Raw genomic sequence first — 72,089 nt, 5'->3', positions numbered from 1 at the left:
TTTAATTTTTTTTGCCTGACGAGGGACATGTGTGTCTGAAAGTGTTCAATTAACAACTTTTTCACAACTATTTAGTTGGTCTAATAAAAGGTATCACCTCTCTCAAAGAGTTTGTCTATCTATTCAATAGGAAATATTCAAGAGAGAGGTGTGCCCAAAACCTCACTTCTCCTAGATTTAGGCACGTCTGTGCAGCCTTGAGTTAGGTGCCCATGTTAGATTGAGATTCATGCCCTAAAACCCACTCTTGTTCTTAGGAACTTAATTCAACCCTTTGGGCAACTGGCTTACTGTTTTCTTCTAAAACAATGCTGGAGGAAGCAGTGTTGCTGCCATTGCCCACCTTTTATATGTTAACTTAGAGGTTAGAGAAGTCAGAGCCCCAGGTTCTAAACTGTTCTCAACCTGAGAGTACAGGCACATGATGGGCAAGATAAAAAAAGGGTATGAATGTACTCCACAGTAAATGCCTATGTGTGGTCTTACGCTCCTTGGCTAAGTACAGACAGTCAAAAAAGCCCAAGACTGAATTGATTTAGTCTTTGCAGGTTAGTCTAAGCTGCAAAGATTACATTGAAACAGAACTGAACAGACATTTACGTTTGATTCAGGAAATGCAGACACATGCCTGCAGTAACTTAGGCCAGGCGCCAGGGGGCACTAGAGCATGGCTCTCTGGCTGTGTGTTCACTTTCTCTTCCTGCTGCCCCCAAGGCCACTGGGATTTACAGCAACAGGACTATGCAGGGTTGCTCATCACTTCATCTTGCTTATAGAGTCATAGATTCATAGATGTAGGATCAGAAGAGACCTTGCAGACCTTCTAGTCCGACCCCCTGCCCTGGGCAGGAGAGAAAACTGGGCTCAAATGACCCCAGCTAGGTAATCATCAAGCCTCCTCTTAAAGACTCCTAAGGTAGGAGCCAGCACTACTTCCCTTGGAAGTTGGTTCCAAATCCTAGCCACCCTGACTGTGAAGTAGTGTCTTCTAATGTCTAGTCTGAACCTACTCTCTAACAACTTATGGCCGTTATTCCTTGTTACTCTGGGAGGCGCTCAGGGGAACAAGGTCTCTCCCACTCCCCGCTGGTCCCCCCTAGTAAGTTTATAGATGGCCACCAGGTCCCCTCTTAGCCTTCTCTTGTGAAGGCTGAACAGGTTAAGGTCCCATAGCCTCTCCTTGTAGGGTCTGCCCCGGGAACATGTGTGGCCCTCCTTTGGACCCTCTTGATGCTATCCACATCCCTCCTGAAGTGCGGCACAGTATTCCAACTGCAGCCTGACCAGTGTTGCATAGAGGAGGAGGATCACCCCCTTGGCCCTGCTTGTGATGCATCTGTGGATGCATGACAAGGTACGGTTAGCCCTACTGACTGTGCCCTTGCTTTGGTAGCCCATGTTCATCTTGGAACTGATAATGACTTCAAGATCTCTTTCTGCCACTGTGCTTTTGAGAAGAGAATTCCCCAGCCGATAGGTATGCTGCTGGTTCTTACTGCCCAAGTACAGAACCCTGCACTTGTCAGTATTGAATTCCATCCTATTCTCATTCGCCCACCCCTGTAACCTGCCCAGATCCAGCTGTATCCTGTCCCTCCCTTCTAGCGTGCCCACCTCACCCCAAATCTTGGTGTTGTCTGTGCACTTAAACAGGGTGCTTTTCACCCCCTCATCCAAGTCGCTAATAAAGAAATTGAACAGTGTGGGCCCAAGGACCGAGCCCTGGGGGACTCCACTGCTCACATCCCTCCAGGTTGAATATGACCCGTCCACCACAACTCTCTGAGTGCAGCCCCTCAGCCAATTTGCTATCCTTCTGACTGTGTAGGTATCAATGCCACAGTCACCTAGCTTTTTAATGAGGATGGGGTGGGAGACAGTGTCAAAGGCCTTCCTGAAGTCCAAAAAGTCTACATCTACTGCAACACCTGCGTCCAATGATTTTGTGACCTGATCATAGAAGGCAATGAGTTTGGTCTGACAGGACCTGCCCCTAATGAAACCATGCTGGTTGCCCCTGAGCATCATCCCTGCTGCTGGCCCTTCACAGATGTGCTCCTGGATAATCTTCTCAAAGAGCTTCCCCAGGATTGAAGTAAGACTAACTGGCCTATAGTTGCCCGCATCCTCCCTCCTCCCTTTTTTGAAGATGGGGACCACATTGGCCCTCTTCCAGTCATCCAGCACCTGGCCAGAGCTCCACGAGTGCTTGTAAAGCCATGCCAGGGGCCCCACGATAATCCCTGCCAATCCCCTCAACACCCTGGGGTGGAGAGCATCTGGACCTGCTGATTTGAACATGTCCAGCCCCTCCAGAAATTCTCTAACTCAATCCTCCCTGACCCTAGGCCTGGTGGAGTCTCTCCTGAGTCCGTCCCAAATCTCGGTGGAGGAGTCCCGGTCCCTGCACAAAAAAATGGAGGCAAAGAAATTGTTTAAAAGTTCTGCTTTTTCCTCTGGTGCAACCACCAGATTGCCTAGCGTATTCTGCAGGGGCCCCACATTACCCGGTGCCTTCTTCATACTCCCTATGTATTTAAAAAAAAGGACTTTTTGTTGTCCTTGATCCTTGATGCTAGCCCTAGTTCCGTATCTACCTTAGCTTTCCTAACAGCCCCCCTACAGACCCAAGTGATGGAGGTATACTCGTCTTTGGTGATAGCCCCTCCCTTCCACTGGGTGTACACCTCCTTTTTGGCAATCTGGCATTCCTGAATGCCCTTGTTGAGCCAGGGGGGCTTTTGAGCACTCTTTCCCACTTTGATTTTCATTGGGATTGTCACCTCTTGGGCTCTGACTATTGTCTCCTTAAGGAATGACCACTCATCTTGAGCACCCAGTTCCCCTGCTCTCTAGGACCCCAGTGCCTCTCCTACCAATCTCAACTCATTGAAGTTGGCCCTCTTGAAGTCAAGGGCTACTGCCTTGCTGCAGGCCCTTGACACCCTGTGCTAGATGGTGAATTCCAGCAGGCGATGATCACTGTCACCCAGGTGGTCAAGAACCTGGGGTCCCCTCACCAGGTCATCGCCTGTGGCCAGGACCAGGTCCAGCAGGGCATTTCCCCTGGTAGGACTGTGCACCTTCTGGGTTAAGTGGAGGTCCTGTATCTTGACAAGGAACCTTCATGAGCATTCTGACCTGGCTGACTGCTCCTCCCAGTAGATATCCGGGTAATTTAGATTACCCATGACAACTACATCCCTTGCCTTAAGTGCCTCTGCAAGCTGACCCGAGAATTCACGGTCCAGCTCTTCCCCTTGGTTGGGAGGTCTGTCGTAGACCCCCATCGTTAAGTCCCTTTCCCCATGGCCCCCCTGTATTCTGACCCACAGCACTTCAGCCTGCCCCTCCTCTGACCCCATCCTGCTAGTTGAGGATGCGTATTGCTCTTTGACATGGAGCGCCACACCCCCACCTTTCCTCCCCACTATATCCCACCTGTATAGACTATAGCACCTAATGTTAACCACTCAGTCATGGGATGAATCCCACCGGGTGAGCCCTACTATGTCCGAGTTTGAAATAGCTATCCAGAGGGTGAGTTCTGCCTGCTTATTCCCCAAATTATGAGCATTGGTGTAGAGGCATTTAAGGCCTTGAATTGGTGCGTGTGCCACCCCCCCCAATTCCCAGGACTATCCAGACTCTTACCCTTACCTGGGTACTCCTTGTGCACATCACCTGTCTTGGTTGGGAGTTGTCCTCAAGTCCTCCTATGGCCCCATCCCCTGGCAAATCTAGTTTAAAGCGCGCCGCACGAGATCAGCCAACCTGGAAGAGAAGACATGCTTGCCTTTAGGGGAGAGGTGTAGCACATCCCACCCAAGCAAGCCCCCTGCGTGAAAGTATGGGTCATTATCCAGGAACCCGAGGCCTGCCCTGGTGGCACCAACTCCATAACCGTCAGTTGACCTCTTCAATGCAGACCTCATGTTGCTTCCAGGTGCCTTTGGGATTTGTAGTCCACAGTTGCAGCCAGCAGTAATTTTGAGTGGGGAAAGGGGTGTTTAACCACCCTCCCTGGCCCCAGACCCCAGATGGAGTTTGCCTGGGGGGGGGCAGGGCAGTTGCCACTCACTGCTAGACTGGGCTGCATCCCCAGCTGGCCTTGCTCCCCCCACCCCTTTGTCAGCCAGCCCTCACTGCTCCAGTTAGATAGCAGAGGCAATGGGTTAGACCTGCTCCCCAGAGCAGACGGCACAGCCCAGCCCAGGGCTGAAAAGCATGTTGGGATGCTTGGGGACTGTGATTTAACTTGAACGAGGAAATGGTCTGGGACAGAAGTTTCATAAACCAGTTTGAACCAAATCAGTTAAGTTTGATACTACATTCAACCAGGTTTATCTTAAACCAGTTTCAGCCATTTTGAAACTGGTTTATATGCACAGAGTCTCTGTTCTGTTACAGGCTTAAACCAGTTTCTAATTACTACAATTGGTTTATGTGTAGTTTCTGTCCCTAGCCCAGTAAATTAAGGATGTTTCAGTATGCCTAACAGGTTGCACTCAGGTCCCTGAAGAATTCAGGGATGCCTAGTTTGTAGATCCAAAACAGGTTTAAACATAAGGGTAGATGCTGAGCTACTCAGTTCTGCCAAGCTGGATGCAATTCTGGGCATAAACAACAGCAACACTCTAGGTACCTAAGGATCTTTATTGGCATCTGTGGTTTTTCAAACACCTATAGGATTAATCAGGAGTTTATCAGTTAATACGCAGACTTGGATAACTGAAGAGGGACTGAAGCATCTCCAAGATCTTGTGGATCTGAACCCTAAGTCAATTTCGAGCATGTTTTCTGTTATCAAGAAAGGCCAGATATATGAGAGAACAAACTCAAAAATACAATCATATATGCCCTCGGAGCCTCTAGCCCATTACTTAAAGCTTCCTGTGAATAAAACCAAAACGGCTGACTTTTGTAGAAAGTGTTGTAATATCAGATAAATGACATAGGTTATGTCTTGGGAATTTTCTGCGCTGGCCCTTTGGTTAAGTGTAAACATATTGTTGGCTAATTAATGGAACCAGATGTTTGAGCAGTTCAAGGAAAACCATTGTCTGGCTAATTCTTGTCACTGGGAATTGACGATCTGATTTCTGCCAGAAGCTGCAGAGAAAGGGAATGCTATAAAGCAGGAAGAGGGAGGACAGTGCTCTCAGCAAATCTGAGACTTGTTTCCAAAGCAATTTACAAAAAAACAGGTTAAATCTGTTATTTTCAAACTGATGGTGACTCTCAATTTCTTCTCCATCCAGTGGTGGCATGTAGGGGGTGCACAGGGATGCTCATGCACCCCCTGAGATCACCGATTCACCCCCTAACTGGCCATGCTTGCCGCCTAGGCCATGGGTGGGGGGGGCAGGCAGGAGTGCGGGTGCCCCCCTTGCAAGTGCCGGCCGATCGCTGCAGCCACTTCTGGGAGCATCACAGGATCAGTCATGGGGGTCCCCCCGGGCAGTGAGATCGGCTGCAGGGGGGGACCCCTCTCTCTGGTTGGCAAGACTGGTCACAGGGGGGGCACATGACCCCCTGACTAAGGTGGCACCAGTCACCCATGTCTCCATCTGTATATTGCACTGGAAAGAACTCACTTGATACAAAATTTTAGAGGTGATTTAAGTTTTACCCTCAAAACTCATTATCTTTTTCTTATGGGAGCAACCAAAAATAATGATTTTTATATATACTTAGGGGCTAAAAACCTCACCAATTCCAGTGACTGAACAGGTCAAATCTTTATGTATAATTAATTGTAATATTTTGGCTATTTTTTTTCAGTCTTCCACTTTTTTCAATGGAGTATTTATTTGAAGGGATACCAAAAATATGTGTCCACTCCCTAGCATCTGGACAAGGTTTGGCATGTCATTACTTCTGTGCCGATTTAGAGCTTGAGTAAAGGAATCTCCATCTTTTGAACACAAAAGGAAACTGACTTTACTTAGACTCATCATATCAGCCAACAGAATCAGGAAGTAGACCTGATTATTGAATATAGGGAGATAAGAAATGGTTGACTGTACTGCATAGTGCTAAAGAAACAAGCACTGGTGAGGTCTTATCTGGAATAATGTGTCCGGTTACTTCAAGAGAGTCAAGAATACAGAGGATAGCAACAAAAATCAATAGAACTCTAGGAAACTTGACATATAAGGAAAGATTGGGAGAACTAGGATTATTTAGGTTGGAGAAGAAAAGATCAAGGAGGGATTTGATGTCTTCAAATACAACAAAGGTTGCTACAAAGAAGATAAAAACCAATTGTTCTACATGTCCATAGGGGACAGGACCAGAAGTAATGGTCTTAAATTGCAAACAAGGAGACTTAACATTAGATACTAGCAAGAATTTTTCTTCTAATCAGTTGATGTGTTTCCACATTCACTAATGCGCCTTTGCTTCTGCACATTAAGTTCAGTACCTCTAATATGAGGTACTAGATAAAGGCACAGTAGCCTTTACTAATGTGCAGTAGCAAAAGTGAATGGGGTTTTTTGTGACGCTTAATGTGCAGTAGACTAATTCTACTGTGCATTAGCACGATTTTTCTATAATGTGCCAATGTGCAGTGAAACAATCCACTGCGCATTAATGCATCTCATGTAGATGTGCCTGGCATGGTTAATCCTGGGAACAAATTACCCAGCAAAGTTGAGGAATTTTGATTACTGGAAATTTAAAAATGCAGGCTAGAAAAGCCTTTATCTAGGACGGTTTAGATAGGGATGATCCTATTCTGAGCAGAAGACTGGACTAGCTGGCCTCCTGAGATCCCTTCCAGCCCTGTTTTTCTATCATTCTAATAAATCCCCCAACTCTTTGGTGGAAGGAAGGGGACAGACTCTCCATCAATGAAGTCACTTGAACTGGGTTTTATCCCTGAGGGCTAGAGAGCAGTGCCCTTTAAAGGTTGAACTCAGCAAGAGTACAAACAGAAGGACTCTTCAGTTTGGGAGTATAACCTAATCTTTTGATGTTGGCACTTTGTCTCATTAAAGTACTTGTCCCATTTTAATTATTAGGTAGCTATTCTCGTAGCTACTTGTGCTTTATCATAAAAGACCCAATTTTAGCTCTATCTCCAGCTCCTCCCTTTACTGTTCAAGCTCAGATAGTTGTAGAAACTGAATAATTCCACTTACTGAAAAATAAGGGCTTCCAAGCACCTTTTACCACAATTTACTCTTTGTGCAGATCTTAATACTACCATCATGCTAGCCAAGTTTTATCATCTCTGTTTAGTTTAGAACATATACTTCTTGGGACAGAGATTATTTCTTCTTTTAGATTTATATAGTACCAGGCATTGACACTGTTGATTGCATTGACATGATATTTTCATTAAAAATATCAAATAATTTGATTCTTCAATGTAATAAAAAAAACCCCAAGATATAATGGAGGGTAATCACAGAATATGGGGCTTGAGAATAAACTGAAATTCAGGAATATCAAGAAAAACATTGATCAAATGTATAGTAGGGTTTTTGCCATTGAACCTTGTATCATATATGCCAATGGAAATTTAGAGAAATGTTACTGGAAGTCCAGGATAACTCAAAGTTATATCACTGATGTAGATGAGTGAAGTATATAACCCTGTTTCTTCTATATGAAAAATGGCATGGGCAATTGCCATTTAAATCAATTTCCTGAAGGTGATACTCAAATATCTCCAGCTTTCACAGAATAGTTAACTTAAACTGTCAACGTGCTGCATTTATTTTGAATAGCTGAAATGAGTATGTAATGTCTACCTAGTATATCATGACATTACTGACTCCTTTATGCTACTACATTACTTTAGTGTTATTGATGTTGTCGATGTCCAAATTAATTCCTGATGTAAATATTTTAATTTCATGGGTGTTACAGTGGGATGGGTTTAGTCCAAGATCTATGAGCATTTATGAACTGATATTTTGAGGCTACTGAATCCCTGGTTTTCATACCTACTAGGTTTTTTGGTGGTAAGGGTCAGAAGAATTATTACCCCAAGAAATCCCATCCCAGTTAAGTCATCATAGTTTGTATATATGACTTGCATCTTCAGAGCTAGGGACAGATATTACACGTAAGCCGGTTTAAGTAATCAGAAACTGGTGTAAACCTGTAACAGAACAGATGTTCAGTACACATAAACCAGTTTGAAAATGGCTGGAACCGGTTTGAGATAAATCTGGTTGAATGTAGTATCAGACTTAACTGATTTGGGTCAAACTGGTTTATGAAATGTCTATCCCAGACCCCTTCCTAGTTTACGTTAAATCAGAGTCACCCAGCATCCCAGATGATTTGCATCTCTGGGTGGGGCTCTGCTTTCTGCTCCAGCCCAGCAGGGCTGGCCCTGACCTTCTGCTCCCTGGCTGCAGCTCCAGCAGAGACTGCAGATACAGGGCATCTGTCTGGCTTCCTCCTGCTTCCCCCCCTCCCCTCACCACTCCCTGCTCAAGCAGGGATTCCTCCCTCACCTCTGCCTTACACAGACACCTCTCAGCATTCACTAGCTCACTAGCACACCACAGGCTGGCTACAGTCAATGCTGTGGGAGACGGGACAAAGACAGACAGGACAGTGTCGGCTTAGGGTTCTTTGGAGCTAATCAACAGGTAGCTTGAAGTGTCCCTCCATTTCTTCCTGGGAAGAAGTTGTTTAAGAAGAGCTGGAACTAATGACAGATCCTTTTGTTCTACTGATGGGTTGATAAATGCTGTGTAACTCTCTGCTGTGTAACTAAATGCTGTGTAAATCCCTGCTGGCTCCCTTGTTGACTAGTGGGGGGGGGGACCCCCCTAATCAGAGCATCCTGCACCCTCCTCAGCTCAGCATTGTGGAAGGGAAGGGAGGACTGCTGTAGTGCCCCCTGGATTCTAGATCTGAGCCACTGCAGGCATGTGCCTGCATTGTTTTTCAGTCCAGAGGGGATGTCTGTGCAGTTACAATCTGATTCAGCCTAGACAGGTTAGACTAACATACATAGATTGAATTAATTCAGGCTCAGGCTTTTTGAATGTCTGTCCCTAGCCCAACAGTGTATAAGCCTAGCAGCACTGCTGTTAAATCAATCTCTTTTGTAAAATGCATCTGAATGCTTTGAAGACAGTACATAACTGGAGAGGACATGTTATCCATTTCTTATCCAGGTTATACTTTCCATTTCTTTCTGCAGTTTACTAACACTGACAGTGCAAAGAGAGATTTTGGAATAATACCAGTTTTATGTAGAGACAAATGATTAATGCTTCCTATCCCGGATGCTTGATTAATTAATATAACCTAAACCATCTTGAGGGAAAATGTTGCATGTGTGGACTATGTTCCTGATAAACCCACCAATCTAAAACCCTACAATTAGTGCAACGCAGGCAACCTCTATAATTACAAGCTCTATGAGCCACTGCCCTCCTAGTGGTAATCTGAAGTATTCTGATTAGTCAGTTTTAGATTGCGGATGGAAAATTAAAGGATAGAGAGAGGGAAGAGGACAGAAAGGCATTAATACCCTCTCAAGCCCAGTATAATAGCATTAGGGGAAAACTTAAAGATGCTTATTTTTATATGCCTACTGAAACAGACAGTGCAATTATAGCCTAATTAGACTCACAGTGACAGAGACCGCTAATAAAAGTTATAAGCAAAAGTTACCAGGTCCTCATCATTACAAGCCTTTACTCTGAAAAACAAATTGATGGACCTTCTCTTGGCTATAGTGGTGCCTGTAAAAGTTCCAAGAATTATCCTTGGATTGAGTAGTAGCACCAATGGCAAACTTTTGTTTCCATAGAAGAAAAACTCCCAGAACGAGAGAGAGAGAGAAACAGCAGCAGCGGCAGCACAAGTCTCAAACGGGGATTGTGACTGGACAGCACTTCCTGTCTGATTCATCAGCAAAAGACAATCCAAGGTTCTCCAAGGTTCTCCAAGTACTCTGAATCCTGCTTGTTCAGTAATATCTAGTGTATTATGCAGATCTCATAATTCAGTGTTGACTTGATTTCATAGTGAAGAGGTTCACTTTCCTCTTAGGATTTAATTCCATTATAGGAAAGGTGTACTTACCTTAATGCAGTAAATGAATGCAAGCACAACTGGATTCTGGGCTGACAGAAGATGTATTAGTAAACTGTTAGGCACCTGAACTGCATATGTGTTGCATATAAATCACAGAGTTTAAGAGAGTGATGTGGGGAGGAAGGAGGATAAGTGAAGAGTACCACACTTGTCCCTGTGTATCTTTTCTAAGTTTATGCGGAATCACAGCATTAAGGGATTATGTTGTCTGAAGCAGTATGTTTCAGGTGAGATGTAAACCTTATGATTGCCCCAATATTTAAAAGATATTGTAGGGTGAATTTATGAAGAGACATGAATTGATGACATTCATGTTGGTATGTTCATCACATCAGAGATGGCTTATGCAGAGTAATGAATAACCCAGCATCTATTTGAGAAAGGCTAATGCCTGACACTCAACCCAGGCAATCTGATGTCTGTGGTTTGCAGGAGAGATTAAAAGCATTTGCACTAGTGCTTGGGAGAGTGACTCTGCCAGCAGGAACACAGATTCAGAATCTTGGATGTTGGTAATTTGGGGGCTATTTTAGGTGAATACCATATTTCTTTTGAACCTCTACCAACTACAGCTTTGTCATTACAAGATGTTACCGCTATAGTAGGCTCTCTCTGGGTTTACCTGTCATGACACTAGTTTTAATGGAACTTAAGCATGTGCCTAAAGTTTCACATGCTTAAGGGCTTTGCTGTATAGCAGGAGTGTCAAAGATATGGCCCACAGAGCCCCATCATCTGGCCCCTTGTGCTGTGTCTTGGTCTGAGCTGACCCACAACATGCTGGGCCCTCTCTGCCACATGTGGTGCCTCTCCAGCCAGTCCAGGATCCATGCTACATGCAGCACCTGCCCCAGCCTGTCTTGGACACGCAGCACTCCTCCCGCCCTCCCCAGCTGGTCCAGGATACACACTGTATGCAATGCCTGTTCACCCAGTCTGGGACCTGCACCTTCAGGATGCATGCCCCTGTGTGAGATGCATCCTGGAGCAGGCTCTGTGTGTGCTGAATTCAGCACAGTGCAGGGGAGTAAAGGGGTTTGTAAACTCAATACGGCCTCTGGATCAGCTCCATGACACTCATCTGGCCTGCAGAGCCAAATGTGTTTGACACTCCTGCTGTCTAGAGATGAACTGCCTAACCTTAGGACCTACATGTGACTGGTCCTGCATAGACACTCTGAAAAGGAGTCTTAATGTCTAAAATCTGTAAATATTGTAGAGACTTGACTGAGAAAGAAAGGAATAAGAGTCACCATTGTTAATCTGCCTGCTGGGAACTGATAAAGCAGAAATGTGAAGCAGAATCAACCAGGAGATAAGCAGCTTTTTCCTGAAAAAAATAAAACCCACAAATTTTAACTCTCAAGGTTTCGAGCACCAAGCCAATGCTGACCTGTGGAACTCGTACTTGGACATCTCAGGTTCACCCTTCAAAAATAAGACAAATTCATATTCATGTTTTCCATATGTAGTTAAATTGGAGCTCTTATAACTTATCACTAAAATCCATCTGGATGACTTGCTGGACCAAAGGAAACAGAGCAGCACAGAAACCCAGAAGGAAGCCAAAACAATAACCGGAATAGATTTTGACACGTAGCCATGAAGACCCCACCCCTGCTGCAGCACTGAGGAGGTTGTGAACAATGACCTAACTAAATATGCAAGTCTCTTGACCCTGACATGCTGCAGAATGGTGGTAGAGTTATACCTGGTTTCTTTCTGAAGAAACTCTAAAATCCATCAATACTGATTATCTGCAGTTGTCTATATGTTATGTTTTACCTTAAACTTCATACATCTGGTTCCCTTATACTCTCAGTTACCTAGTGAATAAACATGGCAAACTAGATAAAAAAACAAAACAAAACAAAAAAACCCCACACCCCGTGCAATCCTCAAATCATAGATTGTTGGTACCTGTCAAGCTACCAGTGCAGCTCTCGGTACTGCACCCTTGGGCAGTCTGGGGTTGGTATCTTGAATTATTGTTGTAGCAAAGAATAAAACCCAACTGCTTTGAGACTCTTCAAAATGAAAAGTGATATAATTCATAATTAATTAATTATACAATAGTATTGTATGTTTAGTAGACTAAAAGCTAGAGCAAAAGCCCTTTAATGTGTAAACCTTACAGTCTCAATTAATATCATGAATGCTGTGTCCCCCCTGGAGGCTGGGGGGGGGCATGGCGATGGCAGCGGCAGTGTTGGTGGTAGCGGTCTGACATCAGGGAGCAGGGAGCTCCTGCAGGAAGCCACAGCAGTGTCAGCCACGGGGGGTGGTGGCAAGTGCCAATCCGCAGACACCGCTGGCACTGTTGGCAGCAGCCAGCAGCAATTGGGGACTGCCCGCAGACACTGCCAGTGGTGTCAGCGATGGGGAGGGGGGATAGGAGGGGTGGCGAGTGGCAAACACCCACCGGTACCACCGGCAGCATTGGCGGTACTTTTTGCAGGAGGTACACCACCAAGCTCAGGAGGTGCACGTGCACCCATGTGCACCCCCTACACGTCACTAATAATTAATATAAAGAGGATGCAGCTATTAATATGTGATAGTTTCTTTATTTTTGAGCTTGTGCCTGTCAGGTGTTCTCAGTTCCAATCTTTACTTGGTAAGAAAGATGAAATTTCAATTAATTTCACAATGACACGCTCAAATGCTTCATAAACATTGAGGTGTTAGTGGCAGAAGGGACTGAAATAATCCAAGTGGTGGTTGTTTATGGTTCATTCAAGGATATATTTGTAAGAAAGGTCTTATAAATGCCGCAGATTTGGATGCTGACTACAGCAGGACGAGTCCAAGAAAATCACGTTAACTTCAATGGAAGCAGCAGTAGGTCCATTAGTTTAATTTCCTATTCATAGGTATGTTAAATAATTCAGAAATAATTTCAGCAAATGGTACGCTATAAGAAAAACTACGGTTTAGCTTCCCCTTGCTCCTGAGTAAAGAACAGTGAATATTCTCATGACATCATAAAACACATGACAGAATCCATTGATGTTTGTGTTTCCACAAGGTTTCCTACAGTCTTCCTGTAAATTCAGATAGGCAAACATTTACATGTTATTTTAGGAGAGAAGTTCTTAAAAATACTGACAGCTCACTGTTAAAAAGGGGACATAACTTTCATGGGCCAGGAGACAGGCTAATAAGAGACTGGGAGTTTAAGGACACAAGGGCTTTATTGTATTGATGTATCACCCCACCATATTCCACACTGCTCACTGGCAGGAGTATTTTAAGAAGCTAATGTTTTCTTTGTCTGGAAATACAGTTATCGGTAAGTCAAACTTTTAGTTAAATGAGAGAGGGAGAAAGATACTGGACAAATCGAATCCAGGAAGATGTTTACACTCTCAGGACAGGGAAGGATCTAAAGAAGCAGCTGGTGTCAGATATTTCTACGAAAAGAAACGAATCAAATGGATTATTTAGACAAAGTGGGTTTTTTCTTTAGTAATGTAAATCGTGAACATGTCTTGCAGCGTAAAAATCACAGCAGTTAGAGATGGGAGTAGCCCCGAACAACCAGCTTCTAGGTAATCCATCCACATGAAGGAAATTCTTCGTTATTTTTCCGAAACACTTGGGCCTATGTTTACAGAAGTGAATGAAGTCTATTGGAAATGAGGGTGTGGTGGTGTGTGTGGGTTTCTGGGGTGGTTGGTTGGGACCTAGCAGACTAATAGCTACATTTGACTAGGAAAAAGAAGGGAAGGAGTGACAAGAAGATTAATAGTGGTTTTTCTCCCACCCGGTTCCAGTTGAAGGAAGGCAAAGGCACGGAAGAGAGAAAAAGTTTTCCCTTTTTTCCCACAACCTTTGCTTGTCCCTTAACATTTCCCTGGCACAGACTATGATTGCTGTCCCTTTCCATTTTGATCTGTCTGCAAGGGAGGTTTGAAGATTGGGAGAGGGACTACAGTGGAAACGCTGGCTTACAGACTGCAGCCTGACCAGTTATTTTGGTCACTGCCTAATTTAGACATATCTTGGGTCTCTACCTGTGTGGGACACACTGTAAATTTCTATCTAGGCTTTTATAGAAGAAACTGGGATGCTAATGCAGAGTTGACTTGGATTAAATCTCCTCCTCCCTCCCCCCGCCCCACTTCTTCGTTCCTCCTCCCAACAAACCTTCTTCCTGGGGAATCCTATAATCTTTTTCACCTCACCTCATCCACAATACTGGTTTAGCATCATCAGTCAAAGGGAGGATGTGGACTGTGATAGTTTCCTTTCCTTTTTTTTTTTTTTTTTTAAAGAAGGTTCACAGCCTTTGTGGTGTGATGGCCTCAGTGAGGAGAACATGCAAAGCTTTTCATCTGGTTGTAAACTAGCCTAGCAAAGCTACTATGGAAGCAAATTCTGTTTCCTCCAGTTAATGCAGGTTTGTATATCTCTCTCTAGATTAGGCAAGAGGCAAGGATTTCTTAGGGTGATGTATTTTATTGGACCAACTACATAGCTGGAATAAAGTTAGACAAGCTTTTGAATGACCTGAGGAAGAATGTCTTGCATTCAAAAGCTTGTCTAACTTTATTCCAAGTATGTAGTTGGTCCAATAAAAGATATCACCCTAGGAACTCCTTGCCTTTCACATCATGTCTGGGCCATCATGGCTATAACATCATTGTTATACTACTGTCTTTAGATTAATGTAGTTAAAACAGAGGAGAGACATCTGCTAATCCAATCTTGTGATATATATTCTCATATCATTCTTTTTATGTGTGGGTGTTTCCTGTATATCCCCAACTCCTGGATTCTCTTGATTGCACTGTCTTGGAGCCTTTTCTTTTTAGTTTTTAGCCCCCATGACTTCAGAAAAGAAGCTTGAAAAAAGTACCCTAATGCATCAGAAAGTAGAAGGCCAAAAACTCAGTTCCCCTCCCCCAGCCCCCTTTGCATTTCTTACATCAGTCTAATGATTGCTGGGAATTTACTCCTAATTTGCAAGCGCTTGAGGTTGGCAGCAGTGTACAGCTTTTTAAAAATAAGCTTATAGACATACATATGCATGGACATTATCCTGGAATCAGAGAGCCATGAAAAATTGTGAAAAACTTGCAGCAATTTACAAGGAAAGCAAATAATGACCAGCACTTTGGAAGCCTTATAAAATGCATCCAGGTAGTCGTTTGAATTGCAAAAGTTGCCCAAACTGCTGTTTATAATAGAGCTTAAAATTAGCACATTCATGTCCTCAGGGCAGTTGATACAATCATTTAATGCCTATCAGTTAACACCTGCAAAACAAGCTGGGGCTTTCTACACTGAAAAGAGAAAAGGAATAAAAGAAACAACATTCAAAACCTATTCAGCTCAGTGGGGAGTGTTTGGGCTTGGAGTAAGAATCTTGAGGATATTAAGGATGTTGACAATGCAATTGAAAACTCTGAAAGGGCAGGGAGAGTAGTGTGCGTGTGCGTGTGCGTGTGCATGTGCATGTGCGTGAGTGTGGCGGGGGTATGTCTGTAGCGTGTATGTGTGTTTCAGGTGGGAGCAGGAAAAGCACACACACACACACACACACACACATACTCTCTCTCTCTATGGGTAATTCCTAAATAGCACACAACAAAATTGTTGCTGCAATCCTGTGTGTTAAGTACGTTCAAGACTACAGCCAGGATGGAAGAACTGTTTGGCTTTAGCATCTGAAACTCTGTGACATTTCAGATTCACAAGTGTGAGGTATTACAAAAATGATCAGACTAAAATGTAGAACAAAATGATTTTAAAATCAGTTTTTAAAAGTGTTTCATCAATGCACGGTTTTCTGCAATTAATCTCAGTAAAGGTTCCAGTGACGTAGTGTACTCCCTAGTAACAGTGAGAGGATTGACTGTGTTTACAAGATGGTGCAGGCATACCCCAGATGGTGTGAAAGGAAGCACCAAACCATTGATCAAAGGAGGCAGAGAGAGCTGTGTTTTGTTAAAATTATAGATAGTTCAGAACCCAGACTTGGGCTTTCACACCTACCAAGCAGGTTTGTGTGTAGGCTTCAAAGGTGGATCTGTGTGCAGGCTTCAAAGGTGGCCCCTGTCTCCATAGAGAGCCAGGCTAGACCTTGAAATCTAAACACCCTCACACTTAGGGGAAGTGTGGATTGAGTTTCCAAACCTGTAGCTTATGGTTGTCTCTAAACAAAATGTAAACACTCTCAGGAAATATAGGCACAGCTAAACTTTCCGCTCAAGCGCTAACTCGCACAGTAGGCCTGGTTCCTTTGGGTAGGTGTCAGTTGTCAGTAGTCAGCCATCAGTATAATTCATTGCCCCAGGGGAAATCTGAGTTCAGAAGGAGCAACCTTCTCCAGTTCAATAGAGGTCAGCCACATCAAAGCGTACATGTGCGTGACCTCTGAGTGGGTGGGAGTGGTCACTGCTCTTGAAGTTGCCAGTTTTCTTTTGCTATATGGCCCAGGGAGTGGCAGGGGATGTATTTGAAGATAGAAATCTGGTGAGAATCTGAGATCATTCAGGAGAGGATCAGGAGGGGGAAACTGAAATTAGGCAATTAGAAAATTAGAACCTGCTAACTTGTGAGATTGTGATGTAATGCAAATAGGTTTGAAACCAGAAAGGCAGACTGAAGTACAATGGTGTGTGTTCACACTAGCTTTCTAGTACCTTCAGTTGACTTCAGCTGAGATGTTACTCCTCTTTTTTACAGCAGAGTAGGGGACCAGAATCAGACCTGTTGAAAACAAAAGGGAAGTATTCTAGGAGAACAGACCATGTTCCCAAAGGATCCATGAATTTCCTAGGAACACGTGTCTGTTCTACTGCTTATGTGCATGGGAATATGGGGAAGAAAACAGATACTAATCATTTTCTTTCTAAACAAAAGTTTCCCAGGTGTGCAGAGCTAAGTGAGCTTTACTAGAGCATCTGTCTGATGGGAGAGAGGTCGGGAAGGGTTTAAACTGTCAGGAAAGTGCACAGCAGTTTGGGGAGATTAGAAAGAGCTGGAATGCTTGAGAGAGGGAACGATCAGAGGAACAGAAGGTCTGTTTTGGTTGTTTTAAGGTTAAGGGTTATTGCTGGTTTATGGATATTGGTGATTTGCTGCAGGGAGAGGAACATTTCATCTCCTTCTGACAACTGCTCATGAAAAGAAATTACATAAAAGTTCTACCTCTGGGTTTTTTTCTCATCTATTTGTCTCAAAAAGTTATTCATTTTTCATCTGCCCAGATGCTGTTTAGGTGAGCTAGTCAAGTAGGAATGACCATCTCTAGTATGCTCCTACAACACAATAAAAAACATCACTAAGTGTGGGTGGAGGGGAAAAGGGTAAATAATTAGAGACAATATACTTCAAACAAATACAATAGCACCTGCATGTGATTTGTGGCTATTTCTTATTTATGTCTGGGTCAGTGGTTTTGTTTTATTTTAGCCAAAGCACATCACACAAGTATTAATAATATTAATAACACAAGATGTGCTTATCATAAAGTCTAGATACCTACAAACTGTAGATACCCTCAGTTGGTATTAATGTGGATTATACTTTAAGTAGCTAATTTATCAGTTTTACTCCAATCCCTTTCTTGCTGAGAATTATTATGCCATTTAGTTTCAGGGTTGTAGTAGGATAACCCAGATCTCACAACAGTTGTCCTTTCTTGTTATAGGGCTGTAGGTTGTAACTGTGTTGGTCTAAGGACATAAGCAAACAACGTTCTTTGGGTGCATCTGATATCTTTTTTTTTTTTTTTATTGTCCTTTCTTGTGTGATTTGACCTCCAGTTCCATCCATTCCCCTTTGTTCTTTATCTACACTTTTTTTCTCTTCCTTCCACACCTCCTTGAATGATTGTCTTCCTAAGCAATCTCCTTCTGTAATTACACATCCAAAATATTACTTTTCTTCTCTTAATGGTGCTGATAAGGTCTTTTGTCACATCAAGTCTTCTCTGATTCCCAATCATTAGGGGGAGGAGGGGGAGGCTTGGGGCCAGGGGGGTTGCTCTCCATAGAGCTCTCTCTATTTTTCAATAAGGCTATCTTTCAGAGGTTTCTAGTCTCTTAATTTCTCTTTTTCAAGGTCCATTTTTTTGCATCCATACATGGCTGTCATCCACACAACTGCCTTCAAAAGTCTAATTTTTGTTTTCAAGCTAGCACCTCAGTTCTTCTAGGCTAAGAAGAGATATCTCATTTCTCCAGGGGACAAACCTTTTGTTCTGGGATCTTATGGATGTACAAGTTCATTGTCTCACTTGAAGTACGTGTGAAATACCTGTGAAGTACTCTAAGACAACACTTTTCCCCCAGGACAATCAGGGTTCATTTGAGTTAATTTTCATTCAAGCTGCATGTGTAAATGTGTGTAAATGACTGTCTCCAGCTTGGGACAATCAGTAAGTACTCCAAGGCTAGGGGGGTGTTGCTGCATGTGAACCTGCTTGGCTCTTTCACATGTAACAATTAGAAGATAATAATAGATACTGTCTTTTTTAAATGTTCCCCTCCAGAAGGGGCTCCCAAGTTCTGTGTCCACACCAAAAAGGTGCTTCGTGTATTCAAATTAAGTAAGCTCAAACTTGTTTTTCCTTTGATCACAGCTACAGCTGGGTTGTACAGGGAGAGAATGGTTTTTGGTGCTCCTTGAAATCAGAGGGAATCTTTCCATTGACTTCAAATGGCTTTGGATCAGTCCTTAATGCATAATCCTAGAATCATGGAAAGGAAAGGAAAGGAAAGGAAAGGAAAGGAAAGGAAAGGAAAGGAAAGGACCTCAATCATTTAGCCCATCCCTCTGTACTGACGAGGTAAAATCAAGTCTAAGACAAAAAGACTATGTAATTATGGAACATCTGCACATTTCTGGCAGGATTTTACTGGTCTGATCATGTATTGCGCTATATTCTGTCTATGCATTAAAAAAAAATCTAGCTGTGAGTACAGCCTTTAGTATGTAACTGGTGTCCTATTACATCCTCAATCAAAGTTGCAAAATCAGCAACCATGTCTCACTGTAAAACTTATTTGGTTTATCTAACAACACTATGGATATAATCACAGGCTTATGTATTTTATTGCTGTGTTCCGGTGTTTTGTTCCACATACTTTAACCTACCTCTCTGAGCTATAACATGCTTAAAACTTGTGTAGTGCCTAGTAGTGCTATAGGCAGACAACATAAAGGAGAAGCAACCTTGGGCTGTCCAGGCTTTTGATTTGGTTATTGGAAACTATTGTAAACAGGATGTAGAATTTATTATCACTGAGCATCTAGTCTAACAACCCATTGAAATGAACAGGGCAATTCACACCTCCCAAGGCTATTGTTTCAAGCAAATTCAGGCAAACAGCTATACTGGGTACACTTCCATCCTGTCTAGCTGGAGGTTTATTTGAGACCTATTTTTTTACTTAAACCTAAGGCTCTATAAAACAATATGGCAACCTCAAGAAGTCGCAAGTCAGTGATCTAGTGTGACCACTACGTACAAAGCATGAAAGAACACACTGTGATACCCAGCTTGCAAGCTTTGTATATTCAGGTAGAAGATTATGGGGACTTTGGTGTCACAAGTGAAATGGCTTGATGGGCTCAGCCCATTTCACAAAACTTGTATCTTTCCTGAAGTCTTAACAGAGTGAAACAGCCCTGAATGAGCATGAGAGAAGAATAACTCTTGTATAACTTAGAATAAATCCTTGCCTCTCAAATGAAAGCAGAATAACTCTGTCCCTGCTAGAGGTGGTCTCTTTAGCACATTTATGGGGACAGTTGTACTGCCTCTTATTGTAGTTGCTCTGTAGATTAGGCTGTCAAAACTCATGGGACCACAGCAGCTGTGGCAATTAATGCTGCTACCATTCACCCCACCACCAAATTTCTGGCCCTACAGGGCAGATGCCATGGCTCCATAGGCCAGATCTAGCCTAGGGAGCTTTGATCATCACATACTTTATAAGTACTAAATTAAATTAGAAACGGCTACATTGATATTTAAGTACCAGATAGTCTTTTCAGAATAATGAGATGCTCATTTATGCTAAAAGATATGCACAATGTTTCCAAAATGTTGGACTCTGGAGTTCAGCTCAGCTTTGCAAGTTGTGAAGGTTTCTGTGAAAACTGGTACCATACAGTAGCAGCATCAAATGTTAACTGTAACTTTCCTGACTCTGCTTGTGTTTTGACAGCAATAGCTGTACCTAAACTATAAGAACAAGGACCAGCAAGAGAGAAATTACTGCATAAATTGTACGGCTTTGGAGCAGAGCCCCTCTAGGAATTCTACATAGCTTGACTACATTTCTCACATATTTTTAATCTTCTACAGCAGCACATGACAGGAGTAGAAATGGAAAATACTAGTTTTTCACTGTGTGTGCCAACATTGGCATGAGAAGAATGAATGAATGAAAGAATGACTGAGTCATCATATGGTATGCGGGTTACTAGAAACTGTATATAGATAAGAGAGAGAGAGAATGCTGATTCAGCATTTACCACCAAGAGTAATCACATTAAATACACTCTTATTGAACAATTTTTTTTCCCTAAAGAACGTAAAGTAAAGGGCCTTTATTCCTTACTTAGGCAATTATTTTATTATCTTAGTGTCCCAGCTGACCTATTACATGTGCATCTTGAATGCATTTAGTGACTTGTTGGCCCTCCATAACCGGAACACGATATTAAGAGAATAATCTGTTCTAGTTTCCAGATAAACAACCCCCTCCCCCAACCTGTAAATAAGGTTTAATAACAAAACAATCCAGATTTCCAGTTGCTGAGTGATGCAGCTGGATCAAGGAGGAAAGGCTCTTCTGAACTACCACAAACAAGCTGTGTTTTGGTAACTGCCTTTTATTTTGTGTTTGACCTCTTTCCTCATAGTCTAATAGTTCAAGTGCCTGGGAGCAGTAATGAAGGCTCTTCTGAAGAAGAGCTCATATGAAAGGTTCAAATAGTCATAGTCTCACAATAAAGACAGAGGGCTAAATAGGAGTCAGGGCGTGGAAGAACAAAGGGAGAGAAAGGATCTTCTCATTTCCTTCTTGAATTCAGAGATCATGAAGTTGTAGTCCCAGTAAGATGAACAGCTCCGTGAGTGCTTGTCAAGTGCCAACCAACCCAAAGATGGAGGGGACAAAACTGAACAATAATGGAGGAGAGCAACAGAGCAAGGACAACAATAGGCCTCCATGTTGCCTCCTACTCGGAGACTGTTTACATGAGACACTGAATGCACAGTTGTTAGTGTGCAGTAATGTAGTACTTACATAAACAAGTACTAAATGACTGGGCAGTAACCTGAGTTACTACACAGTAGTGCTGAGCAAAGTCTTTTTCATGATGCTACTGCTCAGTAGTCACAGTTGGTACCACACAACGCTACTGCACAGTCAACATGTCATGTAAACACAGCCAATGTCTACAGAGATAAACCAACCCAGAGAAAGAGGCTGTGTTCTGCCCTCTAAAGTACAAAAATCCCACTCTACAAAATGGAGGATCTTAGATATCTGGAGCATTTTAACTATGACTTCCTATCCTTGAAGCAGCAAGGCATTGCTAGTGTCCTCATTCCAAGTTGAGGTGTAAGGCCATAAGAACATCATACCACACTGTGTCAGACTAACGGTCCATTAGTCTCCAACAGTGGCAGGAGTGAATGCTTTAGAGGGAAAGGATATGAAGAAGGTGTATCTACAATGATCTATCCCTTGTAACGCCTTCTTTGACATCCACCAGGGGTGTTTTGGGTGTTGTGCAAGAGGGTTGTTCATGAAATTTTTAAGAATAGGTTAGACCAGGGGTTGTCAACTGCAGGTACGTGTACCCCTGGCGGGCAGGGACACAGTACCACCACCTTGTGCTGCTGCCTCACAGGAGCAGTGCCAGAGTGGGGCGAGAGCAGGGCCACACAGGAGCTGCGCTGCTGCCACTCCACCACTCACCCCCCCATGGGGTACACTTACTAAAAAGGGGAGCATGGGGGGTACAATTATTAAAAAAGGTTGAAAACCCCTGGCTTAGACAAATACCTATCTAGTATGGTTATAGAAAGTTCCTGCCTTGAATAGGGGGTTGGACTAGATGACCTCCTGACCTTCCAGCCTTACTTTTTCTATAATTCTGTGTTCTGAAGCCTAATCCAGGTCCATACACAAGAGTAACAGAGGCTCTTTAATAGAAATAGTCTTGTTAGTCTATCATAGGATTAGTCCTATGTTATTTTGGAATGCATTTTTTCCAAAGTATTTTGGGGGAACTCAAGATAATTAAATAATTGTCGGAATTGCTCATAATTACACGCACAGCATCTATGGCAAATGTTTCACAGAATATAAATGAAGGAAAAATTGCAGCACTGGAGTAAATTATCAGTAAAAGAATGAATGAGATAGCCTCAACAAATAATAAAGTTGTTTGGTGTTAAATTAAAACTAGCAAGGTCAAAAAGGGCAAAAAGAAAAGCTTTTATAAATACATTAATTTATTTGGGAAGATATTTATAGTGTGCTTCTTCAGAAATTTATACTGGTTCTGGTTCTACATGCTTGAGAGTCTGCTCTGACACGCTGGATTTCCAGTGCATCAGAGCAGACTTGCGGCATGTGTGTAAGTGCCCGAAGACTGTGCTTTGCAGTATGTGGGCAGTTTTTCTGTGGCAGTTGAAAATGACACACAGGGCTTGTCTATAAGGAGAAAGATATACCATTTATACTGATAAAATAATACAAACCTAGATATACCTTTAGAACCCATGGATACTCTTATTCCTGAATTAAAATGCCTTAAGCCTCTTCCCAGATAACATAACCAAAAATAGCACTCCTAACAGAATAGAGATGTCTACCCAGGGGATTTTACTGGTATTTATAACTAACTAGAAATAGTTATATGGTAGTTATATATAATTTAACTACCGTAAGTAGTTACCCCTTAGCTTACTCTGAATACATTTTTCCATGTATACAGGGCTTTAAGTACATTCCTCAGAAGTTTGGTGGAGAGCAATGAAAGTGCCAGATTGAACCCTTCGATGTAGGAGGGTGTCTACATGCTAATATGCTAAGATATAGTAATGCCTCAATGCTGTAATTGTTATGGTTTATCTCATGCAAACAGGAAACTTCAAGCCATATTACAGCCATCTGATGACACGTGATATTCTGTAATGTAAATGGACCTAAGTACTGATACCTTACCCCACATACTCTTATATTTTGTAGAGTTGTCCTCCACCCTCTCCTTTCCCACTTTGTGGACTGCAGTGCCCGGTCCTGAGATCTCAGCAAAGTGGGGTTGTAGGCAGCTTTTCTATTTCAGCGCCAGTCTTGGCAGGCTATTCAGGCCCAGTCATCTTTTACATTCAAGTCTGAGAGATTTAATAGGTATTAAATCTCAGCTAACTGACAGATGCTTTCAGATTCCTCTAATCTCACATCTAAATAAAACAGTACTGAGCCCGGAGGAAGTCCCTATGCATTTATTTTAGAATGCTGAAATATTTGATAGTTTCCAGGCCTGGTTTTCTGTCAACATTTAAGGGCATGTCTATACCCATATTTATGGCACATGCTGAATGCCCTCAAGCGTAGAACCACCAGCCAGTTTTTACAATACAACCTTGATTTTGCTCCCTGGTAGCTTTCACGCCTGTACCCGGGAGCTCTCCTGAAATTCAGAGTCTGAGTGCAAGGTGGTCCCCACGTGCATCTGGGCTCCCCTCGCTCCTGCCATGTAGCCGAAGCACACTCATGCACTTCAGGGCACATTCATGAGAAGCCACTAGATGGAATCTAGCAGTTCTTCATCCATCACCTTTCTCTCTCTTCCTAGTGAGTCACAATGGACATTTATACATGTACCTTTTAGTCCTCAGATGTGCTGGAGATCCATCACTTTGGAGCAGACTTGATTAATCAAGCCTGCTTGCACAGAAGGTGATGCGTGCTGTGCTGCTTACAGTTGTACGAACAGCAAAATGCGTATCAGCCCAAAGAAAATGGCAGTAGTGCGCTTTTGAACTAAAGTACCTCGGAGGTGTTTTGGTTAAAAAGCATACTGCTGCCATTTCTTCATACTGATGTGCACTTTGCCACTTAAACAACTGCAAGCATTGCAGCGTCAGGCACTTTTCAAAGCACCTGGCACTGAGGCGCTTGCATGTGTGATAAAGCCATCTGGTACCAAGTACTTTCTTAGTAACATGTAGTAAAAACTCCAGTTTCACCATGGCTTCTGGTTGATCTTCCATCTGGCTTGTAAAACATAGCTATTTCCCCATAAAGATATAAAAGGAGAATGTAAGTAGGTATAACTTTAATTAAAGCACCAAAAAGAAGCATAACTACCAATCCATTTCACAGAGTTTTGCCTTACTGGGATATGTTGGACTAGTTGTCAGTGTCCGAAGCATACAAGGGGCACAAAGCATAAATACTCGTTGTGACGAAGGAGCCAACTCCTGGCTGGTCACCATACTGACTGCCCCTTTGTCTAGGGAAGTCTTTCCTGTCTTTCCTGCCATGACTTGTTGGGATAAACCTGATGTAATAAGTGGGAGGCTACCCGTTAAATGCCCCAATGCCAAGGGGTTTGCACAAGTCTCCGACCTCCCCTATACCATGTCCCATCCCTTGCAGATGGCATCCAGATTGCACAGGGCCTCACACCGTGACTTGTGCTCCAGGGTCTCACTTGGGACTCTTACTCCCCCCTGGAGCTCATTGTCACACTGTGCTGCCACACCATGCTCCAAACTACCCACTGACTTCCCTGGCCCCCTACTGGCCGTCCTCTGCCTTTGGCTCTGCTTGCCCAGGTATCCTCATGCCCTCTCACTGACACCCAGCTCTGCCTTTGGCCCAACTCTACTCTGCCCCCTCGCTGGGCTACTCCACTGCCCTCTCACTGGGGCAGTGATTTACTACCCTCACTGGGGCTCCTTCACTGATCAACTCTTGTGCAGTCCTTCAGGTCACACCTTGCAACCCTACTTTGCACCCACCACCCCCTCACTGAGGCCAACCCTCCTCCCCCATTCTGGGACCTTGGGGTCTTGCACCCCACGGACTCAGGTGCCTCTCACTAGGCGTGCCTGGCCCCACTGTCTGCTCTACTTCCCACTAAGTTGTGGTGGCTGGGGTCATAAGGCACCCATACCCTCTTTTCACTGGGGAGGCAGCCAGCCTGGCATTTTTGGGGAACTACCCCACCACAGGGAGTCCCACCAGGCCACCAGCAGGGTGCAGTTTTTGGTCATACCCAGGACCAGTGCCTCCTGCCATCCCTATAGATCCTGCCCTTACCTCCAAGGTGTTCCTGAGCAGCTGCTCGGCTGGGTGGGATCTTTCCGGTTTCCAGCAGCAGACTGCTGCTCCAGCCCTGAGCACCTGGATCTAAAATTAAGGCTACTAAGCCCCCTTCTCCAATCCCAGGGCCCTCTTGAGGTCACATGACTGCTTCTCACAGGTGGCTTACACCTGGCAGTTGCCCTGCTGCCTGCTCTGGCCCTTAAAGTGGCAGGCACCAAAGGTGCTCTGCCACACATGTGTAGCAGAGATGATGAAATGACTGTAAATACTCCTGTGTCAGGCTGTGCAATAAGGTATTTGAGGAGGAGTTCATTGATGCTCCTAGCATGGAGGGATTTCTTTCATGCAACCCTAATGCTGAGCTCAGACTGTGAGCAATAGGTTGGCAGATGATTTGGAGAACATATTGCTGGAACTGCAGCAATTGCCCGCTGAACCCACTGGGACCCCAGAGCAGCTCTTGGGGGACACCATGTTTTTGCAAAGCCTCTGGCAAATATTCTGAGGATCTATTTATTAGCCCCAGTGATGACAACATATCACCTGTGAGTACTCCAGGCACTCTGCCTAGTGAAGAGGATATAATATCAACAATGAAATATTTCCATTTAGGGGTGTTTCGCAAACTATACAAATAAAGGGATTGCTTTGTCCTCACTGAAATGGGGCCTCATTTGGGGTGATGCATGTCTGATATTATTGCCTAATAATAATACATGAGGCTTAACAATTTACAAGAGTATATGAAGAATCCTGTTCCATTGGGATGGCAGGGGCAAGTCAATTAAGCAAAAGGTTAATTACAAACACTAGGATATGTGTAGGGCATCTTGCCTAGTCTTATGAAACATGATCTTGAATTAGAACAAGTGACTAAGACCTTAGTTTTACACCTCGCTGGCTGTGCTGATTTGGATGCAACAAATTAAGTTCCAAAAAATGCATGGGAAGAAAAAGGACACAGGTGCCCCATCTCCTGGAGATTGGATCTTCCTAGTTTCTCAGGTCTTGCCTGATGGCACACTGACATCCAAATCAAATAAAAGTCATAAGCAGTAAAAAATGCAGGTGTAATAATGATTTATGTTCTGTCTTGACATAGGATTGATCAGGAAACTAGATACAACAAAGGAAAGATGCTGGGTGATGAATTGCTGATGCATAATACATTCTTATAGGCTAGCACTTTCTACAGCTTTCTAACATGCTGGAGCAGGGTACTGCTTGGGAATGTGTTTTTGTTGACACTTTATTTCCACAGCAATTGCAGAGAGAAAAATGCCTGGAAAACAGCATCCACCATTCCCCACTAACTTTAACTTCTCTCTAATCTATTGTGCTTGCTTAGTTTTTGTGGCTGTAGGTACTACGAAGCCTACATGATAAAAAAGATTTCAAAGCTACTGGAGAGATGTGAACCTTGTTTTCCAGCATTTGTAGCTGGGTTAGTGCTGTCCACTCCTTTAATTAATAACATAAGGATTGATCCGATAAGCAAAAAACAATGAGAAAGGTGCTGAACTGACAGCTGCAGAAAATGAAATCCACCCAACCGGCACAGCGTAAAAAGCAGCTGTGCAAGATTCCCTCCATTTCCCACCATAACACACTTGGATCCTGATGTAGCAGGCACACTGAGTACAAGGGTCACTGTAAGGGGCAGTTCATTCTCCTTTCATAGTGGGTCCCTGTTTGCTAATAACATGAATAAAGGATGTAATTAAATTATAGGATTGGAAGGGATCTCAGGAAGGAACACTGTGTCCAGTAATATCGGTAGTGGTGTTTAGTCCTGGATCTGTACTAAATCTATAAATGAAGGTATTTGAATAGCCATCATATGGTAGGAGTTTTCAATCCCTCTCTATGTGAGCTAGAGGTAAACAGTTGGCTAGGAAAAAAAAAAGCACTATGTTATCAATGACCTATATTAGGGGTTGTCAATTGGGGGTACGTGGAAAAGGGCTAGGGGGTATGCACGGGTGGGTGGGGATGGAGCACTGCCACCTACCACCCCATGCCATTTCCCCCCTGTAAGAGCAGGGCTGGCTGGGGGGGAGAGGGGGTGAAAGCAGCTGCTCCCCTCTGCAGGCTGCATAGGTGCTGCCCAGCCAGCCAGACACGGGGGGTGGGAGGGGGGTGAACTCGCATGCGATGGCCACCACCTTCATCCACCATCCCACACCACATCTGGCTGCTGCCACCTCCCCCCGCTCCACATCCTGTGTGAATACTCTTACTCAGTATTAAAATGTCCTAAATTCAATGAAATTTGTAGAGGTGCTTAACATCTTGCAGGATCAGTCCTCCAATGACAGTGGCAACAAAAAAAACTATAACAACTCCTGTTGAGTTTGGTAGTTGGTAGTAACTAAATCAAATTTTTTTTAAGGATTTGGCTCTCAGACAGGTTGGTAGGGAAACCATACCCATAAGTATGGGTATGACTCACAATGGCAAGGAGACCTGGGTCCTGAATTTCAGATGGAAAGGCAAGGAGAACTGGGTCCTGTATTTTGGATGAATATAAAATATACAGAGTTTAGGGAAGCAGACATCAGCCACAATCCTGCAGTAACTAGGATGCTACGTGCAAGGACCCATTTGCATAGGATCAAGAGTCACAACTGGAAGTTCTTCCTCAGTGGGGTTTTAAAAAAAATATTGTGAGAGAAAATTTAATTTTGCTATCAACAAAGCTGCCTATTTTCACCCCAATCTCCTCAATACAGAATCTCAACTGCTTGGCCCAAATCCTTGTCCTCCACCCTTCTTTTGTTTCTTGCTAGGGATAAAAGGCAGAAATTACTGACTCACAAGGGCTTGTGTACTGAGACATTTTTGGCAGTAAACGTCTGCCCCCTCCGCCCCCTTTTTTTTCCCTCTGTTAGAAAATTGTGCTACGTAATCCTGCTTTTTCTTCTGAAAGAAGCCTGATTTAGGACCAGAGCAAAGCACATTAGCAATACAAAGCAAGAGGGCTTTTTCAACAATATTACCACTGTGGCTCCCTAAGCTCAGGGGCGGGCAAAATATTGCTGACAGGCTGAATCAAGACCACCAAACACTTTTATCTGGGCTGCACGCATGTGCCTACCAACTCACTGTATCCAGCCTGGCCCTGGGCTGCCCCTGATGTGCTCACATGGGGCTGAACCCTGCTCACTCCCTGGGGCACAGCGCACACTGTGCTCCCAGCCTTGCCCACGGGACAGCCCTGACCCTGGCCCTGCAGATAGGGAAGTGGTGGCAGTGGGCAGGGGAAGGACAGCAGTGGGGAAAAGGTGGTGGAGGGAGAGTGGCAGCGGGCAGGCAAGGAGTGGCAGTGGGTGGGGGCATGTACAAAGGAAGGGCAGCAGCAGGTAGGTAGAAAATTAATCAGATTTGCAAGGACTGCTAAATTTCAGATTGCAAAATTTCAATGTACAGTATGTGGCTGTAATGTTGGGGACTACTAGGGTTAATCTGTAGAAGTGATGATCAAAAACCACATGAATTAGTCATAATCTTATCAAAAATATTTTATTTACGAAAGTAAAAATTATACTATACAACCTATACTGAAAGTACATTGAATAAATTGCTAGAATAAATACAGGCAATTAATTCAATCTTTTATAGAATGAAAAGATTTATTTGACATTTGAATGTTACCCAAGCTTTAACTTACAACATAAATAGTAAAAGGCAAAGTCAAGTTTCTTTTTAATGTTTCTCTTACTTATTTTTTAATACTGTTCTATTTTGTAACCAATGAGTATCAACTCTCCAATCATTACCATAGTATTAGTATGACTTTCAAGCAACCATGTACCTCAAGATAATCAGACAAGTAAGGTAGGTGTGTGCAGTTCATTCTACAGCAGAAAAATATTCATGTCTGGATTCAAAGGAAGCTGAAAATGCTTCTAGGTTGTTAAAATATCACATGCTGATTTCTGCTTTACCACAGTGCTTTTTATACCAGAATCCAAAAGGGCATATATTTGTATGGAGCTGATGTTCTATCATTTACCTTTATAAAAGTGTATTAAGGCTGAATGCCACATTCCTTTGGCAGGTTAAGGACGGCAAAATTTGGTCCTGAACATCACTTTGCAAAACCAGGGTCTAAAATTTAATGTTTAGGCAGCAGATACCAAGGAAGTGGTAGATTCCCATTACTTGACACAATTCAAGACTGGATACTTTTCTGGAAGATAGATATTCTAGTCAAACCCGCATTATGGGATTCAGTATAGAGGTAAGGGGTGACATTTTATGGCATTTGTTATACAGGAGGTCAGATTAGAGGAACATCAGTTGGAAGCTCTATTTTAGGCACCCAGATTTTGAAAATGTTGACCCTTTCTTTATGTCAGTGAAATTTTGTTTTGCATTTCTGCCACATGTATACTATCTTCCTGATTCTAAGAGTTGCAGGCCATTGACGACATTCATTAAAGTCAATAGGAGTTTTGACTACTCTGCATTCCCAGGATCAGAAGTTTTTGGTTCAAATCCTGTCCCCATCAAAAATGCATGCCATTGACTTCAATGGCATGAGGACCAGGCTTATTGTATACTGAATGCCAGGACTGTACTGTTCTTACAATGTTCTCCAAAAAAAATTGCACTTATCTACCCCTTTGGCCTTTTTGTGCACACAAATATGTTTGTATTAAAAAACTGTCAATGATGTTGGTCTTTTCTAATAAAATTAAGTCAAAAGTTCAAAAAGCACATTTTAAATATTTTTCACAGAAGTAACCATTCATTGTAAAAAAGGTAGAGAGACATTTTATTCTTTCTCATGTGAATAATATCAGATCAACATAAATTTTCACATTGTGGGCAGTTCTTAGGAAAAGAAGTACGAATTCTTCCAAAACCTACATAAAGAAGATAGAAAACAAAATGCTGGGGAGGCATTGTTTTTGGCAGACACAGAAAATATAAAATATGCAATTTAAAAAAAAAAAGTTGGCTTAAAAATACACACACAATAATATAAAAATACAGCTCATTCAATAGCCTCTTAAAATTTACCTTTGGCATTACATTTGGCAGCCTAACACAAAAGACCCTTCCTATAAAATAAAACTATTACAAAAAGTAGTTCATAAATTAGGTTGCAAGGGGTTATAAGATCCTTTGCTTAAGTCACCAAACTCCTTTCCTTTCTGTCCCACATAAGCATGACCAGTGAGGTATATATAGAACATAACACTGTCAGGCATATGCACAATAGAAAAAGTGCATAAACAAAGAAGTTATCTCATTTTCTTGCAAACAGGTTGAATCTGTGGTTTTGTTTTTCTTTAAAAAAAAAAATTACATTTTTTTTTTTTTTTTTTTTGCTTTGGCAGGATGAAAATGAACCATAGGAACATAAATGTTCCAGTCCCAGCAGCAGTGATCCATTTCCCTTGGCAACATTAATTCGATGCCACAAATACTATAAGGTCATTTGGGTTACTTAAAAAATTTCTGAGTGACGCTCCACAGCAACATCATACATCAAGCACCATGTCATAGTGTTGTTCTTTCTTCCGCCTGCCGCATTTGTTGATCAGAACCAAATACAAAGTCAAAAGAAAAACCCAGTAACATGCATAGGCTATTGTGCCAATGATGAGGACTCTCTGTGTTGACTCAGAAAATGGCTTTTTTGATTCCTTGTATATAGTGAAAATCACACCACCTAGGAGGATTGTAAACCAAACAGACACCGGAATGAGTCCTATGAAGTTGACTACAATGGTTTTTCTTCCTGATGTGCCCCACCCTGCTTTATTTATTGTGGCTATTGCAAACATCTTCGCTGGAAGTAAACTTGACATGTACAACACTGAGTAGAGTGACATGAACACCATGACAATGTTCCCCCTTAGGCAGCTGGCAAAAGAAGACTTTACTAGGCCCACAAACTGAACTATTAACAAGAAAAGGAGAATGTTCCAGATTTTTCCCCGGTAGAAAAGCTGAATGACTGTGGCAATGAGGAAGAAAGGAAAGAATCCAGTGATTACAGCCTCGTAAGTCATCCACAAATGATGCTTGTGGAACCACATTGCATTATACAGCCACTCTCTGAAGTATGATTTACTCCAACGGGTCTGCTGATTCAACCACCTTAGATATTCTATAGGTGTTTCAGTAAGGCACTTGGATCTAGCTGTGTACTTTGTTGCATAGCCCAGACTCAGCACCCGGTTAGTTAGATGTCTATCATCTCCAAAGCTGCATTGGGAGCCCATAAATTCTTGATTGTACCAATCTTCCACAAATTCATGGAGCAAGGAGTTTCTGTACATTCCCAAAGGTCCACTGATGCATTGTACACAGCCAAAATAGGACTGGCAGGCTCTTTCTATATTAAATGCCATCCAATATCTCACGCTGCTGAGGAAGCTGATCCAGGAATCATATTTGTTCAAAATCTGCAAGTATATAAAAAAATTTAAATTAGCTCCTTTGAATTAAAATACACATTATATATATTATTCATAAATAGTATGTTGTAGCCAAAATATAGGACAGCAAATTCTGAGGAGAGATTTCCTTTCTCACAGCTAATAAAGAGCCTCAAGTATTATCAGTAAGCCAGGCAGGTCTGGACAGACAGTTCCTACCAAGTTGAATGAGCTGTTCCATGTGCCAGGCTTCCCCACTGACTATCTGCTTGTTAAGATATGCTACCAAAGTCATGCCTCTTCAGAAGAACGCTGCTGGGAAGCTCAATACTACAGTGGCTTTTGTGCTATCAATATTTGTTCCCCCCCTGCCTCAAACAACAGTTCTTTCCCTCACTTCATAATTTATTTATTTTTTACTGATCATCTTCTTCCAGCCCCATTAATCAAGTCTTTCTCTCTTTCTTTCTCCCTATTCCTGCTTAAGGAATCCAGTAGACTCCTGGGATCGAACAGCTGCTACATTCAGTTTTTGCTAACTGTAGCAGAGCAGAGGGTCTGTCAAGGTGTTAGATATAGTTTTTGGATTCTCTCTCCCGGTTCAGGAACAGGTTGCAGCAACAATGGGAGGTTTAAGTGGTGGTTTATACCACTCTTCACAGTTAGAGTGGTCAAGGTCTGGAACAGGCTCCCAAGGGAGGTGGTGCTCTCCCCTACCCTGGGGGTCTTCAAGAGGAGGTTAGATGAGCATCTAGCTGGGGTCATCTAGACCCAACACTCTTTCCTGCCTATGCAGGGGGTCAGACTCGATGATCTATTGAGGTCCCTTCCGACCCTAACATCTATAATCTATGAACTCTGCACATCCACAGATTCTCCCTGTGTCAGGGTTGTCCCCCGAGGAAAGTTATGAGCAAGACTCTTCTCCCTCTATGATACCTTAACAGCACAAAGGAAGTGGAACAGACACTATCTGATCCTTAGTTCTCACTGGGTGTGTCTATATGTGCAAATAATCTCGAGCAGTTTACTCTTGAGTAAACTACTCAAGAGTAAAATCTTCCAGGCATGTGTCTACACATGCAGAGATGCAGGAGCAGACTTGCTGCTCCTAGCAGCAGACTTCCTCTATTCCCTGTAGCCCTGCAATGGGTCCCTGCAGCACCCAAGGGGAGCTCTAGGTTCCTGCTGGGTGCTAACCCAGAGGCAAGGAGGCTCCTGGTGGGGCTGGGACATTGCGCCCTGCCCCCAGGAGCTGCCTGCTGCCAAGGTGGGCTCCATCACCAGATCTCAGGTGAGGACAATGGCCCCCTGCCCTGGCAGCAGGGAGCTCCCAGCCCCTACTCTGCAATGTCCTTCTCTCCTAGCCCAACCCCTGGACTGGGAGATCTTTCTTTCCCAGTGCCAGCTTCAGGGGTTGGGATCTCCCAGCAACCATGGAGCAGGGGCTGGGAGCTCCTTGCTGCCAGAGCAGAGGGACATTTCCCCTGCTCAGGCTCCAGTGGTGGAGCCTGCCCTGGCAGCAGGCAGCTCCTGAGGGCAGAGAGCAATCTCCCATCCCCTGCTGCCCAGCTGACCAGGAGCATATATTGCTCCCAGTCAGGTGTCTACACTTGCACTACTGCACAGTAAGTAATCTTGAGTAAATTTGCTATTTGCATTTGCAGGTAGCAAATTTACTCATGATTAGAGCCAATTATTGCACGGTAAGCATCTGCACATGTAGACGTGGACACTTACTACACAGTAATTAGCTCTACTGTGCAGTAAAGTGTCTCATGTAGATGTACCCACTGGGCATGTCTACATGTGCAATTAATGCAACATAATAAACTCTAGAGTTTACTGCTGCTTGAACATGCACCTGGGAGCACGTTGAGCTGGGTTGGAGCAGCCCCAGTTGGCAGGAGGTTTGGGGGGGGGAGTCATCCTGCCAGTGCAGGGACTGCTTCCCCTGGTTCAAAGTCTTGCAGATAGGCTGCCTGGGCCATGAGGATGGTTCATCATGGGGCTAGCTGTCAGCACCCTTGTGCCCTTGCCAGCCGGGGCAGCATCTACATATGCACTGGTGCCGAGTTGTTTATTCCACAGCAGGATTGTATTTGCAAATACTATCCTGCTGTGAAGTAAATTAGTTTACTTCAGCCTAATAGGGGTTCACATGTAGATGCCGGAGATGTGCAATGTGCAGCTTAATAGTCTACTGTGCAGTAAACATCTTGTACAGATGCGCCCACTCTCTGCTGCATTGTATCCAGTCACTTTGGCAGGCTCAGCTCCCCAAAGTGCAAGCATCTTCCTTTCATTTTTATTTACTGCTAGAAAGTAGCAGGGGTGGGAACTTCTATAATCAGAATTTGGGAGTGCTCATCCCACCTCAAACTTATTTTGCAGGAGATTCCTTGGCAGAGCATAGGAGAGAGGAGCACCCCTCAGCAGAGTCCTCGTTACCCTATTTTCTTTCAGGAAAGCCATATTGGAGAGCCTGAGGAAGAATTGGGGATGATTCAAAGAAGGCAATGATGATGACTGGGCTTCTGGAAAGCAAATCATGTAAGGTGAGGTTGAAGGAGCAGGGAGTGTTTAGTCTGGAGAAAAGAGATTTTAAGGAGTGACATGATAACATTTTCTAATCATTGTAAGATTGACTTAAAATGGATAGTGAACAAATCTTTATTTAGCCACTGAGGGTAGGTAGGAAGATTTGGGTTATTAGACATCAGGAAAGAAAAATGAAATATCCAAGCATCTAGATATTGGAACAGGCTGCCTAAGGAGACTACTAAGGAATCCTTCCTTGCTTGCAGAAGTCATCACTAGAGGTTTTTAAGAGGATCCTGGACAGACCACCCCTGACACATGCCTTGGTACAATAAAACCTGCCTGCTGGGGTTTGAACCAGTTGACCTTTGAGATCTCTCCAGCTTTATAGTTCTATGATTTTGCAGAAACTTTCCTGTCTACAGAACCTTTGACCATTCACCTCCCTATCTGATTTCACACTGTCTGCCACCTCCTCTGTTCATATATGTAGAGCAAACGCTGTGCCTGGCTTGTGCCGTTCAGACTGCAAGAGCAGGGAAACTGGAAAACAGCTCACATAGGGAGGCAGTTGTTAGCTGTTTGGCCACTGGCCAACCTAGCTGGCTGTTTCATTTTTTACTCCATGGTAAAAGTCTACTAAAGTGGAAGGGATAAAACTTACACCAATACAAGAGATGCATTTATCTTTATGATTTTTGTAACAGATGCCATTGTTCTGAATGAAAGAAACACCTCTCTGCTGCAATTACAAAGCAAATGCACCACTTAAAATCTAAAGAAAGAGGGAATATCTACACCATGTCCCTGGCACTCACTGGAAGGGGTGTTCTTAGGAATGCCCCACCTACACACTCCTGTCTCCATGAGTCCAAACCCAGAAATGCAGCAATGAAGCTACTATACAAGGCTACTTTCAAGCACTCCAGAGATATTAAAAATGACCCCGGTGGTGTCTTTGGGACAGCTTCACATCTACTTTCCTATGATTGACTCCTGAGAGTGGAAGAGGGTGAGTGGGTGGGCTGTGCCCACGGGTGCCCCCTCCCTGATGGCTCTTGGGACATAAAATAGACATATCTACACCAACTAAAGTGAAATTCCCTTCAGTGATTTTCCCATCTGACAGAATTGCCAAAATAAATAAATAGTGTATAAGGACTATGCAGAGTATTGGATTCCCACCTGTAAATGCGAATAATACCCTTACCCTATCTTGTATGGGTGTTATGAGACTTAACTACAGCACAGAGCTGCCCAGATCCTATAGTAGTGGCTGTCATAAAAGGTTTACATAAAGCAGCAGGATTCATGAACATTGCCAAAGACTGCTCGGTGCTACAGTCATTCAAATGCAAGAAAACATTTGTTGTAATGATATTTACTGCTAGTGCCCCTTAATTAATCTGAAGATCACTGTATTCACCTGCACGTCACCGCCAACTCCTCCAACCATTGGGTCTTCCTCTAAAACTTTCACCATTTCCACCGAGGATGCTGGATCAAGCATTGTGTCTGAATCACAAACCTATAAGTAATGCAACACAGGAAACAAATGAGATTGGAAAATATTTAAGAAAAGAATGATTTTAGCAACTCAGTGTACGTAGAATGCTGAATGCAATTAAATGTCTGTTTGGAATTTGTTTTGTTACTTCATTTAAAAGGCCATTTGTAGCAGGCAACTGGGCGTAGCACTGAATGAAACAGAACTTTCATCCGCAGTCTCTTCACAAAGAACCTTCTATTTTCTATATCAGCTGTATTTATTTTATTGGCACAGCAGATTTGCTTATATGAACAAGAGATGTGTTCACTTAGATGAGCACTAAGAATCTTAGACAGAAAACCACAACTTTTGTGGGTGTCCTGCTGACATAGGTAAACTAACTGGATGTGATGTCTGTCACATTCATGAGGAAGAATGGGTGAGGAGTTAACCTATGGATGCTTCTAAAAAAAAAACAGAAGAAACCTTTATTTTTGCTTACAGAAGAGTTTAGCAATTCATAAAAAACACATATTTTGATTCCAGAACAAATCAGTTTTAAACTTTAGTGACATTGTATGTTAGTAGCAGTGCAGAGATTTGATATATACCTTTCATTTTCGTGAATGTTAGTATAAAGAATGGAAGTGAGGCCAGAGGCAGTGGGTCATGCAGCATAGCACTCTGAGATAGCGGTGCAGAAAGAGATGACATACCCAGGCATTCAAACCACGTGAAATTTTCCTCCAATGCCATATAAAACCAATTAACTAAACACTGTGTGCAGTAGGACAGGTTATATCCTTTGAGAGTAGGAGGAGCATGCAGACAGGCTGGTTGATTTGAAGTGCAGTTGAGTTGTATTCTGAGACTGAGGCCCTGGACTGCATGCAACCTGCCTAAAATAATCTGGCATCTCTCTCATTTACTTGGTGTTGAATTCTCCCACACTACTGTCCTGTTAATCTGTCATCTGCAGCCTTTAGGTAAGTGGAATTGCATTGTAGTGGAAACTGTCCTTTGACTAGGTGGGGCCTCAGCAGTGTAACATCTAAACTACTAGGGATGAGCAGAGTATCCATTAAATTCCAGTGATACTTCTGTATAGGCATCCTAGTCTTTGGGTCCATGAACATGACTATTACCCTTCTAACCACCCTAACTACTCACCTGAAGCATCCACAATCAGTTGTAGGATAAAGATATGAGGGTACGAGTGAGTACAGAGTAGAGCTGTTAGGCTGGGAGCTAAAAATAAGGCTTTTGGACAAGATTCAAGCAAGGAAACTACACTTGCTAAATTAGCTGCATAGTTTGGGACAAGGCTTAACTGCTGTCAAGGCAAGTCCTTTGCAGGTGAATAGTGTTTATTACATAGAGGGGATAGAAGGGAGGGGAGGAGAGAAAGAGTGTTAAAGGGAGCTTCCCAACCAAAATAAATATAGCCTAGAAGGTGCTAAGCACCCCTGGATCCCATTTATTTCAAGCATTTAACAACTTATAGGACCCAAGGTTAGTACTAGAATTCCCTTCCTTGTCTACCAGCCTGGATCAGTGCCTCCCTTGTATCTCCTGACCATATTCAAGTAATAAATAAGAGCAAGAAATGGACTGGTCTAATATATCCTGGTAATCAGCAGGTTGTATTTTCATGTAAGGATATGAGTGACATCAAAGTCCTTCCACAGCATCACAGAATATTACAAAAGTGACACCCAGATTCTTTAAATACAAATACAGCTGCATGAGGGATGAAGTTACAGTGGGTATGTCCACACGCGTGACCAACCTATTGATTCTGTTTGGCAATACAGAAGGGACATAGCTACGTTTTAGGGGCTGTAAGGCCAGTATCTCAAAAATTACTAGTGATTGTGTATAGCTCATTTTGGGGGTGCCTGCTGTGATCTTAAAGTGGGGCGGGTCTGATCTTCAGAGGATTAATCTCAACACTTTCTGAAAATCTGTTTCATTCTGAAGTATCACCCGTTGGGCACTTGTAAAAAAAAAGTCACTTTGAATCACTAGCCATTTTGGAAACGTCTTGGCCCACAATTGCAAAATAGACCTTGCTTTGACTGTATTGTGGGTACAACCATATCGACCCTGGTCCACTGAGACACAACTTCATTTATAGTGTTTATGTGACCTTAGTTCAGAGGTTACATTTTTAGGGGTGAGCCACCAAGGGAATTCCCTGGGATCACAGGTCAAGGAGGCCCCATCAGGCAAAGTTAATACAGTGTGTGGGTAGAGAAGGGAGGGGTCCATACTATAACCTTTGTCCAGAGATCTCCTCTCTCTAATGCAAGGCCTGCCTTAGCTGACTGCATTGGTCTTTAATAGACTTTGGTGTCTGATTTACAGTAGCCTTAGTTTCTGGGGCAAAGAAAACATGGGCTAGGGACAGAAGTTACATATAAACCAGTTGAAGTGATCAGAAACTGGTTTAACCCTGTAACAGAACAGAAACTCAGTGCACATAAACCAGTTTCAAAATGGCTGAAACTGGTTTAAGATAAACCTGGTTGAATGTAGCATCAGACTTAACTGATATGAGTCAAACTGGTTTATGAAACTTCTGTCCCAGACCCCCTTCCTCATTCAAGTTAAAACAGAGTCCCCCAGTGTCCCGCCATGCTTTCCAGTCCTAGGCTGGGCTGGGCTGGGCTGGGCTGTCTGCTCCAGCACAGTAAGTTTGGAGGATGGGGACTGGCAGGGACTGTCCCCGCTCCTCCCTGCCCCATGGCAAACCTTGGCTGTGGTCTGAGGCCAGGGAGGCAGCATTAAACCCCGTTTCCCCTGAATACAGAGCTGCCCTACCCTGCTAAACTTACTGAAAGTTACTGCTGGCTGCAACTGTGGACTACAAATCCCAGAGGCACCAGGAAGCAGGAAGAGGAAGTGATGAGCAACCCTTCAGAGCCCTGCTGTTGTGATGCTAGACTGCAAATCTCAGAGACGTGGGAGTCAGGAAGAAGAGGAAGTGTCAGAGAGCTGTGGTCTAGTGCCCCCTGGCTACTGGCCTGAATCACTGCAAGAATGTGGCTGCATTTTCTGAATCAAAGGTAAATCTGTGTCCAGTTGTTTCTCAGTTTAATCTGTGCATCTTAGATTAACCTGCAAAGACTGAATCAATTCAGCCTTGGGCTTTTGACTGTCTGTACTTAGCTGTGGGGGCCAAAGGAAATGCTTCAAAGACACCATGAAGGCAAACTTTAAGAATCATGGCACTGACGCCACGAATTGGGAAAAACTAGCCTGGGACAGGACTACATGGCAGCACCTTGTGAGAGAATGTACATCTTACTTTGAGGAAAACCATCTCACTCTGGAGGCAGAAAAATGATAGAAATGGAAGGAAAGGAAACAAGATTGAGAAATCTGCCGTCTGACCCTCCCTTTAATGACTACCAGCTGTGTTTGCCTAAGAGCCTGCAGCTCTAGGACAGGCCACCTTAGCCATCAATGGACTCATCTACAACTCCAGCTTGACCTGTGGGAGTCATCATCTTCAACTGTGAGGGATCACTGCCACCACTGAGTTTCTGGGGCATTCACCAGGCCTTTCGTGAAGAAGCTATGAGATGGTCAAGTGCCCCTCTTAGTCACACTTAGGTACACACTACACCTAACAAAGCTGTCAAGGCTGGAAGTATCTCTATGGAATGAAAGCACTGCTGTTTTTTGGCTACCATTCCCTTAGCAGAACCACTTTTAAAACAGCTCTCCTGATCAGATACAAAGGATTGAGGAAAATAGGGGAGATGGGATGGGTCTGACTTCTTGTTGCCTTGCTGTTTCTGTAGCTATGGACATGTAAAATGAGTGCAAGTTGCTCTCAGATGACAGTAACAGTAATTTTACACTCACCTTGCACGCTCATTATCTGATACAAGGTGCAGGACAGTGGAAAATTGAATCCATAGGTTTTGGGAAGACACCAATCTGTTTTCTAGCAGGACAGGCAAGAGAGATTAAAAAAAAAATCTCTGCCCTATTAATGAAATAAGAACCAATCATATCCTGATAAAAGACTTATTTCCTGCACTCTCCAGTAGTGGTGATTGATTCTCCTGCCTTTGAAGACCCTTCTGTATTTATTCAGCCACAATGGTGACCTTTTTGCATAGCCTTAGATACAAGATGTTCAAATCTTGCACGCTTCTATCGGCGTATGATTCTGCAGTAGTCAAACGGCACATCTACATGAGACACTTTACTGAGTAGAAAACTAATTTGCTGTGCAGTAAAGCTTCACTGTCTACACATGCATGGCAACTACAGTATAGTAGACTAATTTACTGTGCTGCCGAATAGTCTTGTCAGATACAAGTGGTATCCAGCAACACAGTAAGTTACTGCACTTAAATTCACATGTAGACAGTGACATCAGGATTAGTTTACTCCAGCTCAAATTGAGCAGAAGTATATTCATTCACATTAATTGCACATGTAAATGTGCCAAGAAAGACTGAGTGATTAGAACACGGAACTTCTGACAGCCCAGGAGAGAAGCTCTGGCAGGAAGCAGACTGACCATCAAAAGAGGATCCTTAAAGATAAAGCTCAAGGCAGCTGACTTTGAAGTCCACAAGGATAAAGAGGGAGGACCTCTAAAACCCTGATAATCCTCCCAGCTTCTCAGAATCTGCAAATTGAGTTTAAATCACTGGTGATCTTTAGTGTCCATACAAATGGCCTGATCCTACTAACATTACTTACGTAAGTAGCATTTTCTGACTGAAGACAGTAGGCCTATTTCCAGGAGAAAGGAGTACTTGCATATGTAGGGACTGCAAATCAGGGCCAAAACAGACAAAAGACTTTTACAGGATCCAGGACAGCTGGAAAGAAATCTGCCACTTTGGAAGTAGGGAGAGTGGGCCCAGCTTAATTCATTCTTAAGTGAACAGAGTCATAAAGGCTCTAAGGGCCAAATTCGTGAGTGAGGTAATGCAGCTGTAGCCAACAAAGTGAATGCTCCTCCTAGCTGGATAATTTCTCTTTTAAGAACTTAATTCTGAACCCTTTACTGAATGGTCCTAAAAAGCTTAGAAGATTTTAAAATGTCTGGTTTTTTCCCTACTGAGTCTGTCTGTCCTTTGAGATATTCCTCTAGAACCACCTTATAGATTATTACATGTTTGCACACAGGGCCTCTGAGCTTATCTGAGAATGAAAAATTACCTCTGATCTTGACTTACACTGGCAAAGCAGGCATCTGCGAAAGTAGGGCTTTTTAGAAATGGAACCATTTTGATAAGGGAATAGGGCTGTAAGCTTCAGAAAATCCCTCAGACTTCTCTACTAACAGCAGCACATGGATTTAGCATATTCACAGATAGTGTAGCCATTTAAAAACGTTTCAAAATATGCTTTCAACGGTCATACTGTTTCCAAATAAGGCTGAAAGAAGCACTGTTTTCATTGGGACTAGGATGGGCTAGAGCATATATAAAAGCCACTTTATTTCAAGGCATGTTTGAATTGGCATTGCTCTTGTGCTTTCATACCTACCTGTACGTAATCCACACTTCTCCCGAGTGCTTTGAATGCTGTGTACATGACTTCTCTTTTTCCACCCCATTTCTGCATGATGCAAACACTTTTGTTGGCGAGGACCAGCTGAGTTACATGTTGCATGCTCTCTTTATGCGATTCCTCAGTCTCACCTGGGCCTCTTTCATGAAAGTTATTCCTCCATATGTAGGTGGCAGAATTATCCCTGCCCATGATTTCACTAAAAATATCCATCATGTAAATATCATCTTCTGAATTCCCATCAATGACCATGATAACTTTAATTCCCGGGTAGGTCAACCTTTTTACTGAAAGTAAACATTTTCTTAAATAGTCAGGATCCTCTTGATAGGCAGCAATACAAAGGGCAACTGTTTTGTTCAACTTGATTGGAGTCTCTAGTGATCTTTTCATTTTCCTGTGTTCTAAAAAGGCAAACAGGCTTTGGATGATGAGATGGGATGCTAGAATAGCACCATAAAGTCCAAAAGAGAAATAGTAATTGTCTGTTTGGATAAACTGGTAGCCAACAATGTAAGCAGCTGTGATTCCAAGCAGGAGGGAGACCCCAAAGAGTGTGGTTCCAAGTATTCTCAGGATACATATAAACCTCTCACAATACATCTGCAACAGAATCAGAAAAGTAGTTAACATGATTGTAATTTCCTCCTACGGGATATAATCTGGATGGTCTTGTGGCTAAGACACTGGACTGAGAGGGTTCTTTCTGGCCCTTTCTGCCACAGCTTTACATCATCATCACAGCCAGGTCACATCTTCTTTATACTGCACTATTCCCCTCTTGCAGGAAGGGATCCATATATTCCCCGATTTGACAGGGGTCTTATAAGTCTGTTAAACTTTCTATAGCCCTCTAAGATCCTCAGACAGAAGTAGATCTATGTGAAAGTCTAGGGCTGCTGGATGATATTCTAAGAACGATATGACATCATTGCTTCTGCTGTTTAGTTATGTTTGGAATAGTATTGAAAGGCCATTTTATATATATTTTTACATTTATACTTTATGTTTAATGGAAAGATTGATGTGTGTTTGTTTAAATCTTTCCAATATTATCCTAAGCATTTTATAAATACATCAGCTGGGTTAAATTTTGACCGCATTGAAATCAATGGCAAAATTCCCACTGGATTTCACTAGAGACAGATTGCACCGCCCAGTATTCAGAATGCCGTAGACCTTCCAATAGACTCTGACAACTTTTAACGTTCTTCGATGCGTTGTCTCTGGAACTCCCTAAGCTGAATTCTGGTTTATGGAAAAGCTGGCAATTACGGAGGTGATTCAGTATTATGGTGATGAATGATGTGTGAAATAAAGACAGGCAGATGGACAGAGTAATAGTACAATATATTACTGGTTTTTCATTCACATATTATAGTTTTTTCATTCACACTCAAATCAACCATTTCACAGTGCAGCTTTCCCATAATGATAGCAAAATTGTAGCCAGTGTTTTATATAAATTGAATAATTTTGCCCATTAGAGCCATAAAATGTACAAGGTGTTGTTGAGCCCTGGTTCCATAAATCATCTCAACACATTCCTAAATTCTAAGCATGTGCTTTGAATTTAATGGGATCGAAGATTGTGTTTAAGTGTTTAGCTGAATTAGGTCCTTCCTTTGAAAGCCTTACATGATATTTGTATACTTTCTCTTTCCATTATTCATATTTTCCTTCCTGTTATCAGTCTGTGTGTATGCTGTATTTGTTACACCATCTGTTGGCTACAGCTGAATTTGGAACAACACCCTCTTACCTCATCCTTCCAGACCATCCTTTTAAAATGCTCGGAAAAATTTCTGTTAAACTATTGCAACGCAGTTCTGGTTACTTACATTTCTTCCTAGAAAGCTATGACCTTTGGGGGAGGTGGGGGGCGGGAAATCTATCAATTTAAAACTGTAACAGAGTAACAGAGTTTTAAATTGAAAAGATGATACTGTTAGCTTAAGGTTGATGTGCTGTAAAATAGATGGGGAAATCTCTGAAACTTGATATTCGGAGACTTTAAGTAAATCTCCAGGAGTTCGTTCAATATCTAAAATCAAAATCTGGCAGGTGCTGTAGGCAGGCATTAGCCGATCTGTGACTACCTGTAAATTGACGGTGCCTACTCTGGCACTGTTGCAGATATGACAAAGCAAAAGCCTCGCATTGTAGGAGTCTAGGAGAAATGCAATGAAAGCCTGATGTTGATTTGCTTTATACAATAAAATAAACACTGATTTCATCCAGATTCTCTGAAAACTCGGAATATGTTGTCCACATGTTTATTCATCCCTAGTGTAAGGAGGCTCGTTATGTACCGAAATCAATAGGTACAATGCAGTCTTCAACCTGGACTGAATGTTCCATTAATGATGCCTTTTTACAGTATGTTTGTTTGTTTTGGGTCTATTACTTCTGTCTTCTGGCCCGAGCCAGAATATTGCTATTAGTGAGTAGGGGCCAAATTCTGCTCACATTACTCATACAAGTTATACCACCAAAATCAATAGACTGCTTGTATGGGGACAGTGAGTAAGGTTTGGACTTAGATTTGCAGCCGTTACATATAAACGTTATACTTTTCTCCCTATGAAACATTTCCACACAAAAGGGGAAGGGGAAAATCAACATTCCTGTTCTTATACCATAAATTCTTCCAAAAAAAAAAATTACTATAAGATCAAGATAATCATGGATGATCCTGCCTTGAACACCGGGGTTGGAATAGATGACCGTCTGAGGTCCCCTCTAGCACTAATTTCTATGATTCTGTGAATAAATGGGTTACTGGACCTGACAAAAATCATATTTTTAAAGCTAAAGCAATCCATACGGAAAAAGCATAAACGAAAGGATATTTGGACCTAGATTCCTGGCCTTATCGCTATATATAAAATTAAGTGTATGTCTGTACATTCACTTAACTTGAGAATGGCTGGTCCTATCTACTCCAAACCTTCCAAAATCACTGAATACCACCCAAAGAAAATTATACGTGGGTTATTTTTCACCGGACCTTTTCTGGGGCTTCCACTGACTGGGATTCCTTCGCTTCTCAGGTAACAAACTGGTACCCGTCCGTTCTGAATTCAGTTCAACTGTCACTATTATACATTTGCTTATAACTCGAGAATGGCCGGTCCTATCTTTTCCAAACCTTGCAAAATCACTGAGTGCCACCCAAGGAAAATTATAGCTGGGTTATTTTTCACTTGACCCTTTTTGGGGGCTTCCAGTGACTGGGATTATTTCACTTCTCAGATAACGAACTGGTACCACTCCATTTTGGATGCAGTGAATTCAGTTCAGCTGTTCAACTGTCATTCTTATAAAATGAAGTGCATGTCTGTCTGTATGTTCACTTGTAACTCGAGAATGGCTGGTCCTATCTACTGTAAACCTTCCAAAATCACTGAATACCACCCGAAAAAATTATCGGTGGGTTATTTTTTACTTCACCCTTTTTTGAAGCTTCCAGTGACTCTTTAAGGGAACAATGCTTTTCACACAAACGGTTATATGTGGCTTGCTCCCGAGTTGGCAGTCAAAGAAAGTTGTATATACCGGTGCCAACAGGAAACACCATGAACATTATTTACAAAGAAGTTCTACAATAAAAATAATTTAGTTGGATGTCATTTGAAATGTCGCTCCATGTTAAATATTAAATATTAAATATGCTGTACTATGTTCTTTAAAGATAAACAATATTTTTTACCTAAATGTGTTGTACTAAGTTCTTTGAAAATAAACACACACATTACAAAAGTGATGATCTGGGCGAAGAACAGGTCTTTCTGTGAATTTAAATAAATTTCTCCTTTTGTACATGTAACGTATCTAAGGTTTTACACTTGGACTGTTAATTGGCCGACTCTAAAACAGAATGTGGAAAAAGTTACTCAACATTCTCAGGCTTCAGCATGTGAGCTGTTGATGTTTTGCCCAGTAGATCTCATCTTTAACAGCTTGAATGTGCCCAAGCAATGACAAGCAAGCCAAAAAGACTCCACCCTGCTTTTAAAATGATGCCAAAGAAGTTAAAGGAAATTCACAGTATTACCAATCCGGGGCCAAAAAAGAATTGCTGAGTCAAACAACAACGCTTCACATACGTTGAGTCTGAGGCCAACAGAGGCCATTAAGAGCATCTTGCCTGATTACCTGGATAACACTACCACATGCTGACCATGATTTTCAGGTTTTGTCTTGTAAGCCCAGCAGCAATAATTACCAGACAAACAGAAAGTCTGATCAGTGCTGAGCAGCTCTATGGTTGAATCAGAGCCTAAAAACTCTGAAAGGTATGTACTGAAGTTAATTACACATTTAGGCTTATTCCTGCTGACTTCAGAGGGTGTTTGGGACAAATAAGATGTTTCAGTCCTGTTCCTGCTCCCACTGAAGTGTGTGTGTGTGTGTGCGCGCGTGCGCGCGCAGGGCAAACCTTTGTGTTTGGTATACAGAGTCTAATCCTGTCCCCACTGAAGCCTACTGGGCTAGGGACAGACATTACGCATAAGCCAGTTTAAGTGATCAGAAACTGGTGTAAACCTATAACAATAGATGTTCAGTTCACATAAACCAGTTGAAAATGGCCGGAACCGGTTTGAGATAAATCTGGTTGAATGTAGTATCAGACTTAACTGATTTGACTCAAACCGGTTTATGCAATGTCTGTCCCAGACCCCTTGCTGCTTTAAGTTAAATCAGAGTCCCCCAGCATCCCTGCATGCTCTCTGGGCTGGGCGGGGCTCTCTGCTCCACAGCAGGGCTGGCCCCTCTCCTCTGCTCCCTGGCTGGAGCTTGGCACAGACATGCAGGCACAGCGGGGTCTGCCTGACTTCCCCGTGCCCCCCTTCACCCGCCTCTCACCACTTGCTGCTTAAGCAGAGATCCCTTCCTCCTCTCTGCCACAGCACGGACCGTAGTTAGCATGTGGTATGCTAGCTAATGCCAAGAGGTCTCTGTGTATGTCTCTCTCTCCAATTTCACTGGGATAGGGAGACAGAACAGTGACTGATTGCTTAGGGCTTTTAGAGCTAATCAACAGGTCAGCTGGTAAGCTGTTTAAGAAATTTGAACTAATATGGAGAGAGGCTGTTGTTTTGCTAATTGAGTGATAAACACTGTTATCAGACACGCGCCCACCCCTCTGCAGGCAGAATGATGAAGCAGGGCAGGAGATTGAAAAGCTTCGTATCATCAACAGATGCATACACTGTGCACCTCAACTTGCCTCAGAGTGTTTGCCCAGGGCCGGGGGCTGGAAACACCCCCGCCTGTTGAGCAGGGAGCAGGGAAAAGCCTGGGACTATGCAGGCAGACCTCCCTAATGAGAGAGTCCTGCTGGGGCCTGGCCATGCCCCACCTCAGCTCAGCTCCCTGCAGAAGGGAAGGGAGGGCTGCTCCAGCATCCCCCCCTGCTTCTAGCCTGAGCCACTGCAGGCATGTGCCTGGATTTCCTCAGTCCAGAGAGAATGTCTGTCCCATTTCAAACCAGTTCAGCCTAGTCAGGTTAGACTAACCTGCAAGGATTGAATCGATTCAGGCTCAGGCTTTTTGCATGTCTGTACCTAGCCCTGGTGTTTTGTCCCAGACTTGAGAGAGAATAAGTTCATGGCTATAAAAATTCCAGTTATGGGCCTCATCCAAAGCTCTTTGAAGTCAGTAAAAGTCTTTAACTTCAGTGAGTCTTCAGTCAGGCCCTCTGAAGAAAATCCTGTTGGCCATGTAACAGGACTATGGGTTATACCCAAAATAATAATAAGCCTAAAATGAGACTTAGATGGAATTTAGGCACCTAAGTCCAAAATTATGATCCTGAAAATTACCATTCAGTTGCTGACTGATTTGGGAGTTGCCTAAGCACTGCAAGTACCTCAGTGTGTAACTTGACAGCCCCCTTGATGCCTTCAATTTTGGCCTCTGTAGATGTGCAGAAACCCCTCAGTCTAACAGAGGTGAGCAGTACATCGGAGGTGCAGAAACAAGGTGTTATTCTACCTATGTATTCTACCTCTGAGCAGACTTACTACACAGCAACAGGACAGAGCTCCATTCAAATTGGAGCAACAGACCCCTTTCTTTTAAAAGTGCTAGTGGGGGAGTCACTTATTAGATCAAAAGCTGGTTAGCAGAGCCCTCAACCAGGAAGTAGTAGAGCCAGGTTCAATGCCTTTATGTGTTGGGATTTTGGAAAGGGGTGCTTCTTCAACTGAAGGCGTAGAGAATGCCTTAGAATAGGCTTCAGCCTGGTGGTTAGCGAACTGTTTCCAGAGTTGGAAGCTGTAGTTTTGAACACACACAGGCAAAGAAGGAGATATTTAAACCAGACAAATCTTCTATCAGTCATGTTTGTAAAGGAAAAAAAAATGAGCCCTACTCAGTTCACTGAGACCAGGCATGCGACACCTACTTTTGGGAGAGGATTCATATCTCTGGGTCCCAAGACAATAGGGACTTTGTCTTGGCAACACTGGGAGAGGTACCTGAAGTAGGGTTTAAGACTCAGCAGGTACATCTACATGTGCAATTAATGTACCTGATTTTTTCTTTGCAGAGACTTTAGGTGCATTAAACTGTGCCCCAAGATGTATGTGAACATGCATCCATCAGGAACAAGTTTGCTCCCAACAGAAGCAGCTCACTCCAGGGCTGCTCTCACCCTGCTCTGCCCATCTGCAGCAGCCAGGGGGAGATCCAGGCTCCCCCAGGTGCCAGCTCAAGGTTAGCAGGGGCACAGGCGCTGGTCCTGATCTCCACAGGGCAGGGGAGAGCTGCCCTAGCAGGTAGGACTGCTGCATCCCAGCCATGTGGCCAATCCCCACATGGCCAGGATGCAGCAGTCTCAGCAGCTGGAATAGCTCTCCTGGCCATGTAGGGATCAGGACAGGTCCTGATCCCCATGTGGTAGAGAGACAGCTGCCCCTGCAGCCAGCACGGCTCCCCCGCATCAGGGCTGCTGCCTGTGCTAATCGGGAGCAAATTGCTCCCAACCAGCGTCTACACATGTCCTGCTGCGCAGTAGCTTATGTGCCGTTAATCTAGTACCCATATTTCTAGGTGCTACCAAACAGCACATTAGACTAATTTACTGTGCAGCAAATCCCATATGTGTAAATACTGATGCTTTACTGCACATTGGATTAGTCTAATGCTCAGTAAAGCATCTTATGTAGATAGGCCCAGCATTTCATTATTTCTTAGCTCTGGGCAATTACACACTTAAGCTGATTTCAGAAGTCTCTGTGCATGCATCATAACTGATTTGTGTCCCTCATTCTGAGGGGGCTAACTTTCCCCTACAATGTACTGGAATTTAGGCATGGTTTGGAATTCTTCCTCAGGGACCAAGCACCTAAAAGATGCTGCTTATACCTAAAATTCTGTATCATCTTAAAGTTAATAGAAGCTTTAGTATTGACTTCAATGAGTGCAGAATTAAGTCAAATATGCACAAGAGGCTTGATATTGTTATACGACTGGTTGATTTATTTGCAACGATCCTGAAGATATAATTTTTCATGTGGTTAGTTATAATCAGCCTGTCTAGTAGAAATTAAATCAAAGTGTAATAGACTGAATTGAAGTGCTATATATAAATGTTGCTGCTTTATTTCAACACTCCCGTTCACAGAGGTCTTCCAGTCTTGTACTAGTAGGTAGATTGTAACAAAGGCATAAGGAAATCAGATAATTTTATGGACCTCATCTAGCTTGCATATAAATTAATGGCCAGGGATAGGGACTTCATTGGTACTAGCCTGTACCTTGTATTAAGACCCCTGGGACCATCAGACCCAGTGTCCATGTTAGCATCGTGGCATGCATTCATGGAAACTAACTTCTCTTGCCATCACTGGGATTATAGAAATCATAACTTGCACTGCCAATTAAAAATAGTGTAAGACGTGAAATCTTACAGGTGAAACCTTATAAAATCTTGTGGTCAAAATGTAGTTAGCGACCTCAATATAATTAAGCCATGGTAAAAACTTTATAATCAAGGACTAGACTGTGCCCATTCTTATGCAGTTTGGGCAACATCTTATACTCTGAATCAAGAAAATACATCTGGGCATGTTTCAGTCTGTCCCTGTTCTGGAAGAAACTTAGGTGATATGCTTTAAGTTTGATTTCAGTTATAGCTGGGCATGTGCCTGAAGTGCAGCATATCCTTAAAAATTCGTTTGTGATTAGAGATATTTTCTTGGATCAAGGACTCAGAAAATAAGCCCATTGATTTGGAGCTATGGAATAAAATATAAGGATTAAGAGTGGAACAAACCAATCATAAGGTTGCTAGTTTCCATCTGTGTGGAGGTGATATGCATCTCAGAGACCAATCTGAGCTGCAGATGCTCGACACCTTTGAAAAGAATCAGGCCAAAAATGAACAGGAGTAAAAGTTTTTAACCATCTAATAAATAGATAAAGAGAAGAATAAATACTATCAGGGAATAAAATACTCCCACATATCTTGGTGTATGAACATTTCAGCATTCATTACAACATATCTGTTTATACAGCTCAGACATTTATGCAACTGCACATGTGTGTGTGAAAGCTTTCAGGTGGTCCTTTCCATCTGCTATTGTGGGATTTGGAACTAGTGACTAACAGGGTCCAATTAAAGAAAGACTTGTTTGCAACACATTGCATCTAGCTCACAACATCATCTATTTAAGAGCAAGTCCCTAATGTGTAACACTCAAACATCAAGCTTGTCAAAAGGAACCTTGGCTACTTTTCTCTAGAAAGAGTGAAAGCAAGACAGGAAGAAACAGGGAGGTCAGAAATATAAGGCAACAGTATGGGGGATTTTGTAAATCACTTGTTAAGTTTCAAATATTCTGATTTTGGTTTGAAAAAGCAAACCCAAATAAAATGGTGCCATAGTGCAAAGTTAATATTTTTCAAAGAACAGAGTAACAGTTTTAACATGCTGATTGCCAGTATAATTAGCAACTTTCTTGGCCTCCTAGGGACAGACATTCAAAAAGCCTGAGCCTGAATTGATTCAATCTTTGTAGGTTAGTCTAACCTGGCTAGGCTAAATCAGTTTTGCAACTGGACAGATATCCCAGACATGCAGGTACGTGCTTGCAATGGCTCAGGCTAGAAGCCAGGGGCGCTGGAGCAGCCCTCTCTTCCCTTATACAGTACAGAGCTGAGGGGGGTGTGGCCAGACCCTGACAGGACTCTGTGATTAGCCCACCAGGGAATTAATGACAGTTTTTATCACCCAATTAAAACAAACAACAGAGGGACATTACCAGCTACTTGTTGATTCTGACTGTTGATTCAGCACCAATGGCAGCCAGCTTGTGGTCTGCTAGCTAATACACAGACACCTCTCTGCAAGCGTGGGGGGGGGGGGGGGGGGCGGTGTGCAGCCAGGGAGCAGAGCGGGGGCACCAGCCCTGCTGTGGAGCAGAGAGCCCTGCCCAGCCCAGAGAGCATGCTGTCTGGTTTATCTTAAACCAGCAAGGGGTCTGGGACAGACATTGCATAAACTGGTTAGAGTCAAATCAGTTAAGTTTGATATTACATTCAACCAGGTTTATCTCAAACCAGTTTTAGCCATTCTGAAACTGGTTTATGTGAACTGAACATCTGTTCTGTTACAGGGTTAAACCAGTTTTTGATCACTTAAACCAATTTATGTGCAATGTCTGTCCCTAGCCCTAGGACTCCAAAGACCTCAGCTTCCACCTAAGTAGTAAAATAAGTGGCCAGATTTCCAAAGGACTTCAAAATTTTGGGAGATGATTACTTTTGAAAATCTATCCCTGGTGCAGCTCGCCAGCTGGAAGTTTGAACTGAATGTCCACCAGCTGGGGGGCACTGAGCATTTGTAAATCTGAGTCAGATTAAGTAAAACTCCTGCTTCAGCAAAATGCTTATTCATGTGCTTAACTGTTTTAGCATTCGTCTAAACAAGGCTGTCTAAGTGGTTGCTCACAAGCTCTTAACATGTGGCCTGCAGGACCCAGCAGCCATCTCTCCTACTGCAATACTTTGCAGTAAAATTTACATGCACCTCTGATGTTATACTAGATACTTCATTTTCATTGTGATCTTTTTTGAAAATCATCCACAGAACTTTTTTTCAATTTCCCAGGTAGTCCAAGGAAGGGCTGGCTTTTAGAACAGTGCTAGATATTTTTTGTAGACTGATAATCTATGTACTGTTCTCATATTTTTAATCTGCCATCTTTCTCAGTTTAAAAAACTAAGAACAGTAAATAGATTATCTGCCATATCTTTGTCATGTACAAAGAGAACGTGGTAAAATGCACTTGATTTAATCAGGAAATAATTGTAACTAGCTTTTGAAATAGATGTCTCAATGGTTAGTGTTAAATATGGTATAGCATCATTTGCCATTCTGAATGCTAGAGGCAATATTATGCCATTGCTTTTTTCTGCTGAAAACTTCATCGTACAAAATAGTCCTGAAATGACATGGATTGAAGCATTTTTGTAAAGCAGGGTTATATTTGGTTTAACCCTAAAAAAGAGTATTTACAGTTGTATTTTGTACTTTAAAATGTATTGTACAGAAACATACAGTTCCTGAAATACAGAGCACTATATTGCCACAGAAGCTCTTAACAGTGCAACTTATTTCATAGAGGACTGGACTAGGGCTCAAGACACCTTCATTTTTTTCCCAGCACTGCTACAAGTCACTTCAACTCTCTGTACTCGTTTCCTCATCTGTAAAATGGGAATAATGCAATTTGAGATTTTCCAGAGAATTTGAGAGAGAAGTAATCAGCTGTGTTAGTCTGAAATTAGGCAAAGGTAAGGCAGAGTCAGGCAAAATGCTGAAGTGAGGCCCTGTTCTCTGGAAGTCCATTTGTAGCATCTGAATGAGTTAGCCTCTTAAGGAATCATCAGTTGGGAGGAAGTATCAAGTGTGGATTCCCAGGGCTGTGTTAATTATGGCTTAATATATCACTTAGTAAATTTGCAGATGAAGTGAATCTGGGTGGAGATGCAGACACCCTAGAGGGTAGGTTTAGAATTCAGAATTGTTTCAGGCCTTGATAAACTTGAGGAATGGTCCAAAATTAATCAGAGGAGATTCAGTAAGGCCAAATACAAAGTCCTGTACTTAGGACAGAACAATCACATAGACAATAGAGACTGAAAAATAACTCGCTAGTCTTTAGTACTGCAGAAAAGGACCTGAAGGCTATAGTGGACCATCAACTGAATACAAGCCAACAAGTATGCTTGTTGTGGGGGGAAAACAGAATAGCATATGAGGCTGAATGAATAGGAGCATTACTGGCAAGTCAAGGGAGGCAATTCTTCTGCTATTATATTATGAGCCCTGCTTAATATACCAGAAGCAGAACGGTGTCAGTTTTGTGCACTGGACATCAAGATAGATGGAAAATTCCATCAGACAACAATAAAAATGATTACAGATCTAGGATTACGGGTCTAGGATAATTTATAAGATAAAGTCAGAAGAACTAGGATTATTAATCTGGAGAAGAGAAGACTAAAGAAGGATTTGATAACAGTCTTCATATACTTGAAAAATGATTATAAAGTGAATGGTGATAAACTATTTGCCATGGCCACCTGGGAGAGCTGTCTTAGATGGAAGCAAGGGAAATTTAGGTTGGGTATTAATAACTTTCTCACTAAAAGGGTGCCTAAGCTTTGGCACTGGCTACCCAGAGAGGGTAAGGAATCTTTATTCTTGGAAGTTTTTAAGAGCAAGCTAGGCTATGTAGACATGCAGTAGAAGAAGCAGGGTCCCACAGAAGAGCACTGATCCCCTGGGGCAGCAGCAGCTCTATGACCTTAGAGGTGTAGAGGGAATGGATTAGTAAGGGATGTCAGGGGGAATAAAATCCCCTGTAGTGCTACATGAACACTGTCTAGGATGGCTTAAACAGGGATGATCCTGCCTTGAGCAAAGGGTTGACTACATGACCCCCGAAGATCCCTTGCAGCTCTACTTTTCTTTGATTCTATATGGGTAGTTCCATTGACCTGAATGTGATTATCCATAGCAATAAAGGTAAACAGCATTTTACATATAATTCATCTCATCAGAAAATCCTTGCTTCAGCTAATATTGCTTGATAGCAACAAAATGAGTGAAGTTTTCAGGATTGAGCCCAATGTAAAAATATCTCATATGCCTCTCTCACTGTGTTTTATATAGCCATATAAATGAACTTCCCATTGATGTCACTGAGATTCACATGCCTATAAAGGAATGGGTTTTATAAGCAAATGTTAAATTTCTTTACTCATCTGAGTAACTGTGTTGACATCAGTGAAACAACTCATATGAGATAAGCAGGGTGGGTTCTGAACAGTATATGCATCTATACAAATGCACACTGCATGTCCATGCATAAATTAAGCTTCATTTTCATCAGCATGGATTTGCATCCAATTAAATCAGATTTAGATTTGACAGCAAAATAAATGCTTCATCTTTGAAGTACAAATAATTCTGGATCACCATTAATTGTAACCATGAAATAGCTGTCCAGCTTCTCTCTTCCAGTTAACAGCCTGCAGAGGAGAAACTGAAAAGTTATGTTACATCTGTACATCTTTACTGCAACAGAGTTACCATATCTGTTGTTTATAGTTATTTATCACTTCCAGATTTTACATGCCATTGATCTTCTCTAAAAGGGCCCACAAGAGATTAAAATTAAGCCTGGGTTTAGGTTAAAAATAAAGAGTGGGATAGTATATCATCATGAATAATGCCAGACTCTGCCTGCCTCTGTTTTTTGAACATCAAACCAAGACCCTTTCCTGACTGCTAACTATGAACTGCACAAATGTAAACTGTTAGGAGCATGACTAAGGACTGTGCAATAATAACTGGGCTCTGTATTGTTAATTGGATCTTGTCTTTCAAACTACTGGGTAAAAAATAAATAAATCATTCTTGTGCACAGATATTTTGGAATAGGGTTAAAATCCAGGTTATAAATCACTTCCAATTTACTTGGAATTTAGTCTAGGCAAGTGTTTGGAATTAAACCAATTATAGTAATGCCACGTTACCCACCTTAAAAAAATGTTGGCTTGGTGTTTACAACCTTGCTTATTACCTTGTAATATATTTATATTTATAAATCATGGGCCATATCTGTTCCACTTCCTTGAAGGGTCCCATTATCTTTGGTGAAAGAAAAAATTGGCCCTGTATACATAAATCTGGAACAAAAGACAAATGTTTTGCATACATGCCAAAAATATGTAAGGCTGTGTTTAAAGCTGGTCATAAGGCTAGCATTAAAGGTTGGAACATTAGTGAAGTCAGTGCAGTTGGGTCCTTTGATTCCAGCAAAGGCATTTCCCAGGAATTGTGTGCGAGATGAGAGAAGAGTTACAGGACTGTGATAAAAATCATAGCTCTACTAAAGTCAATGGCAAACCCTCTGTGGTCCTTTATTATTACTTCAGTATACATATAATTGGTCAGGGAAAGATTGCTAGCATCAATCTTATTCTAATAATTTTTAAATGCCTATAATAGAAAGAGTAAAAGGCAGATGATGATTCGAGTGTTTTTTCATAGGACTTGCATGAATTATACTCATGTCAACAACGCTATTTGTCCAATCCTAGGCAAGCGAGGCAAGAAGGAGCCTCAGGATATCATTTAGTCCAGTCTGTCTAGTGCAGCGGTTCTCAACCAGGGTGCCGCTGCACCCCAGGGTGCCAGTGAAGCCTTCTCAGGGGTGTTGTAGCTGCAGCAGCCAGGTAAAACTACCTCATGCCTCCTCCTGCATTAGCACTCTTGTAAGCCTAAAGTAGACCCCTGTTACGCAATGCTTCATGGTCCAGCATTGCCATTCTCCTCCTGGAAATGTGTGCAGGTGGAGCACAGGGAGCGCTGACTACACAGGACACCTCCTGCCTGCTTTAGGCTGACTGAAGTCTCAACACAGGGGACTGTCCTGGGCTGGCTGTGCAGGAGGCACAAGGGGCAGTTTCACATGGAGGCAGCAGCTCCTGGCTGAGCAGCACCAAGGTAAGCGGAGGCAGCACCCACAGTGGCACTCAGCTGCCAGTCAAGAAGCAGAGATGGGGCGCCATGACCTGGAAAAGGATGAGAACCACTGGTCTAGCGGGTGCGGGCCACCACGGGCTGCCTTTACACTTAGCACCAAGCCCGGCCTGCTGGCTGCCCTGGGCTCTGGGGAAAGCCAACCCTTTCCCCACAGAGCCGCCCCTACTACTGTTTGGCAGGAGGCAGTCGACGCGTCCAGGTGCTCAGCCCTCGTGCCAGCCTACAGAGCAGGGCACGGGGAAGTGCTGCACCTTGCCGGCTCCTCCAAGACGTGGGTGGCACATCCTCGGGGCCGGGCGGTGCCAGGGGTTCCCTCTGCCCCCTGCAAGCGACCAGTGCCCGCAGGGGCGAGCGCCTCGCGCGGGCCCGGGAGCGGCTCGGCGCCCCTGGCCGACTGGGCTCCCGCGGAACCTCCGCTGGCGGGGAACCCCCTTCCCGCCGAGGCGAGCCAATCAGGGAGGGGCTCGCCGCTGCGTCACAATGGGGACGGCCCGAGCGGCTGTGACCTCACAGGTATTCCCTGCTCTGCCACGTGGGTGTCAGTTTGTAAATCGCCTCCCCCGCCTGCAGCCGTCGCGCGATGCCCGGCGCTGGGCGGGGAAGGGAGGGCTCTGCCCCGCGGGGATGGGGCTCGCCCGGCAGCCTCGCCTCCATTCCCCGCGCTGGGTCCGCGCCACGTCTGTCCCTCCCCCGCGGCAGCGATCCCGGCGCAAGTGGCGGGGCTCGGGCTGGGGCTGAGCGGCGACCCCGCAGGGCGGTTGCAACCGGGCGTCTCCCTCCCGCCGCCCTTGGGGGAGGCCGCCAGCCCCTCCCCAGCCCCTGGGCGCGTCCCTCCCGGCTCAGCTCGTAGCTCAGTCGCCCCCCGCCCGCGCCGCGCCTCCCCTCCTCTCCTCCCAGAGCCCCGGCGGCCGTCGCCTCCGCCCCCTCCCCCCGGGCCCCGGGCCGCGGGCGCGGTGCTGCAGCCGAGCCGAGTCGAGCCCGGCGCACCTGGACCCGGGGCAGGGACGGTGCAACCTGCGGGATCCGCCCGCGGGGTCCAGAGGAGCCCCCGGCCCCGCTCAGCCACAGCCCGCGAGGCGGGGGTGGAAAGGAACCGGCCTCGGACTCGGTCCCCGGGGACCTCTTTCCGGATCCCTTTCCTGTGGATCCCCGGGGATGCATAGGAGCAGGTCCCAAGAGAGATCTGCAGACACCCATCGAAACGGATCCCCGGAGATTCCTAGACACGGGTCTAGAAACACCTCGCCCCTTTCTGTCCCTTCAAAGTCAGGGGGGGAAAAAAAGTTCCCAAGCCCCTTGTGTTGCCCACCCCCCGCCAGTCTGCATCCACCGTCCCCGCCACCATCAATCAATCACCTACCTTGTTTGTCCTTCTCTCCTTTGGTCATCAAGGGTCTTCAGCCCGCTGTGTGGTCTGGTAGGTTGTAGCTCCCGCTGAATAGTTTCCAAGATTGAGGTAATAGATCAAATGGCACTTTGTTGTTGGGGGGGTTGTGTTTTTTTGGGGGGGGGTTGTTTGTTTTTTTCCAAGGGGAGTTTGGAGGAACAAGGGAAAAGAGAAAAAAAAATTTGAAAATTACTGAGCTCCGCTCACTTTTTTTTCTCCCCACTTTTTTTTTAATTTTATTTTATTATTCCCCAAATATATTATTATTTTTTCTCCTTAAGTTTCCAGCCCCAAGTTTCTTTAAAAAAAAAAATTAAAAAAATCTCTTGGAAATAATAAATTAGAGGCTGGTTTCTCGCGCTCGAGCTGAAGATCCTGTTTCAAACCCAGCTCGCCGGGAGCCTGAAGAAGTTGCGAGGCAGGCTCTGAAAGTTGCGAGATGTCTGTAGAGATGCATCAGTCTAAAGGCTCTTTGGTGATGCCTGGGCTTCCCGAGCAGCAGCAGCGAAAGCAAACCGGTAACATTTCCCAGACGTCCTGACTTTTTCTTGTCTGCTGCTGCTTTACTCCACGTTATGGGGTCGACTTGTTTTAATAGGGCGGAGGATGGGGACAGGGAAGAGGGAGGGAACTCCTGTAAGGAAGGGAGAAGCAAAAAAAAAAAAACACCACTGCCCATTCAAACTAACTTGGCGGTAGGACCCGTTCCGCGGAATGAATTCAATTAGCTTAATTGCAAACATTTGCAGAGAAATGCAATACACACATGTTGCTATCACCTGATTTCCTTTTTCATGTCTAGCAGTTAGGAGAGGAAAGCTTCGCTTTTTAAAATCCCTTTCACTGCAATTGGGGGAACGGTTTTGAGTTGGGTTTTTTTTGGGGGGGGGGGTTCCCTCCCCCTCTCCCTCCACAGCTGCTTTCTACACAGGGTCAGATTGTATAAGGGAATGCCTCCAATGTCCAATACAGTTAGGCATTGACACCCCTTCTTGCCAGGAATTAACTATTCTCTACAGTCATGATCACTTCCAAGATTCACTTTCTGTAACATGTGCAGTAAGCTGGGAAGGTTCCCACTACAAAGACTGCATGGCGTGGCTGCAGTTAAAATCCCAGACATACTGTATGAAATGCAAAACTCTAGAGCTCTTGCTTCAGAGATGATACCTTTTATTAGACCAACTAAAATGATAAAAAAAAAATCTTTTTTTTTTTGAGAATTTAAAAACAGTTTGTTTGGTTTTTTTTTTTTGCGATTTCTTAGTTGGTCTAATAAAAAGGTATCATCTCCAAACCAAGAGTTCTAGAGTTTTGCATTACTTTTGTGTCTCAAACCAACACAGCTACCAAATACATCCCTGAGACATACTGTATGTTAGTTACTTCAATAGCGCAGTTTTGCACAAGGAACCTCACCAGCCCATACCCTCACTCTGTGCCCTTATACATTGAACGCTTGCAGGTAAGCAGATATGGGTTAGCAGTATACCTGCCATCTGCTTCCAAAGTTGCACTTATCTGGAGCTATTATTCCCCACGCTACACAAGATCGTTATCTTTATACCCGCTTGCTTCCTCACTATAAATCACCCCCAAATTTGGAGAGCACTGCATTTGTTGGGAGAGCTCCTGCAGTTTTTTCAAAGTGGCCACCAGATGGCACTGTTTAGGAAATAATAAAAGATCAGACTCCAGGTTTGCTCTGACGAATCCCCAGGCTTTCAAAATTCTCTAAAATACATTAATGTGGTAACCTGGCTGTACACAGTCTATTTATACCTATGTACTCCTGCAGTCTAAGTCACTGCTCTGCCTTTACCAGCTGTAGGGAGCAGGGACATTTTAGCATTGTTTAACGACCTTTCTTTAGTTTTAGTGCATCAGTTACTTTCCCAGACATTCAAGCCTACAAGCTATGTTTAAACAGGGTTGTGAAAAGTGGTTATGACTCCTCACTGAGTTATCAGTGATCACCCAGTCCTTCTTGCTTCCTCGCATAGGAAAAAATCCCCAACTATGTTCTAATCATGCCAGGAAACTGCTTTACATTTGATGGTAATGAAGGCTGAGGCAATGTTTATGTCTAGGTATCTAAATAGACCTTGAAGTGGCCAGACTTTTGAGAGAGCTCTGCATACATCTAAGTTCCTAAGGGAAGAGGTCAGATTTTCTTCTCAGTTGCCAGTGAGAAAAAGAGGAGCTACTGCATGCTGAGTACTGCTGTAGCAAGGTGGGGGGAGGGGGCGAGCAGGGCGACTGCCCGGGGCAATGAAGAGACGGGGTGCCAACAGGTGCTGCCCAGCCGGGGCAGGCAGAGTGTGGGATGGAGCTGCAAGTGGCTCATTTTCAGGGATATGAGGATAGGGGGGAGATGGCTCCTGCCACTGCGTGCACTCCCAAGCAAGCATGGTAGGGCATGTGTTCCCCAGATCTGTGCATGGGCTGGCACTACAGGCTTTGCCCCTGGCACCAAACTTCCTTGCCACAGTACTGATGCTGAGCACTTCTGAAAAGATGGGCACTTTATTTAGGGCTGTTGGTCATAGCTGTGTTGCTCTAAGGACATAGGCAGACAAGGTTCATTGGATAAATGCGGTATCTTTTATTAGACCAACTAAATGGTTGGAAAAATTATTCTTTGCATGCTTTTGGGCACAAACACCCTTCTTCAGGCATAGGGGGAGTCTGCTTGTGTTTTGTGTGCTCTCCTAGGTGGAATGGAAGCCAAAAAGCAAAATGCAGGTCTGTGAAAATGCAAATGCATGGCAGTGAGGATTAGATGGAATGGGAGACAATAGGTATGAGACAGGCAGGTAGGGGGAAAGGGCTTTATTTAGCTACCTGAATGCATTTGAACATCTGGCCATCCTGATATAACCATGCTCTTTACTGAGGCATTCTGAGGAAACTGCCTACTACCAGAAATTGGTAGCAGAGGACAGTGAGGATGCAGCCAAATACACCTGGCAGGGGTACACTCGGCACAGGATCTTTCATGTTCCCCCCCGGAAACGGACAATGAAGAAGACATTGAGACAACCGGATCGGAAGACAGTGATGAGGACAGCAGCAGTGTGTCCTCCAGCAAAAGGGACAGTGAATGAACTGAGTTTTAAACCCCGTTTTCAGGGACAGGACTAAAAGACAAGGGGTTTGAGGAAGACAATGCCTTGCAGACAGGTGTGTGGGAGCGCCATTCCGTGGGTGTATATATTGTAATGGGTGCACAGATACCTATGGTGGGTTAAAAAAGCAATGATCAGTGACTAGAAGGTGTGTGCATATAGACATATTTTTACAAAAAACTTTTTTTTGAGGAAACTGCCTGTTGTTGAGAGCAGGTCTAGGGTTGTTAATGTAGACAGGACCCTGGCCACTGAAACATCTAACTTTGCCCAGAGCAGGTCTCGATATCAGTGAGCTTGCTTTCACTACAGAACCTCTGCTGTTCTAGTACCTCAGCTGAGCCCCTTAATGTAGACACAACGTAGGCTGATAGAAGAGTTTTTTCTGTTGCTGCAGTCACACTCCCTCTCCAAGCAATATCAAGCTTAGTCTAACTTGTACTTTCACTGACAAAATGCCAGTCCTGCAAAAGTTGGAGTGGGTCCACCCCCAGGAGCTCCTCTGCAGTGGCAGAACCCTACTTTTGCCAGGAGAGCTAAACCACTTCTGTGGAATGAAGCAAGGCTTGTGCTTTGATCCAGCAGCCAGCTTGAGTAGTCACTTCATGCCCCTAACTTCTTCAGTGGAGCCACAAAGAGCTGCAACGATGCAAACACACTGGCAGCTTGGGGGTGGCAGCTGCTGTTTGCTGGCAGAGAGCTGTCAATGCAGACCTTGCCTAAGCTGATAAAAACCCTTTTCTGTCAACCAAGTTGTGTCCACATAAGAAGTTTTGCTGGAACAGCTCTGCCAGAAAAACTTTCTAGTATAGACCTGACTAAGGAGAACAACCAAGTGTGATCGAATCCTCAGTATGACTCCACCTCCCACAAAAGTCTAATGTAGACAAGCTTCTTTGAGTATGCTCAGCATTTGTAGCATGGCCAGCTAGAGAGCCACAGCTAGGTTCTGCCAAGACCACACATCTTAAGTATGTTATAACCAAGGCTGATGAAACAATGTGAGCATGTCCTAAAACATGGATTTCTTACCATCAGTTTTTTTCTCTACATGAAGGCAAGAAGTGTTTAGGTTGTAACCCAGCTGGCTCATAACTACCTATCAGTGTGGCTGTACTTGTAGTTATGGCCTCTGAGACATACCACTAGCTGACTTCACCTAGGAACAGTACATGCATTTTTCCTTCACTCTGGTCCTGGAGCACATCTTGCGTAGATGACTTTAAGGCGAAGTGTAATTCCCTAGGAGTTTTGATAGTACTGTTTCCTTATATAACCACGCTCCTTTTGAGCTGTAATTTCTCTGCTTGGGTTCAGTCTTTAAATTGTTTAGATTTGGTTTTGATAGCTTGTCATAAAGGTTTCTTATTTTAAGTCCCTTTAATGCACTTACAAATATACATGTATGAACACCATATTACTGACTCTGATGGACTGAGCCCATCCTGTGTTCTTCAAGTGTCCTAAACTTACAATGGCTTCAGGAGAGAGGGAAAACTCTTTGTGTCTTGTTTCTATTACCAGGGCAGCAGTATTTAAATCAAATTCAAGCTTTGTTTTAACAAACAACATTGGACTGATTGCTTTCCACAGCTAGAGCTAATGTTTCAACAGCTAGTGCTAATGTTTTGCTGATATTCAACCAGACCCAATAAGACAACTGAGCTAATTAGAGGATACTTAACGTATCAATGAAGAATTAAGTTATGGGTGTTTAATTAATGTCAATCAGCCCAGTGTCCTGGAGAATAGGCCTTGTCAACCAAAATTGATTAAATTTTCTAATGAGATAAAGGGTTTTTCTGAAAAAGTAGCTGTCTAGATACTTAGGTTTTTAGGTGTTGCACTTCCTACCACATGCTATTTTAATTAAAACATTAGCACCACATACTATCAATAAAGCATGTGTAAAGTGGATTAAGAATAGCCTGATTGGTAGATCTCAAAATGTAGCTGTCAATGAGGAAACATCCCTGAATGAGATCCTTTCCAGGGTTTTTTCATGGGAATTGTTTTTAGGCCTGGTACTATGCAATATCAGGAAGTAAATATAAAAATCCCTGATGATAAGATTGGCAGACAAGGTTCTTTGGGTGAATCTACAGCCTACACCCCTGATGATAACATTCGCAGTTGACACAAATATTATGGGAATGTGATACTGTAGTGAAGTCAAGGCAACCCTATTGAGCAATCTGGATTATTTGGTAAATTGGTCTGATTCAAAGCCAAGGAAGACACAGCTAGAACCAAAGGATGCAGAATGGGGTATCCCAGAAAGCAGTGACTCTGAAAAAATCATGTGAATATCAGCTTCAAACACTGTGCCAAAATGGACCCTTTCACAACTCTCACTCATTCCTCACTGCAGCATAGGAGCAGCCAGTGCTAACCAACAAGCCAGAGCAACTTATCCACCCCAGGGTGAACTGTGGAATCACACTTTTGCTCAAAAGAAAAACCTCTGGTCCATGAAGTAACACTTATGAAGTCCAACTAGCACACTTGTGGTATTATTTATGAGCGCAAGAAAGACATCCCCAATGTTTACAGAAAACAAAAAAAGAAGTTTTGATACCATTTTCCAGGAAGTGTCCCAGTGGATACACTGAAGAGTCATTTGTGGCTTGGCAGCCCGGGTCCAAGTAGTGCTGTAAATTAATATTTGAAAGCAAAAAGTGAGGAATTACCGAGTACATGTGGGGTGGTGGTTTTATTTCTGTGTTAGTGAACCTGAAACTAAAACAATGGACCTGTTTTGCCTTCTGTATTTTAGAAGCATATTTTTATCTGCAAAAATGATCTGAGGGCTGGAGAAAAATTGTTTCACTGTGGGTGCATCTACACATGCAATCAGCATGTAGCACTAAAGTCCGGCATACTTTGATATGCAGGAAGGAAAATGAGTTTATAAATGTCTCTTTCTGTCCTTACAGTCTATGCAACCCTGAGAACTGGTTACGTTATGCCATCACAGTTATGTTTCACATATATTTCAATGTGTAGCAAATTCTGCTGAAGACAGTGGAGTTACAGGGAATCAACTACTGTAAAAGTGGAAAGAATCAGGCCCATAAAGTCTGTTGAAATGCTAACAGGAAAGCCACGTGGGGATATAAAGTAAACATCTCTGGGAGCTTGAGGTTCACAAAAAATATTAAGACTGAGCACAGACTGACCCAGAATAGCTGAGATTGTTTTCATAGAAGCACAGGGTTGGAAGGGACTGCAAAAGGTCATTTAGTCCAACCTACATAGAGGTAGAACTTGCTGTTCCTAAATCATCCCAGGCAGATGCCAACTTACTCATGAAAACGTCTCGTGAAGGAAATCCCATATTTGCCCTACCCAGCTTGTTCCTTTGCCATAACTTTCTTTTATGTGGGAAGTTCTCTCTCAGATTTAATTTAAGTTTGCTTGGATGTAGTTTAAACCCATTGTCTCGGTGGCAAGAGAGAACTATTTTTCTCCATTGTCCTTATGGCAGCTTCTCAAGTATTTGAAAACTGCTACCATGGCCCCTTATAACACCTTCTCTCTAAACTAAATATACCTAGCTCCTTTTTTTTTCATTTGTATACCATCCCAAGCCCTGCATCTTCTTTGTTACTCCCTTCTGGTTCCTCTCCAGTTTCTCTACGTCCTTCTTGAAATGTAACTTCCCAAACTAGACCCAAGGGGCACCTATACACGTGATTGAACTCGGCTCTGACGCGTGCTAATTAACATGTGTCGGAGCAGACTCGATTAAACAAGTCTGTTGCGAGTCTGCTGGAGAATGCTAATTAGCACACTCCAACCGCCTCCACATCACGTGTATTCAGTGTCCCCACATTTCAAAATGGCGGTGGGGCACTTTAACTAAAGCTCATTGAATGAGCTTTAATTAGAGTGACCCTGTGGCCATTTTGAAGCATGGGATGCTGACTACATGTGACACTGTGGGTGTTTTAATTAGAGTTGCTCTCAGAGCTGATTTAATTAAAGCACCGTTCCCCTCCTCCCCCTCCCCTGAGTACATATATAGATGCCCATGTACTCCAGCTGAGGTCTAGCCAGTGCTAAGTAGAGCCATACTATCAACTCATGTGTCCTTCATTAAATGTTGCTGTATATGCAATCCACATTGCAACTTCATGTTGCTGCCATATGCTGAGTTTGTGATCCACCATAACTCCCAAATCTTTCTTGCCAATACTACTGCCAAGCCACTCTTCTCGGTCTCTATCTGTGCTTACCTATATATAGCACCTTATATTTGTCCTTGTTGACTTTCTTTTTTGTTTCTATCCAGTCTACTTATAAGAATGGCACATGGGATTACATACTACTAAAGCTTTACTTTGCTCACCAAAACTTTACCAAGTTCAGCAATATTCAAATCCACTGCATTTCCCTTATCTACCAAACCAATTACCAGTTTCATTGTAGACAGAGTCAGTTAAGATGCTGATGATGCTCTGGGCATTTACATGCAAAGTGTTTATAAAAGACGCTTTATAGGATTTGAAGGAAACCATCTATCTTTAAAAGCTAAGCACACTTGAAAGTTATAGCTTTCCAACACTTTTTAAAGGAAGTGAATATATCGAAGGTCTGTATTGGCTGTGTTATCAGCAAAATGACACAGAAGTAGATAGCAGCCTTCTGGCTTTATGCAATAAATGGGGATGTTTGCATTTTTAATAGAAAACAAAATAATGCTAATAATGATATCTGAGCTCCAAAAAGGCACAGGGATCTCAATGCTTGTTACTTAGAGCTTGGTTTGCTGAGGGCAGGAAACCATTCATAGTTGAAGAACACCTGCTTTAGGACTTGCTCACTCAAAACATCTGCTGGAGTCTAAGTTTAGGAAGCTCCAGATAACACACATCAACTTTACCATGTGCCATCTTTCATCTGAGCATTTTTTGTATTGTTTCTCTTGAACATTTTTGAACAGAGAAGTTTTATGAAAGACGGGATATTTTTGAGTCAGTATGTTTTAATGTTTGTTATAAATGCTACAAGCAGTAATAGGTAACAGTAACAGGTACATATTATCCTAAGGGAAAGACATGGGCCTGAAAATAAGGAAATCAAAGGAGACAGGGTACTTCAGCATTTTAGTTAAAAACCATTACACAAGAGTTCTGGGTGTGATTATCTTTCATAAAAAGAGTTTTGGGAGGAAAACTATCAGAAACCGGGAACACTCCTTATCTTCTTGATAGAAAAGATACATAGGTCAGGAACCTCCCTGCAGACATTGCACAAATTCTCCATAGATTAGTACTATCTCTGCTCATGATTAATACAATTGTCTGTCAGTCATTTGTCAGAAATTCACTAAGCTCTCTGGCTGCAACGATGACGCACAAAGCCAAAGGTACCAACCCTGATTTGCAGATACACGGCTGAGTGGGCAGTGCTGGAAGATAGAAGAGGGTAATTTTTTTTTCCTAATGCAAGTGCATGTGAAAAGAAAACTACTAAATCAGTATCAATCTGAAAATTCTCTGTAGCATTTCAAGCTCTAGCTACACTGAGCAGAACCATTCTTGCTGGATTTCTGCCAATCTACTATGGTGAAGAATAATGTTATGCTGCCATAGAGTTTTGCCCATGCACAAAACAGTTTGATCTTGCCTTTATAGATAGGACTAAGCCATGTCCTAACTGCATTATGGAATTAAGTTACAGGCCTCTGAAGATCAAGAGCAGGGGACCCATGTCCAGGTGGGGCTTTATGTCCAGTAAATCTCTCTCTCATAGTAAAAGAAATTAATTAAAATTATACTAGGTTTCTATAAAACTCTGAACCCCTGGAGAAACCACTGTCCATTTCCAAGAGTGCTGGGCCTGTTTGTCAGGAAAGTGCATTTCAGGGCCATTACCCTGATTGCTTTTCTTCAAGCTACAATCTGAGCAGAACAGAGGGCAGCTTCTGCCAGGGCACCAACATACATGCCCGGCGCCTGCTCCAGCTCATTCTAATGACAACACATCGGAGCAGACTTAGCTCATTGAGTATGCTGGAACGTGCTGATTAGCATGCTCCAGCAACCTCGGCGTCACATGTATTCATCATTTCCCTACTTAAAAATGGTAGTGGGGGCAATTTAAATAAAGCTCACTTGACAAGCTTTAACTAAAGCGCCCCCGCCGCCATTTTGAAGTGTGGGGCACTGAATGCACAAGACGCTGTGGACGCTTTAGTTACAGCAGGTCCTGAGAACCACTCTAATGAAAGTCCCCCCTCCTTGCCCCAACATTTTTATTACTTCCTCAGAAACCGCAGCACTGTTCCCCTGGGAGTTTTGCCTCCTTAAGCTTCAGAGGGCTGGAGGCTAATCAGCACACCCTTTCTTCAGTGCTGTGAGCATTTATGAACAAGTACCTTTCCCATTGTACTTTTCCACACAGGCAACTGGAGGCAATTTTGGTTTGAATGCTCATGATTATTAGCAAGTTATTATTATTTACCCAGAAATGAAAATAACAGGGCAAAATTAAATGTTCTCCTCAATGGAGGCTTCTCCTTGAGTCCCTCTCACTCCAGATTACCCAACCCAACCCCAAGATCTTTTATTCCTGGGTGAGATAAAGGAACACATATTTCATTGACTTCACAGAGGCCAGCCAAAGCAATGGCCCTTAACAATATTTCAAGCAAACATTGCCACCCTGCTACTGTATATCTAACTATTTGGGCCTTCAGAAAAGCTGGTGCAAAGTTATATAAATCATGCCTCTCTGCAGTAGCTAGGCCCAGTGTGTACAGGGGAAGTGTGTGGGATTTTGCCACAGCAGTGGTATAGCTGCGCATCACTCATGGGCTGCTTTGATTCCTGCCAGGGCTCTGATGGATCCTGGCTTTTGAGGTGAGGCAATCAATTAGTGCACACTCCACACACCTGCCTTCCCTACTGCCTTGTCATTGCCAAGCCACAGCAGCTCAAATGAAGTTTAATCCAAATGGTGTTGAGATGATTTGTGCCTGGCATCTGGGAGGATTTGTGCCTGGTTATGTATTTCTGTAGGCATCCTGGCAGTGCCAATAGATGCTCCCAGCTCCAAATTTATCTGGTGCACATAGCGTCTCCAAGATGAATGGCTTGATTCTTCACCATCTTTACTGTATGTCCTCATTTTCACTGGTTCAAATTGTGAATCACAATGGCACTGGTCTACCACTTGTCCTGCCCTGGTTGAAATGACTACACGAAGCACAAGGCAAAGGAGAACCAGGCCCTGTGGTAGATGTATATGTACAAAGGAATTGTGTCCAGAAAAGGTTAAAGGAAGCCAGTGTAACATTTGCTTACATAATTATTCTTTTTCAAATTCTCTAAAACAGGTGTGACCAGCTTGCAGCACATGTGCCATAAGTGGTATGGGCAGCCTCTGTGTGTGGCGTGTGGCATGTGGCAGACCAGGAAGGGGACAGGCAGCAGAGTGGCAGATAGGGCAGGGAGCAGAAAATAGCATGGCAGATCAGTCAGAAAGCATGGAGCAGAAAGCAAAGCAGCAGATTGAGCAGGGAAAGAGGATAAGACTGGCACTCAGGGAGGGTGAGAGGCAAATTTGTGGCACGCCTACCAAAAAGGTTGGTCCTCACTGCTCTGAAATGTCAATTTGTGCCATTATAAATTGGGGAGATCAAAACTAATAACCTGGCAGAATGGAGAGGGGTAAATCAATAAATGCATTTTATTAAACAAAACATTTTTTTAAAGAAAAACAAAATAGAAAAAAAAATCACTGCAGCAAATTTATGCCTTCATCAATGAAATATGCATTTGTACTTATGCTAGACTTGATGGCTTACTTTAGTAGTGATTTACAGCTGATTAATAATACTACTGGCCTGTTAAAGCTTCTTCCTTGTAGGCCCTCTTCTTATTTTTGAACACACACATTTAATAGGGGGTACCAATGTCTTTTCCAAGAGTGCATCAGTCTTCTTTCCTGAAGCAGCTTGGTTGTTGTGTGGCCCATCTGAATCAGCCACAGCAGGAAGGCAGCTTATCTGCCTACTAAAATTAATGTTGTCTTATGGAGGGATCTTGAGCTTACTTCAGAAAAAAAAATAACAAATACCAATAACAAAAAGGAAAAGTGAGTTTCTTGCAGTTTACTGTGTAAATGACTTTCAGATGAGACTTTTCAATCTAGGTTTCTGTCTGCTAAGAACCTTACAGCCCCCTTCATCAAAATAAAGACTGCTATACAGTCTCCTTAGCCAACACACTCCAGTAGTAAGTATGCTGTCTACCACTTGTCTATCTGGCTTTTGTGTTGCCATGCCAGAGACTATTGCTTTTGAGTGATTGGTGCAGTGCTACTCATACACAGAGTTAAACAGCTGCAGTTGCCATAAAGCTGCCATAGTCTGTTCCTATACCATCCTTCCTGCATCTCCTGGCAGAAGGGGTGGGAGATATTCTGATACAGGTAAAGGATCACTATATTTCAGTGATCCTCAGCTGGCAAATGGATCCTCAGCTGGCATATGAGAGCCGCTAGGCAGTTGGCATAAGCTACAGTAACCATTAACTCAGAGCTTGTCTTAGGTTTGAAGATCCATTATCAACTCCCCTTGTGCTTATCTACGCTGTGCACAGCATTCTGCGCTGCTTGGCAAGAGGAGCTGTTGTGTCCATGGAGATATTAAAGGGATCTGTAAAACTAACAGAGTGGGAGGCTTGGCCTATCCTAGGTTATTTGAGGTTCATTAATAACTCAAGTTAGAATTTGTGAACTTTTCTATACACTCATTTAAACCCAAGCATTTTCCAAAGGTCAGTCTAATTAAAACAAATAAATCAACAACATCCTATTCTAGCTAGACAAAAACCTGAACCATGTGCTTAGAGAATAGTAAAAGCCCTCATTTCACTCCCTCTGTCTGTTAAATCTACTGCAGACTAGGGGCCACTCTCAATACAAAAGACTCACAGTATTTGTTCAATATGACTTTGTTTCCCTCTCTCTGCTCTCCTTGGTACATGCTCTTTACATTTGTTTTTCCTCCTGCTCTACTTCTGATATTTCCCCCCCATTTTTTATGTTGCCTATTTCTTCCCCATTATTATTTTCAGAGTTGCAAGATGCCAAGTAGATAATGTTTGAATTCTGACCCTCACCCCCCCCCCCCCCCAGGTGTTCGGATGGATTCCAAATCAGGCAAAAAACCCAAACCAAACCCCCAAGGCCCCAAAAAACAAAGAACAAAATCTCTTTCCAATGAGTACAGCCTACTGGTAGCAGTAACATCTTATAAATCAACAAAGGCAAAAATGGAGCAATCAAAGTGATACAGACCCAGAGGCAGCATTAATTCAGTCCTTGTCTCCATAGAATATATTAGGATTCTTCCCAGGTTGGTCTAGCAGGAATGTGACTCTACCAGTTCTGACACTTGGAAGAGCTAGTGTACAAAAAAGATTGTGGGCCTGTGCTGGTAAGAGCTCCTCTGAGCCAGAGATTGAAACACGGTTAAAACAGCGCTGACCAGTATTCCTACGACTTCTCATTATAGCTAACACGAGTGACATTGAGTGAGAGAATGAGGCTTAGTATATGTTGTCCTTTTTCCTAACACAAGGTAGTTTCCATGCACTCAGGAATGAGGAGATAGTGCAGGGGTTTTTCTTTTTCACACTGGATTATACAGGTAATGACAAACATTTCTTTCTTCCTCTCTGGTTCAGTTAATTGACTTCTGGTTTCTTTTTCCCGGCTCTGTAGCATTCCCCCCTGCCCACTGTCAGTGAGAAAAGAAACTGTTGAAACCTGAGCTGTGTATTTGGCTAGAGAAGATGAGGGATGAGAGGATGTGGTGGTAATTGAACCCTCCCCCATATTATTCATGCAAGGGAATTATCCTTTGAACAGCACTTCAGCCTGGGAGCCTTTCAAAGTTCAAAGCACAACAGAGTTGGTGTCACTTTGGTGTCTTAATCTAATCACAGCATCCCCTCCCTCCTCCCCCCTTGATTAAAAAATCCACTTGGGAGGTGGCAAATACCTCTCCCCCTATTTTTCTCAGAGAAACTATTTTAGTTATTTCTTCATTTTCCTCCATATAAATGTTTAATTAGAGAATTTAGGCTGAATTGTGTAATTGTTCTGCATATTGCATCCAAACCTTGGACATTATCATGAACACTGCCATGTAAAGTGACCAAACCCAGAAATAAGTCTATGAAAGCATTATTACTTCCACAAGAATATGCTCCCCACCAGCTCTGGGTTTAGTTTGGTTTGATCTCCTTCACACTGACCCCTAGTCAACATCAGAAATTTGGGGCAGGAACTTCCACCATCACTGCTGAGGCTTTTGAAAATCCTTTTTCCAAAACACAGCTTTTAGCATGATTCAAGAACATGATCATAGCTATGCTGTCATGCAAACTAGCTCGCCCCACCTTCAATACATAATTATTTTTTAAGCTTGTCAGTAGACAACTGGTGCTGTCACAAGGTCCCTTTTTGATCACGTAGGTTTGTTTTATATAGCATTATAAAAACATAGATCTTAAGGTAGGGTCACTGAGAGCACTGCCTCCCCCTTGCAAACAGTCACAAGTTATCAAGCATTATCTTCAAGCTAGTTTGATTATTTTCTCCTTTTAGTCCTAGGGGGGAGAGATTCCAGAAAATCCATTCTGGCTGGTCAGAAACCTTTTTTTCATATGCCAAGGTGTAAGTCATCCATACCACAAGACATCAGGCCAAGAGCCTTGGTGGTATAAGTATTGCAGCACAGAACCCCTAAGCACCCTGGAGCCTAGTATGATCCTCACTCCCAAGTTACATACCAGGCTCCTTATATAATACATGGAGAAACATAGGTGCATATAGGGTGATATCTATAAAAACAGTTGAATTAAGATGCTTAAATTAGGAATGAAATGCAGAGGAAGCGGTTCAGTTTTTGCTGCCAGCCTGGTTTGCTTGTTCAGAGAGGTGTCTGTCTGCCTGACTAGGATTCTGGGCTGTGAATGCGCTTTGAAAGCAAAGTACCAAACTGACTTGGGTACCTAAAATGGTGGTCCTATTCACAGGAACAGCAATAGTCCAGAGTGGTTAGTAACTGATTATTTAGTGCACTCACCAGAACTGAAGATTCAAGTCTCTTCTCTCTCCATTATTTATAGTCATTCCTCTCCCTGGATCGCAACCTTGTGGTGGCGAAGAGGCTTGTGTGTCCCGATGATCCTGACAGCAATGCCATCTGGAATTTTTTCTGGTAGGGTCTCCCATGGCAGCAAGTTCAAAAGTGAGGTTCCAAACAAATGGCAATCCAACTCAAATAACTAGGGTAGGTGGAAGTCTTTAGCCCTGGTTCAGCAATCCACCTAGGAGAAGGCTACTCCTAAACTAAACCTACAGCCTGGAGATCTCTCTGCCACCATCCTAATGTGCCAGGCCACGGCACGGGAGTTTCTGGCTTAAAGAGTGGGGCCAGTCAGCACAAACTTCATTCCACTTTGAAGCTTCATGCAGAGGCAGGAAGGAAACAAGTCCCTCAAGTCCTACAATGCTGGGAGTGGGGCAAAAATAGCAGGTATAAGATGATACTGGAAGCCACAGGCCCAGTCCTACATGCAGGTGGCTCAGGAGTATGGGTTGTACCGATGACAACCCAGAGACGACATCATCACTCGGCAGCACCCTGAGCACCTGAGCAGCCTTTCTGAAGGATAGTGCTGCTCACTCCTAAATAGGAGAAGGGCCTAGAAAAGGTGGCTTAAAGAAACACTCATCTCCCTACCACCCAGCTAGCTTGCTGTGGTCAGTGGGCATCTTCAAAGTGGCCAAATTACAATGAAAGGAAAACAAAAACTTTAACTCTCACTTCAAAAGGCAGGAAGAAAAGAAAACCTCTGTGTCTTGCTTCCTGGAATATCTGTACAATGCTGGACCTTGAAGATAGTAGCTGTCCTCAACAATGCTCAGCCTTGGTTACCCTTGAGCTAGCTAGGCTGGACAATGACAGCAGCCCTGAGTTAGGGGTGCCTCCCGGAACAAGGCAGCCTAATAGAACACAGTGCTGGTTACTCCATCTACTGGTTATACCATCTACTGGTCAGGTAAACTGCAGATGGAGAAGCACCTCACAGGTATTGGCTTCATGGTAGGGAACTCCATTGCTT

The 72,089-nt window shown here is 43.3% G+C and overlaps 1 protein-coding gene across 1 annotated transcript; it reads right to left on the bottom strand.

Annotated features, from left to right (window-relative positions):
* Positions 1-28,897: 28,897 nt before the first annotated feature.
* Positions 28,898-57,512, bottom strand: HAS2 (hyaluronan synthase 2). Its single transcript, XM_006275564.4, has 4 exons — positions 56,789-57,512; positions 41,337-41,963; positions 35,754-35,855; positions 28,898-31,813 (listed from the first exon to the last, which is right to left on the bottom strand). The coding sequence occupies exons 2-4, from the start codon at positions 41,961-41,963 to the stop codon at positions 30,884-30,886; spliced, it is 1,659 nt and encodes a 552-aa protein (XP_006275626.1). The 5' UTR covers positions 56,789-57,512; the 3' UTR covers positions 28,898-30,883.
* Positions 57,513-72,089: the final 14,577 nt, after the last annotated feature.

This window comes from Alligator mississippiensis, chromosome 3 (assembly GCF_030867095.1).
Source record: "Alligator mississippiensis isolate rAllMis1 chromosome 3, rAllMis1, whole genome shotgun sequence".
Classification (NCBI taxonomy): domain Eukaryota; kingdom Metazoa; phylum Chordata; order Crocodylia; family Alligatoridae; genus Alligator; species Alligator mississippiensis.
This window is presented reverse-complemented; position numbering and strand designations above follow the sequence as displayed.

Bases quoted from the DNA above. Each gene is read 5' to 3' on its own strand.
- HAS2 (XM_006275564.4), bottom strand. From the start codon at position 41,963: ATGTATTGTGAGAGGTTTATATGTATCCTGAGAATACTTGGAACCACA. The intron at 35,856-41,336 runs GTAGGTATGAAA...CATTACTTATAG, and splicing joins GAAGTGTGGATTACGTACAG to GTTTGTGATTCAGACACAAT. The intron at 31,814-35,753 runs GTGAATACAGTG...ATATACTTGCAG, and splicing joins GAGTTGGCGGTGACGTGCAG to ATTTTGAACAAATATGATTC.